The sequence below is a fragment of the Pseudorasbora parva genome, chromosome 1 (assembly GCF_024679245.1).
Source record: "Pseudorasbora parva isolate DD20220531a chromosome 1, ASM2467924v1, whole genome shotgun sequence".
NCBI classification, from domain to species: Eukaryota; Metazoa; Chordata; class Actinopteri; order Cypriniformes; family Gobionidae; genus Pseudorasbora; species Pseudorasbora parva.
The window spans coordinates 17,866,752-17,938,840 of record NC_090172.1 but is presented as its reverse complement, the minus strand read 5'-3'; the positions used below and the strand labels follow the sequence as shown (position 1 = coordinate 17,938,840).

General features: G+C 39.6%; 1 protein-coding gene and 1 long non-coding RNA gene across 2 annotated transcripts; both read left to right on the top strand.

Moving 5' to 3' along the window:
* The first annotated feature begins 34,275 nt into the window (after positions 1-34,275).
* On the top strand, positions 34,276-35,558 carry LOC137086523 (uncharacterized). Its single transcript, XM_067452040.1, has 3 exons — positions 34,276-34,362; positions 34,467-34,493; positions 34,594-35,558. Exons 2-3 carry the CDS (start codon positions 34,472-34,474, stop codon positions 35,556-35,558), a joined length of 987 nt encoding a protein of 328 aa, XP_067308141.1. The 5' UTR covers positions 34,276-34,362; positions 34,467-34,471.
* A 3,201-nt stretch (positions 35,559-38,759) lies between these two features.
* Positions 38,760-39,443, top strand: LOC137083373 (uncharacterized). The gene is made up of 4 exons (XR_010906493.1): positions 38,760-38,846; positions 38,966-39,054; positions 39,196-39,298; positions 39,383-39,443. It is a non-coding gene; the product is annotated as an uncharacterized lncRNA (long non-coding RNA).
* Positions 39,444-72,089: the final 32,646 nt, after the last annotated feature.

Below are 72,089 nucleotides of genomic sequence, written 5' to 3'. Positions count from 1 at the left end.
GGAGTCTCTGGCAGCCCATAGAACCGTATGGTAAAAAGTTGTGAAATTTGGCACACTCATAGAGGCCAGTCTGAGCTGTCACTATAGCAAATTTGGTGCCTCTAACTCAATCCCTCTAGCGCCACCACCTGTCCAAAGTTTCACTCATATTTATGCTTATAACTTTTGACCCCTAAGGGCTAGAAACAAAATTCTTTTTTCATCGGATTCCTTGGCTCAAGCCGATTCGATTTCACCCTATGATGTCATTTTCCGGTATGCAAATTTTCCCGCCATTTTGAATTTTCTGAAAAACCTACTTTTTCGAACTCCTCCTAGGCCGTTGCTCCGATTTTCACGAAAATTGAAACAGATCATCTTCAGAGCATGTTGACAAAAAGTTATGGAATTCAAGTTGATTCGTCCAATCGTTTTCAATAAACGCACAAACAAATTTTACGTGGAGGTTGCAAAAACACACTAAAGGCTATATCTCCACAACGCTTTATCGTATTCAAACCAAACTTGGTACATGTCATCACAAGCATGACCTGAAGCAACATGCAGCGTTTCGGCGCAGCGCCACCTACTGGTCCGGAGATACGAAAAATGCATATTTTGGCTTATAACTTCTGAACCGTTTATCCAAAAATCATAAAATTGGTCTCATTAGATTCAGGGCGTCATGCCGAGTCGACTGATATCCAATTTTACCATGTCGGCCATTTTGGATGTCGGCCATTTTGAATTATGTGCAAAAATGCTGTATTTTATGAACGCATGAACGGATTGTTACGAAACTTGGTATGGGTCATCACCACGATGCCCTGAAGTAGCCTGAGAAGTTTCGAAACAGCGCCACCTAGTGGATAATTCTTTTTTTTCAAACGCTTATAACTTTGGGTGTGAGTGAAAAATTTTGATGGGAGTAGCTTTTTTGGGCTCCTGAATCCTTGCCGAGTCCAACGATACAAGACATGCCCAGTTTCGGCATATGGTTTGCGCAGCGTTGTAATTTAGCGCTTAAAAAACATTTGCTGATATCTTCAAAACCGCTAGTCCGATCGAGACGAAACCAGCCTCAGAAGTTCGGAAACATAGGTCGATAGCTACACGCTAATGCCCAAATGTCAAAATATTGATAGTAAGGGGTAGTAAAATCCAATCAAAGTCAGGTGTCAGTCATTTTTTACGTGTTTTTTCATATACATGTCTATAACTCCAAAACAAAATGAAATATTTTCACCAAACTTGACACACATATGTATGGGCTCACTACGAGGACACATAAAAAAATTGGTGGGATTGTGCCTCTTGGTGGCGCTATAATAAAACAAAACATGAAATTCCCATTGACTTCAATGCAGTATTACGGTTTAAAATGCTAATGCTATAATTTAAGAATGCACTAGTGTATCATTACAAAACTCGGTATGTGTCTTCCGCTCTATGTCCCGAAGATATTCAAAAAGTTTCGGGGCAGCGCCACCTTGTGGTCAAAAGTTGTAATAAAATGTACAAAAATGCTAATAACTTTTGATTAAATTAGCCTATTGTAATGAGACTGGTCATAATACATTCATTGGCTCATGCCGAGAAGATAGATACCAATTTTGCCATATTTTGCAAACATATCTGTGCTCCATCTTGTTATTTGTTAAAAATCTACTTTTTCAAACTCATCCTAGACCGTTTGTCCGATTTTCACCAAAATTGATCCGTATCGTCTTCAGACCATGCTGACAAATAGTTATGGATTTCGGATTGATAGACAAAACAGTTTTCATATACCACTGCAACAGAGTTGAGCCATGATGCAAAAATTACTCTTGAGGCTGTATCTCTGCAATGCTTTGACATATTGACACCAAACTTTGCATGTGTCATTGTCATCTCAATCTGACTAAACCACATCAGTTTCGTAACAGTGACACCTATTGGTCGAAAGTGATAAACCATTAAACCATTATTATTGACTGTATTTAAAATTTGACTGCTATTTTGCCTAAAATCAACTTAATAGGTCCTTAATGGCTCATTGTTGCAGTTGGCTTGAGACTTCCAGCCATGCTGGCATGTCTTGTCTTCTTCTTTGCGCTTGGCCCCGATAATGGCTGCTTGCAGCTATATTTATTATTCTGCTTCTTCCGCCATAGGAGTCTCTGGCAGCCCATAGAACCGTATGGTAAAAAGTTGTGAAATTTGGCACACTCATAGAGGCCAGTCTGAGCTGTCACTATAGCAAATTTGGTGCCTCTAACTCAATCCCTCTAGCGCCACCACCTGTCCAAAGTTTCACTCATATTTATGCTTATAACTTTTGACCCCTAAGGGCTAGAAACAAAATTCTTTTTTCATCGGATTCCTTGGCTCAAGCCGATTCGATTTCACCCTATGATGTCATTTTCCGGTATGCAAATTTTCCCGCCATTTTGAATTTTCTGAAAAACCTACTTTTTCGAACTCCTCCTAGGCCGTTGCTCCGATTTTCACGAAAATTGAAACAGATCATCTTCAGAGCATGTTGACAAAAAGTTATGGAATTCAAGTTGATTCGTCCAATCGTTTCCAATAAACGCACAAACAAATTTTACGTGGAGGTTGCAAAAACACACTAAAGGCTATATCTCCGCAACGCTTTATCGTATTCAAACCAACCTTGGTACATGTCATCACAAGCATGACTTGAAGCAACATGCAGCGTTTCGGCGCAGCGCCACCTACCTGTCCGGAGATACGAAAAATGCCTATTTTGGCTTATAACTTCTGAACCGTTTATCCAAAAATCATAAAATTGGTCTCATTAGATTCAGGGCGTCATGCCGAGTCGACTGATATCCAATTTTACCATGTCGGCCATTTTGGATGTCGGCCATTTTGAATTATGTGCAAAAATGCTGTATTTTATGAACGCATGAACAGATTGTTATGAAACTTGGTATGGGTCATCACCACGATGCCCTGAAGTAGCCTGAGAAGTTTCGAAACAGCGCCACCTAGTGGAGAATTTTTTTTTTCAAACGCTTATAACTTTGGGTGTGGTTGACATATTTTGATGGGAGTGTGTTTTTTGGTCTCCTGAATCCTTGCCGACTCCAACGATACCAGACTTGCCAGGTTTCGGCATATGGTTTGCGCAGAGTTGTAATTTAGTGCTTAAAAAACATTTGCTGATATCTTCGAAACCGCTAGTCCGATCGAGACGAAACCAGCCTCAGAAGTTCGGAAACATAGGTCGATAGCTATACGCTAATGCCCAAATCTCAAAATATTGATAGTAAGGGGTAGTAAAATCCAATCAAAGTCAGGTGTCAGTCATTTTTTACGTGTTTTTTCATATAAATGTCTATAACTCCAAAACAAAATGAAATATTTTCACCAAACTTGACACACATATGTATGGGCTCACTACGAGGACACATAAAAAAATTGGTGGGATTGTGCCTCTTGGTGGCGCTATAATAAAACAAAACATGAAATTCCCATTGACTTCAATGCAGTATTACGGTTTAAAATGCTAATGCTATAATTTAAGAATGCACTAGTGTATCGTTACAAAACTCGGTATGTGTCTTCCGCTCTATGTCCCGAAGATATTCAAAAAGTTTCGGGGCAGCGCCACCTTGTGGTCAAAAGTTGTAATAAAATGTACAAAAATGCTAATAACTTTTGATTAAATTAGCCTATTGTAATGAGACTGGTCATAATACATTCATTGGCTCATGCCGAGAAGATAGATACCAATTTTGCCATATTTTGCAAACATATCTGTGCTCCATCTTGTTATTTGTTAAAAATCTACTTTTTCAAACTCATCCTAGACCGTTTGTCCGATTTTCACCAAAATTGATCCGTATCGTCTTCAGACCATGCTGACAAATACTTATGGATTTCGGATTGATAGACAAAACAGTTTTCATATACCACTGCAACAGAGTTGAGCCATGATGCAAAAATTACTCTTGAGGCTGTATCTCTGCAATGCTTTGACATATTGACACCAAACTTTGCATGTGTCATTGTCATCTCAATCTGACTAAACCACATCAGTTTCGTAACAGTGACACCTATTGGTCGAAAGTGATAAACCATTAAACCATTATTATTGACTGTATTTAAAATTTGACTGCTATTTTGCCTAAAATCAACTTAATAGGTCCTTAATGGCTCATTGTTGCAGTTGGCTTGAGACTTCCAGCCATGCTGGCATGTCTTGTCTTCTTCTTTGCGCTTGGCCCCGATAATGGCTGCTTGTTATTATTCTGCTTCTTCCGCCATAGGAGTCTCTGGCAGCCCATAGAACCGTATGGTAAAAAGTTGTGAAATTTGGCACACTCATAGAGGCCAGTCTGAGCTGTCACTATAGCAAATTTGGTGCCTCTAACTCAATCCCTCTAGCGCCACCACCTGTCCAAAGTTTCACTCATATTTACGCTTATAACTTTTGACCCCTAAGGGCTAGAAACAAAATTCTTTTTTCATCGGATTCCTTGGCTCAAGCCGATTCGATTTCACCCTATGATGTCATTTTCCGGTATGCAAATTTTCCCGCCATTTTGAATTTTCTGAAAAACCTACTTTTTCGAACTCCTCCTAGGCCGTTGCTCCGATTTTCACGAAAATTGAAACAGATCATCTTCAGAGCATGTTGACAAAAAGTTATGGAATTCAAGTTGATTCGTCCAATCGTTTTCAATAAACGCACAAACAAATTTTACGTGGAGGTTGCAAAAACACACTAAAGGCTATATCTCCGCAACGCTTTATCGTATTCAAACCAACCTTGGTACATGTCATCACAAGCATGACTTGAAGCAACATGCAGCGTTTCGGCGCAGCGCCACCTACCTGTCCGGAGATACGAAAAATGCCTATTTTGGCTTATAACTTCTGAACCGTTTATCCAAAAATCATAAAATTGGTCTCATTAGATTCAGGGCGTCATGCCGAGTCGACTGATATCCAATTTTACCATGTCGGCCATTTTGGATGTCGGCCATTTTGAATTATGTGCAAAAATGCTGTATTTTATGAACGCATGAACAGATTGTTATGAAACTTGGTATGGGTCATCACCACGATGCCCTGAAGTAGCCTGAGAAGTTTCGAAACAGCGCCACCTAGTGGAGAATTTTTTTTTTCAAACGCTTATAACTTTGGGTGTGGTTGACATATTTTGATGGGAGTGTGTTTTTTGGTCTCCTGAATCCTTGCCGACTCCAACGATACCAGACTTGCCAGGTTTCGGCATATGGTTTGCGCAGAGTTGTAATTTAGTGCTTAAAAAACATTTGCTGATATCTTCGAAACCGCTAGTCCGATCGAGACGAAACCAGCCTCAGAAGTTCGGAAACATAGGTCGATAGCTAAACGCTAATGCCCAAATCTCAAAATATTGATAGTAAGGGGTAGTAAAATCCAATCAAAGTCAGGTGTCAGTCCTTTTTTACGTGTTTTTTCATATAAATGTCTATAACTCCAAAACAAAATGAGATATTTTCACCAAACTTGACACACATATGTATGGGCTCACTACGAGGACACATAAAAAAATTGGTGGGATTGTGCCTCTTGGTGGCGCTATAATAAAACAAAACATGAAATTCCCATTGACTTCAATGCAGTATTACGGTTTAAAATGCTAATGCTATAATTTAAGAATGCATTAGCGTATCGTTACAAAACTCGGTATGTGTCTTCCGCTCCATGTCCCGAAGATACTCAAAAAGTTTCGGGGTAGCGCCACCTTGTGGTCAAAAGTTGTAATAAAATGTACAGAAATGCGAATAACTTTTGATTAAATTAACCCATTGTAATGAAACTGGTCATAATACATTCATTGGCTCATGCCGAGAAGATAGATACCAATTGTGCCATATTTTGCAAACCTATCTGTCCTCCGTCTTGTTATTTGTTAAAAACCTACTTTTTCAAACTCATCCTAGACCGTTTGTCCGATTTTCACCAAAATTGATCCGTATCGTCTTCAGACCATGCTGACAAATAGTTATGGATTTCGGATTGATAGACAAAACAGTTTTCATATACCACTGCAACAGAGTTGAGCCATGATGCAAAAATTACTCTTGAGGCTGTATCTCTGCAATGCTTTGACATATTGACACCAAACTTTGCATGTGTCATTGTCATCTCAATCTGACTAAACCACATCAGTTTCGTAACAGTGACACCTATTGGTCGAAAGTGATAAACCATTAAACCATTATTATTGACTGTATTTAAAATTTGACTGCTATTTTGCCTAAAATCAACTTAATAGGTCCTTAATGGCTCATTGTTGCAGTTGGCTTGAGACTTCCAGCCATGCTGGCATGTCTTGTCTTCTTCTTTGCGCTTGGCCCCGATAATGGCTGCTTGCAGCTATATTTATTATTCTGCTTCTTCTTCTTCTTCTTCCGCCATAGGAGTCTCTGGCAGCCCATAGAACCGTATGGTAAAAAGTTGTGAAATTTGGCACACTCATAGAGGCCAGTCTGAGCTGTCACTATAGCAAATTTGGTGCCTCTAACTCAATCCCTCTAGCGCCACCACCTGTCCAAAGTTTCACTCATATTTATGCTTATAACTTTTGACCCCTAAGGGCTAGAAACAAAATTCTTTTTTCATCGGATTCCTTGGCTCAAGCCGATTCGATTTCACCCTATGATGTCATTTTCCGGTATGCAAATTTTCCCGCCATTTTGAATTTTCTGAAAAACCTACTTTTTCGAACTCCTCCTAGGCCGTTGCTCCGATTTTCACGAAAATTGAAACAGATCATCTTCAGAGCATGTTGACAAAAAGTTATGGAATTCAAGTTGATTCGTCCAATCGTTTTCAATAAACGCACAAACAAATTTTACGTGGAGGTTGCAAAAACACACTAAAGGCTATATCTCCGCAACGCTTTATCGTATTCAAACCAACCTTGGTACATGTCATCACAAGCATGACTTGAAGCAACATGCAGCGTTTCGGCGCAGCGCCACCTACCTGTCCGGAGATACGAAAAATGCCTATTTTGGCTTATAACTTCTGAACCGTTTATCCAAAAATCATAAAATTGGTCTCATTAGATTCAAGGCGTCATGCCGAGTCGACTGATATCCAATTTTACCATGTCGGCCATTTTGGATGTCGGCCATTTTGAATTATGTGCAAAAATGCTGTATTTTATGAACGCATGAACAGATTGTTATGAAACTTGGTATGGGTCATCACCACGATGCCCTGAAGTAGCCTGAGAAGTTTCGAAACAGCGCCACCTAGTGGAGAATTTTTTTTTCCAAACGCTTATAACTTTGGGTGTGGTTGACATATTTTGATGGGAGTGTGTTTTTTGGTCTCCTGAATCCTTGCCGACTCCAACGATACCAGACTTGCCAGGTTTCGGCATATGGTTTGCGCAGAGTTGTAATTTAGTGCTTAAAAAACATTTGCTGATATCTTCGAAACCGCTAGTCCGATCGAGACGAAACCAGCCTCAGAAGTTCGGAAACATAGGTCGATAGCTATACGCTAATGCCCAAATCTCAAAATATTGATAGTAAGGGGTAGTAAAATCCAATCAAAGTCAGGTGTCAGTCCTTTTTTACGTGTTTTTTCATATAAATGTCTATAACTCCAAAACAAAATGAGATATTTTCACCAAACTTGACACACATATGTATGGGCTCACTATGAGGACACATAAAAAAATTGGTGGGATTGTGCCTCTTGGTGGCGCTATAATAAAACAAAACATGAAATTCCCATTGACTTCAATGCAGTATTATGGTTTAAAATGCTAATGCTATAATTTACGAATGCATTAGCGTATCGTTACAAAACTCGGTATGTGTCTTCCGCTCCATGTCCTGAAGATACTCAAAAAGTTTCGGGGTAGCGCCACCTTGTGGTCAAAAGTTGTAATAAAATGTACAAAAATGCTAATAACTTTTGATTAAATTAGCCTATTGTAATGAGACTGGTCATAATACATTCATTGGCTCATGCCGAGAAGATAGATACCAATTTTGCCATATTTTGCAAACATATCTGTGCTCCATCTTGTTATTTGTTAAAAATCTACTTTTTCAAACTCATCCTAGACCGTTTGTCCGATTTTCACCAAAATTGATCCGTATCGTCTTCAGACCATGCTGACAAATAGTTATGGATTTCGGATTGATAGACAAAACAGTTTTCATATACCACTGCAACAGAGTTGAGCCATGATGCAAAAATTACTCTTGAGGCTGTATCTCTGCAATGCTTTGACATATTGACACCAAACTTTGCATGTGTCATTGTCATCTCAATCTGACTAAACCACATCAGTTTCGTAACAGTGACACCTATTGGTCGAAAGTGATAAACCATTAAACCATTATTATTGACTGTATTTAAAATTTGACTGCTATTTTGCCTAAAATCAACTTAATAGGTCCTTAATGGCTCATTGTTGCAGTTGGCTTGAGACTTCCAGCCATGCTGGCATGTCTTGTCTTCTTCTTTGCGCTTGGCCCCGATAATGGCTGCTTGCAGCTATATTTAGGGGCCAAGCACCGAAGGTGCGGAGGCACCTATTGAAATCGTTAGTGTTCCTATTATTATTATTCTGCTTCTTCTTCTTCTTCTTCTTCTTCTTCTTCTTCTTCTTCTTCTTCCGCCATAGGAGTCTCTGGCAGCCCATAGAACCGTATGGTAAAAAGTTGTGAAATTTGGCACACTCATAGAGGCCAGTCTGAGCTGTCACTATAGCAAATTTGGTGCCTCTAACTCAATCCCTCTAGCGCCACCACCTGTCCAAAGTTTCACTCATATTTATGCTTATAACTTTTGACCCCTAAGGGCTAGAAACAAAATTCTTTTTTCATCGGATTCCTTGGCTCAAGCCGATTCGATTTCACCCTATGATGTCATTTTCCGGTATGCAAATTTTCCCGCCATTTTGAATTTTCTGAAAAACCTACTTTTTCGAACTCCTCCTAGGCCGTTGCTCCGATTTTCACGAAAATTGAAACAGATCATCTTCAGAGCATGTTGACAAAAAGTTATGGAATTCAAGTTGATTCGTCCAATCGTTTTCAATAAACGCACAAACAAATTTTACGTGGAGGTTGCAAAAACACACTAAAGGCTATATCTCCGCAACGCTTTATCGTATTCAAACCAACCTTGGTACATGTCATCACAAGCATGACTTGAAGCAACATGCAGCGTTTCGGCGCAGCGCCACCTACCTGTCCGGAGATACGAAAAATGCCTATTTTGGCTTATAACTTCTGAACCGTTTATCCAAAAATCATAAAATTGGTCTCATTAGATTCAGGGCGTCATGCCGAGTCGACTGATATCCAATTTTACCATGTCGGCCATTTTGGATGTCGGCCATTTTGAATTATGTGCAAAAATGCTGTATTTTATGAACGCATGAACAGATTGTTATGAAACTTGGTATGGGTCATCACCACGATGCCCTGAAGTAGCCTGAGAAGTTTCGAAACAGCGCCACCTAGTGGAGAATTTTTTTTTCAAACGCTTATAACTTTGGGTGTGGTTGACATATTTTGATGGGAGTGTGTTTTTTGGTCTCCTGAATCCTTGCCGACTCCAACGATACCAGACTTGCCAGGTTTCGGCATATGGTTTGCGCAGAGTTGTAATTTAGTGCTTAAAAAACATTTGCTGATATCTTCGAAACCGCTAGTCCAATCGAGACGAAACCAGCCTCAGAAGTTCGGAAACATAGGTCGATAGATATACGCTAATGCCCAAATCTCAAAATATTGATAGTAAGGGGTAGTAAAATCCAATCAAAGTTCAATGCAGTATTACGGTTTAAAATGCTAATGCTATAATTTAAGAATGCACTAGTGTATCGTTACAAAACTCGGTATGTGTCTTCCGCTCTATGTCCCGAAGATATTCAAAAAGTTTCGGGGCAGCGCCACCTTGTGGTCAAAAGTTGTAATAAAATGTACAAAAATGCTAATAACTTTTGATTAAATTAGCCTATTGTAATGAGACTGGTCATAATACATTCATTGGCTCATGCCGAGAAGATAGATACCAATTTTGCCATATTTTGCAAACATATCTGTGCTCCATCTTGTTATTTGTTAAAAATCTACTTTTTCAAACTCATCCTAGACCGTTTGTCCGATTTTCACCAAAATTGATCCGTATCGTCTTCAGACCATGCTGACAAATACTTATGGATTTCGGATTGATAGACAAAACAGTTTTCATATACCACTGCAACAGAGTTGAGCCATGATGCAAAAATTACTCTTGAGGCTGTATCTCTGCAATGCTTTGACATATTGACACCAAACTTTGCATGTGTCATTGTCATCTCAATCTGACTAAACCACATCAGTTTCGTAACAGTGACACCTATTGGTCGAAAGTGATAAACCATTAAACCATTATTATTGACTGTATTTAAAATTTGACTGCTATTTTGCCTAAAATCAACTTAATAGGTCCTTAATGGCTCATTGTTGCAGTTGGCTTGAGACTTCCAGCCATGCTGGCATGTCTTGTCTTCTTCTTTGCGCTTGGCCCCGATAATGGCTGCTTGCAGCTATATTTCTGCTTCTTCTTCTTCTTCTTCTTCTTCTTCTTCCGCCATAGGAGTCTCTGGCAGCCCATAGAACCGTATGGTAAAAAGTTGTTCAGTAATTCAAGTTGATTTGTCCAATCGTTTTCAATAAACGCACAAACAAATTTTACGTGGAGGTTGCAAAAAAACACTAAAGGCTATATCTCCGCAACGCTTTATCGTATTCAAACCAACCTTGGTACATGTCATCACAAGCATGACTTGAAGCAACATGCAGCGTTTCGGCGCAGCGCCACCTACCTGTCCGGAGATACGAAAAATGCCTATTTTGGCTTATAACTTCTGAACCGTTTATCCAAAAATCATAAAATTGGTCTCATTAGATTCAGGGCGTCATGCCGAGTCGACTGATATCCAATTTTACCATGTCGGCCATTTTGGATGTCGGCCATTTTGAATTATGTGCAAAAATGCTGTATTTTATGAACGCATGAACAGATTGTTATGAAACTTGGTATGGGTCATCACCACGATGCCCTGAAGTAGCCTGAGAAGTTTCGAAACAGCGCCACCTAGTGGAGAATTTTTTTTTTCAAACGCTTATAACTTTGGGTGTGGTTGACATATTTTGATGGGAGTGTGTTTTTTGGTCTCCTGAATCCTTGCCGACTCCAACGATACCAGACTTGCCAGGTTTCGGCATATGGTTTGCGCAGAGTTGTAATTTAGTGCTTAAAAAACATTTGCTGATATCTTCGAAACCGCTAGTCCGATCGAGACGAAACCAGCCTCAGAAGTTCGGAAACATAGGTCGATAGCTATACGCTAATGCCCAAATCTCAAAATATTGATAGTAAGGGGTAGTAAAATCCAATCAAAGTCAGGTGTCAGTCATTTTTTACGTGTTTTTTCATATAAATGTCTATAACTCCAAAACAAAATGAAATATTTTCACCAAACTTGACACACATATGTATGGGCTCACTACGAGGACACATAAAAAAATTGGTGGGATTGTGCCTCTTGGTGGCGCTATAATAAAACAAAACATGAAATTCCCATTGACTTCAATGCAGTATTACGGTTTAAAATGCTAATGCTATAATTTAAGAATGCACTAGTGTATCATTACAAAACTCGGTATGTGTCTTCCGCTCTATGTCCCGAAGATATTCAAAAAGTTTCGGGGCAGCGCCACCTTGTGGTCAAAAGTTGTAATAAAATGTACAAAAATGCTAATAACTTTTGATTAAATTAGCCTATTGTAATGAGACTGGTCATAATACATTCATTGGCTCATGCCGAGAAGATAGATACCAATTTTGCCATATTTTGCAAACATATCTGTGCTCCATCTTGTTATTTGTTAAAAATCTACTTTTTCAAACTCATCCTAGACCGTTTGTCCGATTTTCACCAAAATTGATCCGTATCGTCTTCAGACCATGCTGACAAATACTTATGGATTTCGGATTGATAGACAAAACAGTTTTCATATACCACTGCAACAGAGTTGAGCCATGATGCAAAAATGACTCTTGAGGCTGTATCTCTGCAATGCTTTGACATATTGACACCAAACTTTGCATGTGTCATTGTCATCTCAATCTGACTAAACCACATCAGTTTCGTAACAGTGACACCTATTGGTCGAAAGTGATAAACCATTAAACCATTATTATTGACTGTATTTAAAATTTGACTGCTATTTTGCCTAAAATCAACTTAATAGGTCCTTAATGGCTCATTGTTGCAGTTGGCTTGAGACTTCCAGCCATGCTGGCATGTCTTGTCTTCTTCTTTGCGCTTGGCCCCGATAATGGCTGCTTGCAGCTATATTTATTATTCTTCTTCTTTTTCCGCCATAGGAGTCTCTGGCAGCCCATAGAACCGTATGGTAAAAAGTTGTGAAATTTGGCACACTCATAGAGGCCAGTCTGAGCTGTCACTATAGCAAATTTGGTGCCTCTAACTCAATCCCTCTAGCGCCACCACCTGTCCAAAGTTTCACTCATATTTATGCTTATAACTTTTGACCCCTAAGGGCTAGAAACAAAATTCTTTTTTCATCGGATTCCTTGGCTCAAGCCGATTCGATTTCACCCTATGATGTCATTTTCCGGTATGCAAATTTTCCCGCCATTTTGAATTTTCTGAAAAACCTACTTTTTCGAACTCCTCCTAGGCCGTTGCTCCGATTTTCACGAAAATTGAAACAGATCATCTTCAGAGCATGTTGACAAAAAGTTATGGAATTCAAGTTGATTCGTCCAATCGTTTTCAATAAACGCACAAACAAATTTTACGTGGAGGTTGCAAAAACACACTAAAGGCTATATCTCCGCAACGCTTTATCGTATTCAAACCAACCTTGGTACATGTCATCACAAGCATGACTTGAAGCAACATGCAGCGTTTCGGCGCAGCGCCACCTACCTGTCCGGAGATACGAAAAATGCCTATTTTGGCTTATAACTTCTGAACCGTTTATCCAAAAATCATAAAATTGGTCTCATTAGATTCAGGGCGTCATGCCGAGTCGACTGATATCCAATTTTACCATGTCGGCCATTTTGGATGTCGGCCATTTTGAATTATGTGCAAAAATGCTGTATTTTATGAACGCATGAACAGATTGTTATGAAACTTGGTATGGGTCATCACCACGATGCCCTGAAGTAGCCTGAGAAGTTTCGAAACAGCGCCACCTAGTGGAGAATTTTTTTTTTCAAACGCTTATAACTTTGGGTGTGGTTGACATATTTTGATGGGAGTGTGTTTTTTGGTCTCCTGAATCCTTGCCGACTCCAACGATACCAGACTTGCCAGGTTTCGGCATATGGTTTGCGCAGAGTTGTAATTTAGTGCTTAAAAAACATTTGCTGATATCTTCGAAACCGCTAGTCCGATCGAGACGAAACCAGCCTCAGAAGTTCGGAAACATAGGTCGATAGCTATACGCTAATGCCCAAATCTCAAAATATTGATAGTAAGGGGTAGTAAAATCCAATCAAAGTCAGGTGTCAGTCCTTTTTTACGTGTTTTTTCATATAAATGTCTATAACTCCAAAACAAAATGAGATATTTTCACCAAACTTGACACACATATGTATGGGCTCACTATGAGGACACATAAAAAAATTGGTGGGATTGTGCCTCTTGGTGGCGCTATAATAAAACAAAACATGAAATTCCCATTGACTTCAATGCAGTATTATGGTTTAAAATGCTAATGCTATAATTTAAGAATGCATTAGCGTATCGTTACAAAACTCGGTATGTGTCTTCCGCTCCATGTCCTGAAGATACTCAAAAAGTTTCGGGGTAGCGCCACCTTGTGGTCAAAAGTTGTAATAAAATGTACAGAAATGCAAATAACTTTTGATTAAATTAACCCATTGTAATGAAACTGGTCATAATACAGTCAATGGCTCATGCCGAGAACATGGATACCAATTGTGCCATATTTTGCAAACCTATCTGTCCTCCGTCTTGTTATTTGTTAAAAACCTACTTTTTCAAACTCATCCTAGACCGTTTGTCCGATTTTCACCAAAATTGATCCGTATCGTCTTCAGACCATGCTGACAAATAGTTATGGATTTCGGATTGATAGACAAAACAGTTTTCATATACCACTGCAACAGAGTTGAGCCATGATGCAAAAATTACTCTTGAGGCTGTATCTCTGCAATGCTTTGACATATTGACACCAAACTTTGCATGTGTCATTGTCATCTCAATCTGACTAAACCACATCAGTTTCGTAACAGTGACACCTATTGGTCGAAAGTGATAAACCATTAAACCATTATTATTGACTGTATTTAAAATTTGACTGCTATTTTGCCTAAAATCAACTTAATAGGTCCTTAATGGCTCATTGTTGCAGTTGGCTTGAGACTTCCAGCCATGCTGGCATGTCTTGTCTTCTTCTTTGCGCTTGGCCCCGATAATGGCTGCTTGCAGCTATATTTAGGGGCCAAGCACCGAAGGTGCGGAGGCACCTATTGAAATCGTTAGTGTTCCTATTATTATTATTCTGCTTCTTCTTCTTCTTCTTCTTCTTCTTCTTCTTCTTCTTCTTCTTCCGCCATAGGAGTCTCTGGCAGCCCATAGAACCGTATGGTAAAAAGTTGTGAAATTTGGCACACTCATAGAGGCCAGTCTGAGCTGTCACTATAGCAAATTTGGTGCCTCTAACTCAATCCCTCTAGCGCCACCACCTGTCCAAAGTTTCACTCATATTTATGCTTATAACTTTTGACCCCTAAGGGCTAGAAACAAAATTCTTTTTTCATCGGATTCCTTGGCTCAAGCCGATTCGATTTCACCCTATGATGTCATTTTCCGGTATGCAAATTTTCCCGCCATTTTGAATTTTCTGAAAAACCTACTTTTTCGAACTCCTCCTAGGCCGTTGCTCCGATTTTCACGAAAATTGAAACAGATCATCTTCAGAGCATGTTGACAAAAAGTTATGGAATTCAAGTTGATTCGTCCAATCGTTTTCAATAAACGCACAAACAAATTTTACGTGGAGGTTGCAAAAACACACTAAAGGCTATATCTCCGCAACGCTTTATCGTATTCAAACCAACCTTGGTACATGTCATCACAAGCATGACTTGAAGCAACATGCAGCGTTTCGGCGCAGCGCCACCTACCTGTCCGGAGATACGAAAAATGCCTATTTTGGCTTATAACTTCTGAACCGTTTATCCAAAAATCATAAAATTGGTCTCATTAGATTCAGGGCGTCATGCCGAGTCGACTGATATCCAATTTTACCATGTCGGCCATTTTGGATGTCGGCCATTTTGAATTATGTGCAAAAATGCTGTATTTTATGAACGCATGAACAGATTGTTATGAAACTTGGTATGGGTCATCACCACGATGCCCTGAAGTAGCCTGAGAAGTTTCGAAACAGCGCCACCTAGTGGAGAATTTTTTTTTCAAACGCTTATAACTTTGGGTGTGGTTGACATATTTTGATGGGAGTGTGTTTTTTGGTCTCCTGAATCCTTGCCGACTCCAACGATACCAGACTTGCCAGGTTTCGGCATATGGTTTGCGCAGAGTTGTAATTTAGTGCTTAAAAAACATTTGCTGATATCTTCGAAACCGCTAGTCCAATCGAGACGAAACCAGCCTCAGAAGTTCGGAAACATAGGTCGATAGATATACGCTAATGCCCAAATCTCAAAATATTGATAGTAAGGGGTAGTAAAATCCAATCAAAGTTCAATGCAGTATTACGGTTTAAAATGCTAATGCTATAATTTAAGAATGCACTAGTGTATCGTTACAAAACTCGGTATGTGTCTTCCGCTCTATGTCCCGAAGATATTCAAAAAGTTTCGGGGCAGCGCCACCTTGTGGTCAAAAGTTGTAATAAAATGTACAAAAATGCTAATAACTTTTGATTAAATTAGCCTATTGTAATGAGACTGGTCATAATACATTCATTGGCTCATGCCGAGAAGATAGATACCAATTTTGCCATATTTTGCAAACATATCTGTGCTCCATCTTGTTATTTGTTAAAAATCTACTTTTTCAAACTCATCCTAGACCGTTTGTCCGATTTTCACCAAAATTGATCCGTATCGTCTTCAGACCATGCTGACAAATACTTATGGATTTCGGATTGATAGACAAAACAGTTTTCATATACCACTGCAACAGAGTTGAGCCATGATGCAAAAATTACTCTTGAGGCTGTATCTCTGCAATGCTTTGACATATTGACACCAAACTTTGCATGTGTCATTGTCATCTCAATCTGACTAAACCACATCAGTTTCGTAACAGTGACACCTATTGGTCGAAAGTGATAAACCATTAAACCATTATTATTGACTGTATTTAAAATTTGACTGCTATTTTGCCTAAAATCAACTTAATAGGTCCTTAATGGCTCATTGTTGCAGTTGGCTTGAGACTTCCAGCCATGCTGGCATGTCTTGTCTTCTTCTTTGAGCTTGGCCCCGATAATGGCTGCTTGCAGCTATATTTCTGCTTCTTCTTCTTCTTCTTCTTCTTCTTCTTCCGCCATAGGAGTCTCTGGCAGCCCATAGAACCGTATGGTAAAAAGTTGTTCAGTAATTCAAGTTGATTTGTCCAATCGTTTTCAATAAACGCACAAACAAATTTTACGTGGAGGTTGCAAAAACACACTAAAGGCTATATCTCCGCAACGCTTTATCGTATTCAAACCAACCTTGGTACATGTCATCACAAGCATGACTTGAAGCAACATGCAGCGTTTCGGCGCAGCGCCACCTACCTGTCCGGAGATACGAAAAATGCCTATTTTGGCTTATAACTTCTGAACCGTTTATCCAAAAATCATAAAATTGGTCTCATTAGATTCAGGGCGTCATGCCGAGTCGACTGATATCCAATTTTACCATGTCGGCCATTTTGGATGTCGGCCATTTTGAATTATGTGCAAAAATGCTGTATTTTATGAACGCATGAACAGATTGTTATGAAACTTGGTATGGGTCATCACCACGATGCCCTGAAGTAGCCTGAGAAGTTTCGAAACAGCGCCACCTAGTGGAGAATTTTTTTTTCAAACGCTTATAACTTTGGGTGTGGTTGACATATTTTGATGGGAGTGTGTTTTTTGGTCTCCTGAATCCTTGCCGACTCCAACGATACCAGACTTGCCAGGTTTCGGCATATGGTTTGCGCAGAGTTGTAATTTAGTGCTTAAAAAACATTTGCTGATATCTTCGAAACCGCTAGTCCAATCGAGACGAAACCAGCCTCAGAAGTTCGGAAACATAGGTCGATAGCTATACGCTAATGCCCAAATCTCAAAATATTGATAGTAAGGGGTAGTAAAATCCAATCAAAGTCAGGTGTCAGTCATTTTTTACGTGTTTTTTCATATAAATGTCTATAACTCCAAAACAAAATGAAATATTTTCACCAAACTTGACACACATATGTATGGGCTCACTACGAGGACACATAAAAAAATTGGTGGGATTGTGCCTCTTGGTGGCGCTATAATAAAACAAAACATGAAATTCCCATTGACTTCAATGCAGTATTACGGTTTAAAATGCTAATGCTATAATTTAAGAATGCACTAGTGTATCGTTACAAAACTCGGTATGTGTCTTCCGCTCTATGTCCCGAAGATATTCAAAAAGTTTCGGGGCAGCGCCACCTTGTGGTCAAAAGTTGTAATAAAATGTACAAAAATGCTAATAACTTTTGATTAAATTAGCCTATTGTAATGAGACTGGTCATAATACATTCATTGGCTCATGCCGAGAAGATAGATACCAATTTTGCCATATTTTGCAAACATATCTGTGCTCCATCTTGTTATTTGTTAAAAATCTACTTTTTCAAACTCATCCTAGACCGTTTGTCCGATTTTCACCAAAATTGATCCGTATCGTCTTCAGACCATGCTGACAAATACTTATGGATTTCGGATTGATAGACAAAACAGTTTTCATATACCACTGCAACAGAGTTGAGCCATGATGCAAAAATTACTCTTGAGGCTGTATCTCTGCAATGCTTTGACATATTGACACCAAACTTTGCATGTGTCATTGTCATCTCAATCTGACTAAACCACATCAGTTTCGTAACAGTGACACCTATTGGTCGAAAGTGATAAACCATTAAACCATTATTATTGACTGTATTTAAAATTTGACTGCTATTTTGCCTAAAATCAACTTAATAGGTCCTTAATGGCTCATTGTTGCAGTTGGCTTGAGACTTCCAGCCATGCTGGCATGTCTTGTCTTCTTCTTTGCGCTTGGCCCCGATAATGGCTGCTTGCAGCTATATTTATTATTATTGTTGTTATTATTACTATTATTGTTAACAGTTAGGCCATATTATGTCAAGCCAACCCTCTGCATGTTTTCTATAGCTAAGTAGCCTACATTTGTAAGAGGTTACATGGTCTGAAAGCAGACAGTAAAAAGTATGTCCTTTCATACCTAGAAAAAGACATTTAAGACATAAACGTAAACGTTACACTATCCAGTCTATTAAATTTTGTGTGGCCTACGTGGAATTGTATTTATGCTCAACAACAACAATAATATTATCGCTTTGAAAAAAAACAACAAAGGTGTAAACGCAATGCACGCAGGACTTTCAAAGTTGATCCTGCATGCCGAAGAACACGTTCTTTGACATCTAGTCTGAGGACCTTTTAAACGTTGAAAACACTTGGCCGAATGGACACAGGAATTGCGGACATCAATAAACTATACTTTTTATACTTTGCGTGGCCATCAATTAACTGTGTTGATGAGTAGGAATTTACGTCACGGTGACAAAGAAAGTGTCACGTCACATACAAAGGAAGGGGTGCGAGGACTCAAGTGCAGAAAAATGATAATTTATTATAAAATAAAACATAAACTCAAAACAACAACCCACGAGGGGGAAAAACACATAATAGAATAATAAAAATACAAACTTAAACAAACCAACAGAATCACGGGGAGGACGGAAGACGCAGACATTACACAAGGATCCAACACAGACTGACAAACACAAGGAGCTTATAAGGTGAAGAAATCAAGAGGGAACAGGTGGGATAAATCAACACTAATCAGATAACAAGGGGGAGGGATCAGACAATGACAGGAGCACATGCTAGACATGACAAAACCCACATGTAAGAGACATTTACAGATAAATGGCAAATCAATCACCATCACTGACTCCTTCAAATTCCTAGGAACACACATTAGCAATAACCTGAAGTGGAAAACTAATACTAATCAAATCATTGCAAAGGCTCAACAAAGACTTTACTTCCTCAGACAGCTTAAAAAATACCGGATCAGACATCAGCTCCTTGTTCTGTTCTATTCCGCTATGATCGAGTCCATCATTACATCATCAATAACAGTATGGTATGGTAGCACAGATAGCCAAACAAAGAAAAAACTACAGCAGACTGTCAACAAAGCATCCAAGATCATAGGGAAACCGCTGCCTTCAGTTGATTCACTCTACACATATCGGACTGTAAAGCGGGCAAAGGAAATCATCTCTGACACCTCACATCCAGCGAACCACCTTTTTCAGCTCCTTCCTTCAGCCGGACTCTGAACTACTCTCTTTAGTTTAGTTTTTTTCCACTCATACACTACGCATAGTCATGTACCCACTGTATCTTGTATTATTACATGTTGTGAAGTGTATTGTCTATTTTTGTCTTTAATGTATGATGATGTAGAGCCTAAACATACTGTACCGAAAAAAAATTCCACCGGCATTGTCGTGTGGCTAAAATAAACTATCTATCTATCTATCTATCTATCTATCTATCTATCTATCTATCTATCTATCTATCTATCTATCTATCTATCTATCTATCTATCTATCTATCTATCTATCTATCTATCTATCTATCTATCTATCTAGCGGCTACCAGACGCTCCACTTGGGATGGGAGGGACAGACCAGGGCGGCACGGGGGGGACAGACCAGGGGGGCACGGGGGGACAGACCAGGGGGGCACGGGAGGGACAGACCAGGGCGGGATGGGAGGGACAGACCAGGGCGGGAATGGGAGGGACAGACCAGGGCGGGAATGGGAGGGACAGACCAGGGCGGGACGGGAGGGACAGACCAGGGCGGGACGGGAGGGACAGACCAGGGCGGGACGGGAGGGACAGACCAGGGCGGGACGGGAGGGACAGATCAGGGCGGGACGGGGGGAGGTGCGGTGAGAGCAGGATGCCTGAGAGGTGCGGTGAGAGCAGGACGCCTCAGCGGCGCGGTCAGAGCAGGGCGCCTCAGCGGCGCAGGGAGAGCAGGGCGCCTCAGCGGCGCAGGCAGAGAAGGGCGCCTCAGCGGCGCAGGGAGAGCAGGGCGCCTCAGCGGCGCAGGGAGAGCAGGGCGCCTCAGCGGCGCAGGGAAACCAGGGCGCCTCAGCGGCGCAGGGAGAGCAGGGCACCAGGGAAACTTCTCCGGTCCAGCAGTGTCCACCGGCACTGGGACCACCGGAATACAATCCACCGGTACTGGGACCACCGGCATCGGGACCACCAGAACACGATCCGCCGGCACTGGGACCACCGGAACACGATCCACCGGCACTGGGACCACCGGAACACGATCCACCGGCACTGGGACCACCGGAACACGATCCACCTGCACTGGGACCACCGGAACACGATCCACCGGCACATGATCCACCGGCATCGGGACCATCGTAACACGAGCCACCGGCACTGGGACCACCAGAATACGATCCACCGGCATCGGGACCACTGGAACACGATCCACCGGCATTGGGACAACCGGAACACGATCCACCGGTACTGGGACCACCGGAATCGGGACCACTGGAGCAGGCACGGAGGGAGCCTTCCTTCTCCTCTTCCGTCTGGAGACCACCGGAGCTATCCGGACCCTGGTCCTAGAGGGACTGGAGTCCAGCCGGTCCACAAACTCCCAAAAGTCCGGAGTCCCCATCTTTTCCACCTCCGTGGGACTGAGAGGCATGTCCAGGCAGAGGTTAAACACCTCTGCCTTCTCAGTCTCGTTAAGGTACAGATGATGCACCTCCTTGAGGAATTGGCAGGCAAACTCCTTTACACCCGCCCCCTGTTGACGGATGTACTTGGAGTTTACCTGCCACATCACCTGTAAGTTTCTGTCTAAGTCCATTTCCACAGAGAACAAAAATAAATAAATAAACAAAACACCTCCTGCTGAGTCCTCCTAGTATGGTTGGATCCTTCTGTCACGTCACATACAAAGGAAGGGGTGCGAGGACTCAAGTGCAGAAAAATGATAATTTATTATAAAATAAAACATAAACTCAAAACAACAACCCACGAGGGAGAAAAACACAATAGAATAATAAAAATACAAACTTAAACAAACCAACAGAATCACGGGGAGGACGGAAGACGCAGACATTACACAAGGATCCAACACAGACTGACAAACACAAGGAGCTTATAAGGGGAAGAAATCAAGAGGGAACAGGTGGGAGAAATCAACACTAATCAGATAACAAGGGGGAGGGATCAGACAATGACAGGAGCACATGCTAGACATGAGAAAACCCACATGTGCACACATTTTATTAAAGCGCGATTAACGCAGTGCGCATTTTCTGTTTGATCTGTGGCCCGTAGTTGGAGAAATTGAAATAAGCCATAGAATGCAGCAGCAAACAACATTAATAGGTAAAGAAAATGGTTAACAATAACATTACTTTGAAACAAGTGCAGTTATAGCCTACATAAGCTACCATATTTTCTGTTAACTTCCCAGCAAGCAATAGCCGTCATTTCACCATCTCAGCCAACTATAAACCCGATATAGTCCGGCTATACGTAACTTGTATCCAAATTCATTGATATTTTGGCTATATGTGTTTTTCCCCAAAATAACTGGGAAAATGTATATTATTCCATCATGTAAGCAAAGTCAACAGTGATTAAAAGTTGTTTAGTTTATTCTCTTTCACATGTTCTATGCGTAGGCTGTGCGTAGCCACGATTTAGCTCCTAGTCAGACCGGCTATTTGTAGCCCACGTATAGTCAAAATGAAAAAACTGATTCATTGTAGTTTTTTGCCCGGTAGCGCATTAGATGGTTGATATTCCATCATGTTCGAAATGTCAAAAATATATAAAAGTTGCATTTCATGGCATGGTCTATCTATAGCCACGATTTAGCTCTGAATTGGACGGGCTACATGTAGTCTGCTTTTAGCCCAACCATTTGTAAACATTTAAATATTTGAATTAGCATTAGCTTTGCTGCGACTAACATTCATAATATATACATTTTAGGATATTATTTGACGGGCTTTTATTTTAAGTTCAATAAAAATGCAATTCCAATACTCAACCGCTAGATGGAAACAAGCCCTACAGAGAGACATTATCTGGCAACGCGCAAGTTAAAGGCAGGTAATAGAGATAGCTTATGCCAGATCTAGCGATAAACATTTCCGCCATTTTACACGAGAGCGAGAGAGCATTTTATAGCATTTATACCTGTCTTAGAGCAACGGTCAAGTAACAGCAAACCTTAATTTCTACTTCGATCTTGTAAGTATGTGTGGTCGTTTGTTTTGACTTGTTTATTATTTACCATAAATTATTTGGTGTCATGTGTAAGAACCGTGACATTTTAGCTGGTAACATTGAATATATATTTCAAACAAACTAACTTGCGTTAACGTTAACTGTTACCTGCACATTTAAGTTACTGTAAATGTGATTCTTTCTGTCCTTAATCTCTAACGCAGGGGTCTTCAACTAAAATAGCTTGGGGTCCAGAAAAAAAACCTTCTCACCGGCCGAGGTCCGGACAGTTATATACCTAAAAACATGAATCGATGTCTTTTTGCCAGACTAAAGAAATTAGTGTAGATTAAAATGTCTTTATTGAACAAAATATAATATGTTCTCATATTGATGAAGTATGTCTTTTCATTTTTTTAAAGCAAACATAAGTAATCCTTCAAAAAATGTATTTAATTTTAAGGGTAATTCTGTTTGCTTTGGTACAAAATATCTAATTCAACCAGTAGCCATGTCTGACAAAAATATGATGAATGAAAAAATGCCTTCATCTCTAAATCTGCACTGAAAATACATTAATTTCAACATTACTAGCAACTAAAGTGCTTTTTCTGCTGAACTGAGATAAACAGTAACAATCAATGAACACAAACCCTCCTGGTTAAAAAACAAAACAGAAATCTCATAACAATGTTATGTTCATTCACATGTATAGCCTACATTTAGTTAGGTAGAGACTATCTTCAGCACTGCTCTCTCTGTGCTTCAAATTGCACTGGTAAAAAATCACTTGCAATATCATCCAGAAACACAAACAGGCAAAAATAAGGTGCCACCAGTGTTGGAAAAATGAAAAAGTCCACAAAATATTTTATCTCTTTATTTCAACTGTTCCTTTAAATCCAGAAAAACGTAAATAACCTCTCAAAAGGCTGAGCTGAGTTGAACTTAAAGATGGAATGGAAGCATAAACATTCCTTGTTCCAAAAAAAATAAATAATAATAATAATAATAAAGTGAATATAGCTACATTGTCTGAACTTCAGTGCATGTGAGAAATTGGCTCATTTATTTTCTGCGCCCTTACCTCAGACTGCTGAGGATAAAGGGGTCTTTAAAATGTGTATGGCTGAATCAGAAATCGCCACTATACCCTAAATAGGGCATTATTTGAGGGGACAGCCATTTGTAGTGGCGTCCGAAACCACAGTGGACATGTTTGAGTGTACTCACATGTTGCACCGCAATAACGAGTGTACAGCCGATGTACACACAACAGCTGTCCGACTTCACGCACTCGTTTTCATTCACTCCTTCAAGTGAACTGTAATAGTGGACTAACGTAGGGAATAGTGGATGAGGGTTAAGGGGCCAATTTCTGATTCAGCCTCTGTTTTGCGCGCTGCTTTCTTCAGTCTCTTCACTCACTGCGCGCCTAAACATATAGTGAGCATAGTAACGTAGCCGCACACCGGACTGAAGCTCATGGGCGCGTCTCAGGATCTCACACCGGACGCTCACATACGCGCAAGCTCAGTTTTGAATCGACTTCTGACAGAAGAGCTGCACGATGTATTACATTTATATTATATTTCCCTCAAATCCTCCATGTACATACTGATTTCACCCTGTGCTACAAGAGATACACTCATCGTGAAGTTCTTCTGTCAGGAGTCGATTCAAAACTGAGCTTGCGCGTAATGTGTGCGTCCGCTGTGAGATCCTGAGACGCGCCCATGAGCTTCAGTCCGGTGTGCGACCCCTTTAACTGTCAACGCAACCGTGGCAACATAGGAAAAACGGTTCTACTGAGCTGCCTGATATAAATGTGATTATTTATTTATTTATTTTAAATCGCATTAGGCATTTAGTTATTTCAGTGTGTCAAAAAGCTTCGCGGTCCGGATGGATGCATCTCGCGGTCCGGATCCGGACCGGAGTCCGCCAGTTGGCGACCCCTGCTCTAACGAAACGTGCAGCTTATTATTATTATTTCTTATAAAAGCCACAAATATCATTTAGTTTTTAGATTTGAAAAATGAATTTATTTAGCAAGGCACGTTTATTTGAATAAGGCACGTTTATTTATTTGTATAGCACATTTCACCAAAAAGGCAATTCAAAGTGCTTTACATAAAACTTAACAGCAATATAAAAAGATAATATAAGAAGACATTTACAAAGACTTTAAAAGAGTTAAATAGACGTAATACAAATATAATATTGTTATGATTAACATGATATAAGTTTTATTGAAAAGTTATAGGTTATACAGTGCAGTGTAAGTATTAATTGTTATTCTTTACAATTTATAAAAGGCAGCGGCAAACAGTAAAGTCTTTAACTACTACTTTTCTACTGTGAAAGTCAATGGCTACCATCACATGTCTTATTACCAACATTATTTTTTTGTGTTCAACAGAAGAAAGAAACTCGTAAAGGTTGGGAACAACTTGAGGGTGAGTACACAATGACAGGATTTACATTTTTGTGTGAACTATAAGTTAATTAGAGAGAAATGGCTCTGATTAAGAAATTTTAAAATTGAGTGACTAAAAGTAGGTTATAAATTAAAAAAAATGTTATTAACTTGATTACAATCATTAAAAATACACTGTATATTTCGGTTTCAAATTATTATCATGATAATATTCAGACATGTCTTGTGATAACATTGTTAATATTTGTCAATTATAATGTTACTTTTATTATCATATTCAACAGCTGGATATAGTATGGATCCCAAATACCTAAGAGAATGGCGTCGATTGAGAGACAGAGTTAATGCTCTTTCTGCATCAAGTAGCAGCTTGAATGAATATGCAGATTTGGATGTACAGTTACAAGGAGATGTATCTAGGGAGGGTCCATCAATACAAGGATGTTTGTCTGAGGGTCTATCTTTAGATGTAGATGCTGAAGAGGGTCCATCAACGTGGGATGGTTTGGTCATTCAGGATTTAAACTATGGATACAAGGAAACTGCCGATTCAGATTCCGATGACACACCATCATTACGCAAAGATTTGGCTGAATGGGCAACATCAACAAGTCAAACACATGCTGCACTAAATAAGCTGCTGGTAATCTTGAGAAAACATGGACATACACTTCCAAAAGACAGCAGAACGCTGCTAGAACCCCGTCTGGGTTTGAAATTAAGAATATATGTGGTGGCCAGTACACATACCATGGTTTAGAGCCGGGTATTCTCATGTACCTTTCCCAAAACCCATCATTCACAGGCAGCATAGACCTTATTATCAATATAGATGGTCTGCCAATATTCAAGTCCAGTAAAACACATTTTTGGCCCATTCTTGCTAAATTTGATCATTCTGAGCCTTTTCTGGTTGCTCTGTATTATGGCAATAGCAAGCCCAAGCCTCTTAATGACTATCTTCATGATTTAATATCAGAATTACAGGTGCTTATGCAAATGGTGTCCCACACAAAACCACAGTGCACAAAGTAACTCTGCGAGCATTCATATGTGATGCTCCAGCAAGAGCATATCTAAAGTGCATCAAAAGCCATAATGCCTTGCATGGATGTGAGTGTTGTTTGTCAGTGGGCACATCAGTGGGAATGTTTGTCCACTTAAATAAAGTGTCTGGTGAGAAACTCACTGATGATAAATTCAGTCAGTTACTGTATTCAAACCATCAGAAGGAAACTACACCTCTAGCTCAACTGGGAATCAAATCTGTCACACAGTTTCCACTTGACCACATGCACCTGATTTTTCTTGGAGCTGTCAAAAGATTGCTGACCTTTTTGTTGCGAGGGCCAGTCATTTGCAGGTTGCAAAAAGGACAGAGTGAAAAAAATCAACAATAAGTTAGTACAACTTAAAGGTGCAATGCCGGCAGAGTTTGCCAGGCAGCCAAGATCTCTGACTGAACTTGAGCTGGAAAGCAACTGAACTTTATTGAAGTTAAAACTGAAGTTTATTTATATAGCACATTTCATACACAATTGCAATTTAAAGTGCTTTACATAGAAAGGAATTAAAATAGGGATAAAAAATGCATAAGAAAAAGAATGCAATGTAAAGAGAATTAAAAATAACACCGGCTGTGTGCAGAGGGCGTTCGTGATGAAACTCGGCTGTGTGATTCGTCCGGTTTGGTGGTTCCGCAAATAACTTTGTTTCAAGAACTGCAATCCTTTGTAAAAGTCTGTGGCAGTTGTGCAGCAAGAAAATTCCTTAGCTAGAAGAGGCATTTTCTTATCCTTTCGATAGTAGGCTGCTGTGTTTTCCCTTCCTGAATGTAAGCTGATGGCAGTGTGGAGACTGGTCCGATGAAATATTCCACTTTTTTTGTAGCAATCCAGTCAACAGAGTTTCTAATTTTATTGTTGAAGTCAAGCTTTGTTGTTTGAGCACTGTGTTGATTTGCTGAAGTTAAAATTATGAGATAAAATATAGAAGTGATAGAGCAAAGCGCGGAGCAGTAAGCAAGAGCGTCCGAACAGTAGCGAAGCAGGAAGTGGTTCAATTTCTTCTGTATACAGTATACAGCAGTGCGGCAATTTCTTCTGTATACAGGACCACTTGTGTTGCAGGATGTTCTGTCTCCGGACCATTATCATCACTTTCTGTCATTAACAATCGGAATGTCTATTCTCTTGGATGATGATGATGCCAGAAGAGGACACTACCTGCAATATGCCCAAAACCTTCTGGAAAACTTTGTGGATACCTGTTCTGATCTTTATGGGGAAACTTTCCCAACATACAACATCCACTCCATCAAACACATTGCTGATGATGTGTTCAACTTCAAATGCTCCTTGAATGAGTTGTCCTGCTTTCCATTTGAGAACCACCTGCAGTCTATAAAAAAAATGGTTAGAAATAGCAAAAATCCAGTTGCTCAGGTCACTAAAAGATTGGCAGAAAAGGCAAACACACAGCAACACATGAAGCAATGGAGGTGCAAACCGTGTTCCATATGGGACAAGGCACCAAATCATTGCTTCTTGTTGGAGACTGAGCAAATTGTGTTTGTGAGAGAAAAACGGCAAGATGGAATTTTGGTTGTGGATGTTATTGACCCAAAGGTCACATATCAGCAGTTTGATCTACCTTGTGAGTCAAAGCTGATTAACATTGTATATGTGATGGACAGTGACTGTAGAAGAGCGAAGAGGAAGCTTTTGGAGGCAAAGGATCTGCACAGGAAGGCTGTGTGTTTACCACATGCACAGGGATTTGCCATACTCCCTCTCCTCCATGCCTTTAAGATTTATTGAAAACCTTGGTCCTGTCTTGTCAGTTAACTTTTCTCGGGTGAGAATATTGCCGACGTCAAATAATATACCGTCATGTATGCCTGATGAATCTAAATAAATCTTGTTTGATCATTATTGTATTTAATAAATGTTATTAGTAACGTCTTTCACTTGAACAATCCACAGGCAATTATGTCTTTGTAGGTTCTCAACATACACCACAGCTCCTCTCTCCAATCCTTGAACAAAGTAAAAAAAAACTAATAATCCAATTTAATACAACAATCATTACACGGAAGTCTAAGTAGTTATGAGGTTATGATTGTAGTGTACATACAAGATAACTGAATACCAGTGCAAGACACCAGGCACCTCAGAGTAGCCCCAAATTAAATATTTGTTTTTCATCTGCTGTAGTACATTTTACATCTTAATACATGTTGCTTTCCATTACTTTAAAGGCACTCCACAGTCTGACTCCACAATAATCCCAACACCCAAAAGTAAGATGTGCTTTGATTCTTGTTTTGTTGCCAAACAGCTTTGGTCCTGCAGAGACGAATTGCATTCACTTGAAAAATTAATTATTTCAAAACAGGGCTCTGCATTTATGAAGGTAAGGTAAGGTAAGGTAAGCCTTTATTTTTCCCGCAAAGGGGAAATTGCATTTAACAACAGCAGGGATGCAGGGGTAGGTAAAATAACAGTATCACAAACACTAAAAACATCAAATAGCCTATGATTAACTAAATTAAATTATGCCCATTGGTATTGTACGTTACAAGTTATTGCTCAGTCAAATAGCATATTACTTATATAACAAAATATAAAACATTGCACAGTAAAAAGGAGTTTTCTGTTAGGAATGATCATTGTCTAGTCTGACTGCAGCAGGAAGAAAAGACCTGTGGAATCTTTCCTTCACACACCGAGGATGGAGCAATCTGTCACTGAAACTACTATCCAGAGCTGACAATGTATCCTGCATGGGCTGTGCCCCATGGTCAATCATGGATGACATTTTTGCCAGGACCCTTCTGTCACCCACCTCCCGCACTGAGTCCAGAGGACAACCAAGAACAGAGCTGGACTTCCTGATGATCCTGTCGAGCATCCTCCTCTCCCTCTCAGTGATACTGCTACTCCAGCAGACCACACCATACAGGATGGCTGATGACACCACGGAATCATAGAAGGTTTTCAGGAGCACCCAGGGAGCACCCACTCCAAAAGACCTCAGTCTCCTCAGGAGGTAAAGCCTGCTCAAACCCTTCCTGTACAATGCCTTTGTATTGAGAGTCCAATTCAGTTTATGGTTAAGGTGAACACCAAGGTACTTATAAGAGTCCACTCTCTCAATGTCCATTCCCTGGATGTTCACCGGTGAGGGAGCGGACCGGTGTCTGCGAAAATCCACCACCATCCCCTTAGTCTTCCCTACGTTATTAAGGAGGTGGTTTGGCCGGCACCAGTCCAAAAAGTCCTGCGTCAGTCCTCTATACTCTGCATCATCGTCATCGCTGATCAAGCCAACGACGGCAGAGTCATCAGAGAACTAATGAAGTAATGACTTATTTCTTCTCTTTAATTCATAAAAACAGCCGATTTATTTTTATTTCTTTATGAGGTGAATGTAATGCGCTTCCAAACGTTACTGATCTTTATGCATTTCTAATCCAAATATTCTTTCATCAGGGACAAAGCGGACTTTCAAAGGTCGGTTTTTACAGATGCCAACACACACCTCAACGCCAGGTAATGGAAAACCAAAACTAATAAGTCATGACACAACCTACCAGAGATTTGCTTTGGTGGTGAAATAGTCCTCCAGTTATATTTTCTAATGTCATTACAGCATCCTGGACTCCACGCCAGAAAGCCAGGACTCCACAAGGCCGAAATCCCAAAGGTTAGTATGGACATTGTTTGCCATAGTTGAATGATGCTGATGTGAATATTACAAATAGTAATATATCCATACTTCATTACAGCAACCGGGGCTTGGAGCCAAATAGATAAAAGACCCCAAGGTAACTTTGAAGATGGCAAATGCCTACCAGAGATTTGCTTTGGTGGTGAAATGGTCCTCTAGTTATATTTTCTAATGTCATTACAGCATCCAGGACTCCACGCCAGAAAGCCAGGACTCCACAAGGCCGAAATCCCAAAGGTTAGTATGGACATTGTTTGCCATAGTTGAATGATGCTGATGTGAATATTACAAATAGTAATATATCCATACTTCATTACAGCAACCGGGGCTTGGAGCCAAATAGATAAAACACCCCAAGGCAACTTTGAAGATGGCAAATGCCTACCAGAGACTTGCTTTGGTGGTGAAATAGTCCACTAGTTATATTTTCTAATGTCATTACAGCATCCAGGACTCCACAGCAGTCAGCCAGGACTCCACAGCAGTCAGCCAGTAATCTCAGGACTCCACAAAGTAGAAATCCCAAAGGTTATTATGGACATGTTTTGCTCATTAAGATCAGTTAAGGAGCGTTACTCAAACTAACATAATTAACATCAATCTTTTAATGTGTAGAAATAGCGCAGCATAACTACTTTCTCCCAATTTATTAGGAGAATATTTTTTCAAAATATTGGATATCAATTACATGTTTGCTTATTTATTGTGGGGTTTTTTTTACAGAAAAGCAAGACACGTTCCCAATGTCAGACAAAAGTAAGTATCAATGTATTGTTACTCAAATATTTTTCTTGATTTTCCAGAATCACGATCGTGGAATTAAATAGTGATTATCTACTTTATCTTTCACCTTCTGATTGATAGCTGGCCACAGTTCTTCTCCTTGTTGACTCCTAGAGATGATTCATGTTCAAATTCTCAAACTTTTTGTTATGGATGTATTAGAGTGGTCATACTTAATTATTGTGATGGTATCTTAAATGGTATTTGAAAGTAACACAATGCCTATGTTGCACTTAGTATTAAAAAAAAAAAAGTGCTAACGCTGCTAGTAGAAATAAAAGAAGAACTGAGAAGAATTGGTCAAAATGTAGACACTGTGTTCCAGCTGTCTACCTTGGCCACTGAGGAGGAGTTCCGATACCTGGAAAAACAGTTGGAAACCGAGAATACCCGGGCAGCAATGGTAAAAAAAAAACACTCCAAAGCAACATTTTCTCACTATAACTCTCATCCTTGACAAAGTCTATAATTTTATATATAATATTGAATTTATGACTGAACAGTTGCTTGTTGCATACTGAGAGTATGGGCCAATAGAATACAATATCTTTGTCAATAGCGGTGTTTCCATTACCTGTTAAATTGTACAAATTGAAAACACGACAAACAGTTTTATGCTCGCAGGAGGTAGTTTTCCAGGTCATTTGAAAAAGGGAATTTTTGCAAACCTGCAATTTGCGTTTACAGTAGAGTGCTGCACGGGCCTCAAATCAAAAAAAAAAAAAACAAAAAAAAAAAGGAAAACCAGTTCTTTCTTAACTTAATAAAGAAAAGAACAGAAAAAAAAATTGACATTAAAGTCAAAACTGAACTTTTTTACTGGCTGCAAAGTAATAAAAAAAATATTTACAAAAAATAGCCTCCAGTCAGACTAGGGCCTCAGCATCTCAGAGGGCAGGGCTAGGCCCTAGTCCGAGTGGAGGCTGTTTTTTTTTAATTATTTTTTTATTACTTTGCAGCCAGTAAAATCATTCAGTTTTGACTTTAATGTCAAATTTGTTTCATTTCTGTTCTTTTCTTTATTAAGTTAATTTAGAAAAATGTTAAAAGCATTGTTTTTGTTAAAGTTTTTATTTTTTTTAAGTGACGACCAAGTAGCCAGCAGCCAACAGTTAGTTAACCCAACACTTAAGTCTCTCAAATCAACACCTGAATTGTCTTGCCTATAATAAAATCCATAGATATTAAACACTTCAAGTATCACATTGTTAGTTTAAATGTTTATTATGACCACCACAATAAAAAGGCCTTTTTGACTAAGCAAGGCCGGCTGATTCAGCTCGCAACGTCACTCGCAAAAGAAACAAGCTACACAATTTAAACAAATAAAAAGTAAAAGAACATGCAGGTTGTCTTTTCATTTCAAGATCAAAGACCGCAATACGAAATAGCGACCTAAGCACTGGTAAAATCGTTTATTGTCTTTCATTTTTATTGAAGATGATTGTGTTTTTGAGCATCTAAAGCCCCGTTTAGATGCTCCACCAAAATTACCCGGAACAATTTGTACCAGGAACTTTTTTACAGGAACTTTTCTCCCCCCAGACCTGCAGCTGTCTGCGTTTCGACCGCGATCTAAAGTTCCGAGAAGATTAGGCAAATTAGTCCGGTGATGTAGGACTGCGCGCGACTGCACGACTGAGGCGTTATCTAAACCGATCTGGTGTTTACGTGTGATGACTTTCAATCACAATCATTTTGTCACATGCAGTTTGTCTGCCGCATCAAAAATGTCAATGCTTTTCTCCAGCAGCTGGAATGTGTTAACTGAGGCCAAAGCAACTCTTAATGGCATTATATAAGCTATTTATTTGTTGTAAAGTGTAATAATCATCTCAGAAAAAAAAAATCTTCTGTCAGGCGCAGTTAAAGTAAAAACTGCATGTGGCAATATACGCTGTGTCATTACTCCAACATTATCTTCATAACTTACGAAATAAAAAGTTTACCCCTCAGAAAAATGAGCTTTCCTCTCTTGTCAACATGACTGTCTCATATCTCAGGTAAATCATTAACACCAGTAATGATTAGACAGTACATGTGTTTTATTGAACTAAATACATTACAATCGGCTAAAACTAATGCGCAGGTAACTTTTCTGAACATAAGCGTTCCGAATACCGGAAATACACACAAAATACCAGCGGTTCAATAGGGAACACGGATCTCTTAAAGGGGCCGCACCTCCTCCAGGTATAGTGCAGTTCTGGTGCGCTCACAGGTCCGCATGACAGCTTTCACATTACCAATTTTTCATACGAACTGTGCCCTGTTTTAAACTAAACTGCCAGTATAAAAACTGCCTTAATTCATATTATTAAAATGAGAGAAATCACTGCTCATTCTAAATTTTTGATAAACATCTGTGGCCTTTGATAGTCTTCATGTTTTGAGTATGGTTTGACTAATAATAAACGTACACTACATTTGCATAAATCATGCATATTTGTCCATACCCATGTTGATTAGAGTATTAAAAACATAAAAACATATTACTTTAAGGTACAATTAGAACTGATAAAAATGTGCGATTAAATTGCAATTCATCGCGAGTTAACTCATGACAATATGTGATATATATTATTTATTTATTTATTTATTTATTGCAATAGGTATCGACACTTGTTTGACTGAATTATGGAAGGTAAGCAAAGTCACTTTATTATTCGCTTTACGTTTTATTTTGAAAACTCTTTCACGGGGTGTCCTCAGATCTTTATTGTCAGTCAATGTAAAAAGGCCTTGATTATTAACAAAGGTCTTAATGCAGTTTGTTTTAAATGATTCACCTAAACCTAGCCCTAAAAAGTATTGAAGCTGTTGATATCTGCAGATACCCTGTTTAAAAAAGTTATTAGAATTAAATTGAAAGCAGTTTCTTTACAACTGGGATCCTTTTGCATGGCATTGTTCATAGATCATGTTAAGGTGATGAGATGTTGCAATTGACTTATGGTGATCCACATTTCAAATAATGAATGTTTTATTAGGTGTGTTCTACGTGAAGCGCCATTAAGGCCGTTACACAGGCCGATCGACAGAGACATCCAAGTACCGCGAGATTCATGCCATACATCGATCGGTCTGGGTAAAGATGCTGCAAATCAAACAAACAATCAAATAAAGTCCAAAACACACCTAGGCCTAATGGTTTTGCAGTAAAAGAGAACAAAAACACCATTGCGTGACGTAAAACGTTCATTATTGATCATGATTGGATTAAGATTGTTGTATTTATTTATATAGACTTATACTTCTTATGGCTACCAATCAATTTTGATATATTTGCAAATAAGTAGAAATGGATATATATATATATATATATATATATATATATATATATATATATATATATATATATATATATATATATATATATATATATATGCCAATCAGCCCATCATAAGTTACACTGCGTCTTCTGATTTTTTTTTACATGAAAGGCATTTGAGTTTCTCTGCGAAGAGGATTTTTTGGAACTTGGAGGTGATCATGCTTGTTGTTACTGCTCTTCTTCAGTTACAGCATCTAAATATCATTTTTCCATAAAGCATCTGAGATTTGCTGTACACTTTAAAGTGGGAGGCACAAGTAAGTAATATCTTGAGAATTAAATCTGGCAAATGTTAATAATCTATTAAATGTATAGAATGTATGTATTATTGACACATTGTCAAAACATTTTATTGTGTTTGTAGGCAAGTTCACCATACCATGCCAATGTTCAGAGAGGAAAAGTGGTAGAAGGAGCCATTGGCATTGTCCTAAGTGTGCCAAAATAAAAAATAGATCATCAGATTTCAAATCCCACTTACAAAAGCGTGGTAGGTCAACATAAACATTAAATTCATACTCTTTGTGTCTTTGACAAGTTTATAATTTACACTACATCTGTCAAATGTATTATTCCTTTTCTTTGCCACAATAGATCTGATGGTGACAGCAGGACCTTCTGGTGAGTTCACTGACAAATATAGCCCAAACAGAAGTAGAGATACAACAGTAGCTTATTACTGAAATGGTCAAAGTAAAAGTGGAGTGTGTATTTTTCTTAGATGTGGTACAACCTTCTGGGTCTACTGTAACTGACCAAGTCCAACAAGGAGCAAAGGTGTGCCATATATGTGGGCTTCATTTCAGCACCACCTCGAACTTGAAAAGACATGAAAGAGAGCAGCATGATGGACAAGAACCCATGATTTGCATTGACCCAAAAAATGGACTCTATGTGACAACGAAACATTCACATGGTGTTAGACTTCCTATACATTTACAGAAGTGTTTACCAGCTCGGCTGTATGATTGTGAAGTGGAGGAATGTCGGGACTTTATGAGCATAGCTGCCCAAAGTGGAAACCCTGGTAAAGAATGCTATCACCTAGAGAGGACTCGAAAAGCCCATGCATATATTCCACCACCAGCACTGAACAATAAGTCTGTGAAGGAGATGGCAGAAAAAGGACTCATATCAACACCAAGGCAAGAAGAATGTATGGCACTCTACCCACGTGCCTCCTCAGAGGAAGTTGACTGTGTGTTCCCAATTTTCTGGGGGAAACACAGTCTCTCTGAGGGATATATCTTCTTCTCAGTGAACACTGGTGAAAAGGAAAACTGGTGTAAGTTTGGGAGGACACTGTCAACATTCGATACCAAATCAGGTAAATGGCACAGCCAGTGTATAAGCTCAAGAAAACGAATCAGCTGTGTACATAGATACTTGTCTATGTGGTGGCTGTTCCAAAAGCATCCTCACTTGACCAAAAATTCATTGGATACCTCAAACGAGGATATTGAAGATCTTGAGGAGATGGTCAGTGGAAATTTGGGTATGCACTATCAGCCAGAGTACACACATAGTAGTGTGATCACTTTGACGAACTACTTCTGGAATTCAAAGAGAATCCCAGAGGATTTTCCACTGGATTTGACAAAAACAGAAAATCCTGTTCCAGAGAACTTGCAACACATGCAAAAGTCTATGGAATATTTTCGCAGAACAAAGGTAGGCATTCTGTAAAATGTATACACTTATATAAATTGTGCATATATAAAACGAAAAATGCCACTAAATGTGTGTTTTCATGTAGGTATTTCAGTCTATGGGAAAGGAGTGCCCAGTTTGCAGAAACATAGTTTGTTTTCAGGAGTACAATTCCGGATTTCATAACTATAACAACAGGATCTTTCTTTCCATACCCTTATGTTCTTTCCTAACAACCGGTCTTTCGGTGAGTACATACAATCGGATTGTTACAACTTTGGGACATTTTTGTACTAAATTAAACATATACAAATATATTTACAACATGTTTAAGAACATATTTTTTTGTCTGTGTTTATTGTCTGCAGAATCACATTGCTGTTGGGAGGATGTTGCACACAATTCTCATTCTGGCACTAAAGTGCCATACAACTCCCTACGGAAAGCTCTTTATCATTTCTGTGCTCTCAGACAATTTTCGTACAGCTATTTCTGTTATCGCTGTAGACATCACCCATCTGTTGTCATCGCTGACACAAACTGGAAAGTTGCGATTGAATTGCCAGGTGAGTTTCTTTAAAATGTATTTCAAAATTTCAAGCGATATTCATGACACATTCACATGCTCACTGTCACTACACTTTTTTCACAACTACCAGTCCATCTATTGAAACGTCTGGAGAACCATAACAACACTCCCCAGGAAATGGAGGTTAATGTGGCAGCAAGATGGGAGAACATGGAAAAGGAAATTGTAGCCACCGGATTCTGTGATGGTAAACATAATATTTTTTATACGTTGACAAGTGCTCTGTGATATTTTGCAACATTATTAATCTTATTACATTTAATTTGTAAAAGTAATAATTTATTACACTAATTGTAATTAAGTCAACATAGTTGAAGCCATATATGTTTACAGTACTTACATACATGCATGACATATTAATTTCATACATGACCAAGTTTTAAACTTAAACATCCCATACTTTAGATGCTTCTGGCAATCCTTTTGAAAGTTCATTGGCATACTCAGCCTTTGCTCCATGGATGGGGCAACAAACACGAATCAGCAATACCCTTTCAAAAACTGAAATTCTCAAAGGGCTATCCTATAGTCACAGGGCCAGCACCAGTCATGTTCCAAAAGAGATTGATGAGGACTATATTTTACAAGTTCTCGATTCCAAATCGGTAAAGTACAAAGTACATGATTTTCTCACTTTCACATTAACATGCAATACACTACTATCAAATATTGCATTTTTAAACACTTTTTAATGAAAATGATCATTTGATCAGCCAAAAAAGGATGAACTGATAAAGGTCTGCAATGTCCTCGGAGTGTCTGCCAGTGGCTCAATAGCTGACATGATAAACATGCTTGAGGAGCTTCTCCTTTATAAGGATGTTTATCCTAAAATGTTTGTAAAACTCAAAAAGGATGGAGGTAAGATGGGTTTTCTTACTCTATGGCATGTTTATAATTTATAGTAGGGAACAATATATTAGACATTTTCTTTTGTCAGTTTACAATATATATGTTTTTGTTTAAACTCATCTACTCTGTTCGATAAATTAAGGTAACGTGTCATATTTGTTGTAATACAGGTGGAGTGTTACACATGGGATGCACCCATGGAGTGGTCTACTATGCTTCACCTTTATGGTGGCAGGAATCCATTTGGGACCATGGATGCCCTGTTGAGTTTTAAGCACCCTCCCACAGTGTACATATGTGACATCGCTGGACGTGTTGCCAGACATGTCAACAATCATACACAGCAAAGATTTTTTAAGCCAAATGATGGGAGGGTGTGTGAGCCAACAGAGGCAAATATATCATTGGCATCCACTGGGAAGTGAGGGTACAGCTTGATTGGATCAACAATATCAAGTTGAAAACTAGACTCAACCCAGAACCCTCAACAGTGGACAAACTGTCACAACCACATCCAGAAACGGGAACATCAGACCGCTTCTCCTTTTATGATCGGTTCCACCAAAAGAACCAAAAAATGCCCAGAGGAGAAATTGCGAAGTCTAAAAGTAATCCCTGAACTGGCTTCTCTTATCAACACCTCAGAAGCTGAACAAGTAAACAGGAAGCTGTCTTCAAGCCGGTATTCTCTGTGCCAGATGAGAGATACGCACTACATGTTTTCAATACACTTGTACTTCCATCTACATAATGCCAGGAAAAACTCTGCATTTTTTAAAGAAATGCAGAAACGCGCAGATGAAAACATACACCTAGGACTACAGGGCAAACTGATGTGTGGCCAAAAAAGGTAAATTTGAAGTAATGTGTGCTGTTACACTTTTTTTTTATGATAGCTGATCTGTAATATTTACTGTGGAGTAATGTATTCATAAATAATTGCAGAAACAAACACATGACCAATGGAAGAACAGGGCAGAAAACCACACAGCCCAGCAAAAGTGGACAGTATGCCTGAGGAGGGGAAGAAGTTTTCTGTGTCAATGTTCCCCACTGAGCAGACTCACAAGGTAACTGCATTGGAATGTTCATACTACTGATAACCACAAACCAAACAAAAATAACCAATAAACTAGTGCTAACGACGTGTACTGGTAACAGTAATTCATTGTAATTTTCCAACATTAGGAAACCATCACCAAACTTTATGATGTAAAGAGGAAAGTTGATGTCATTGCAAGGATTTCTTTATATGCCATTTTGTTTATGCGGGACCTGAAATCTGTTCTCCCCCACATCTGTTGAGTGACACAAGCTCTATAGCAGTGCCTTGGCTAACTGATAATGTAAGTATAAAATGCTCTAAAGTATTATAAAAGTTGTCATATCTGTAATTTTTATGCATATGGCATCAACCCATATTACTTCACACATTTTTTCTGGGTTTGTTTAAAGGCGGTCAATTGCTGCATTGCTCAAATTGCGGAAGAGACTAAAGATGTAAGTTCCCCACAGAACGTATGACTTATATGTGAGATTTATACTTGGTTATATAAAGACTAAAACCTGTGATTTTGGCTTTCAGGTTGTGGCTTTGAACACACGTTCATTCTATGGCACAGAGACTGGCAGAGTAATGCAACTGTGTCAGATGAGCACTTGAAAGTTCTTGGGGTATTTACAAAATCGGCAGTATAAAATGCATATCTTTTTTAATGAGCATCAAGACAAATCCTTTGACATAATAGTGTCATAAATGTCTCGGAATTGAATGTTTTCAGTTTGCTTCATTTCATAATGTTTCAGAGGTCCAGAAAATACTTTTACCAAGGATTGTTGGAGCTGGAGATAACCCATAGAAAGGATGCCACTTCATTCTTTGGGTAAAAACATTTTTTTCCCCTTTGTGTTCAAGGCTGCTTTAAACTGGACCACTAGATCATATTGCAGTAGCTAATGCTTTTTCATATTTAGAAGATGTTATTGTTATTTTACTTTACAGGTTTTTGACATGACTACAAAATACATCCGAGTTTATGACAACACCAGTCAATATCTGACAATATCTAAACTCGACATGGAAATTCTGAAGTAAGGGTTTCTTACTGTAATTCTTATTTTTTACACAATATTGTATGTAATTACAAATTTTGCTGAATACATTATGATTTATAAATAATAAATTGTCAAAATTACTTTATATACCAAACTACTTGCTTTTTTCTTTTTCAGAGATGCTTTTAGAAATATTGCATCTTTGGACAATTGGACTGTGTCCAGTCCAATGCAATGGAAGAGAGATGATGGAAGGAACTGTGGCGTTTTCGTATGCACAGTGAGTTTATATACATTGATTATGTTCATGTTGTTTATATATTTTGTAATATAAAAATGTTTGATGAATGAATTTTTGGAGTAGATGAAATGGAAGCAAAAAACATTAAAATGTGCCAGGAAATGCTGCACAATGAACAGATGGGATACCTTCGTCTATACCATGCTTCATACATGATGAAAAAATCTGGAACCAGAGGTAATGCTGGGAATTTAAAAAAAAAAGTTTTACAGGGTATGCAGAGCTTAACGTTAAAATCTTTCCTAGGACTTTCCACCTGAGGTTAAAACAGCCCAGAGTGCAACACAGAGCAGCTGTATGGCCTAGGATGATGGAGTTTGCATTTACCAAAAATGTGGATCAAAGTATGTGATGATTATTTTCTTTCCATGTGATCGACAATTTTGATTAAGAAGTTACATTCATTGTTATCATTTATCTGTCTGCAGAGTAATGCACCCAGAAATCCATTCACTGGACTGGATTCAGTGTGACCTTTGCCAAAATTGGCTGCATGCAGACTGCGCTGGCACCAGTCTTGAAGCAGTCACAGAGAAAACATCATTCAGCTGTGGATGTGACACTGAGCATGTGCATTCCTTTGAGAAATATGTTATACCTTAAATTATATCATTTTCATAATAAAAGTACAATACATGTTTAAACGTTGCCTTGATTTTACAGAACATTGGCACTCTTGAAGCAGGGCTGGTTGGTTGACATTGTAATAGAGGATCATGAGATCTTGGTAAACATTACAAATTACTAAAATATTTTTTTACTACTTATATCCTTGCTGTATCATGTTGAGTGTTGTTATTCAAAACTATACAACATAGGCCGCCACCACTTAATATATGCTGTTGACTGAAAGCTTACATTTCTTACATTTGTCTTACTTTTGTATGCAACATTCCAGAAATTACACGATGGCTTGAAAAATGGAACAATACTATCCAACAGGATGTTCTTATTTGAACATCCCACATTTTCTCCAAAGCTCAAGATGAAACTCAGTAAAAAGTTTATTTTTATTTTTATGAAGAACAGGTATAATTTCATATTGTTTAACAATTTATATAGTTAAAATATTTTTTTTTATGTATTATAAGCATATATATATATATATATATATATATATATATATATATATATATATATATATATATATATATACATATTTATAGTAATATATTTATGTAAATAACAGATCATAGAAATGCATGCAAATTGCAATAAGGGAAATTGCAATTTTTCTTCTTGAAATACAGAAAAGAAATAAAAATTCATTGTTTTTTTACATATATTGCATTTTGTGTCATTTTAGGTGAGCTGTTTTAACTGTTGCAAAGCAACTACATCACTTATTTCAGATAACTATACATGGCCTCTCTAACGTAATATTACAGTATTTGCACTGAAATGTATTGTCAAATCTATTCTAAACAGGTAGATTTTAATGTCAAAATAACAAAAAAAACCCTTTCATAATCATAATTCATTTTCCTGGTCATCTTTGATTGTTTACCACAACCTAAGAAATTTTAACCAATGGGTCATGTGATAGGCGCTTTCTGTGGTTACGGGTTCTTCTAGTGAGAGAGTGGTACATATAGAGGTGACAGAACGCGTGACAGGTACATATAGAGGTGACAGAATGCGTGACAGGTACATAGAGGTGACAGAATGCGTGACAGGTACATATAGAGGTGACAGAATGCGTGCCAGGCACAAATATAGGTTACAGAATGGGTGACAGGAGCATAGATCGCGTGACAGGCACATATGGAGGTGACAGAATGCTTGACAGGCACATATAGAGGTGACAGAATGCGTGACAGGTACATATAGAGGTGACAGAATGCGTGACAGGAGCATCTAGAGGTGACAGAATGCGTGACGGGTACATAAAGAGGAGACAGTATATGTGACAGGCACATATAGAGGTGACAGAATGCGTGACAGGAGCATATAGAGTTGACAGAATGCGTGACAGGCACATATAGAGGTGACAGAATGCGTGACAGGAGCATATAGAGGTGACAGAATGCGTGACAGGAGCATATAGAGGTGACAGATAGCGTGACAGGAGCATATAGAGTTGATAGAATGCGTGAAAGGTACATATAGAGGTGACAGAATGTGTGACAGGATCATATAGAGGTGACAGAATGTGTGACAGGCACATATAGAGGTGACAAAATGTGTGACAGGCACATATAGAGGTGACAGAATGTGTGACAGGCACATATAGAGGTGACAGAATGCGTGACAGGTACATTTAGAGGTGACAGAATGTGTGACAGGCACATATAGAGGTGACAGAATGCGTGACAGGCGCATATAGAGGTGACAGATAGCGTGACAGGAGCATATAGAGGTGACAGAATGCGTGACAGGTACATATAGAGGTGACAGAATGCGTGACAGGCACATATAGAGGTAACAGAATGCGTGACAGGAGCATATAAAGGTGACAGACAGGCACATATAGAGGTGACAAAATGCGTGACAGGCACATATAGAGGCGACAGAATGCGTGACAGGAGCATATAGAGGTGACAGAATGCGTGACAGGAGCATATAGAGGTAACAGAATGCGTGACAGGAGCATATAGAGGTGACAGAATGCATGACAGGCACATATAGAGGTGACAGAATGCGTGACAGGAGCATATAGAGGTGACAGAATGCGTGACAGGCGCATATAGAGGTGACAGAGCGTGTGACAGAAGCAAATAGAGGTGACAGAATGCATGACAGGAGCATATAGAGGTGACAGAATGCGTGACAGGTGCATATAGAGGTGACAGAATGCGTGACAGGTGCATATAGAGGTGACAGAATGCGTGACAGGCACATCTAACCGGAGGAGTGACAGGCGCAAATAACGCGGACGGATAGCGTGACAGGCAAAACAAACCATCAAACTGTGACCGGAGGAGTGACAGGCGCAAATAAAGCTGACGGAACGCGTGACAGGCACATCTAACCGGGACCGGTGGAATAACAGGCGCAAATAACGCTGACAGAACGCGTGACAGACACATCAAACCGAGACCGGTGGAATAAGAGGCGCAAATAACACGCACTCGTTCTTTATACATTTTTCCATGTAAAAAGAATAATAATAAATGTGTCCAAACTATGACATAACACAAATGGAACTGTGGGAAATTTGTTGGTGACTAAAAGCATCCAATCAAAACTGTTAATTTATTTTTATTATTAGGTATTTTGAATCAAATTGCGATCAAATCGGACTGAAATTTTTTTTTATCGATGCATCGAGACAAAATGATCTCTAGGGTAATCGTCTAAAAAATGTATAAATAGATAAACAAATAAATAATAATTGTTTATCCCAGCCCTAGTAACAACAGGACAGAATAAAACATCATTAGAATAGATTAAACACTACAGAATATCAAATCAAAGCGTCCCCAACTATGCAAGCCAAAAGGCAACAGCGGCAAGGAACCCAAATTCCATCAAGCAATAATGGAGAAAAAAACCTTGAGAGAAACCAGGCTCAGTCAGGGGAACAAGTTCTCCTACAGCGAACAGCAAACAGTGCATGATTCTGATACAGACACTGCTACAGGTCCTAAGTTCATTTGCAACAGTCCATTTGTCCCATCTCGTTGAAGATTGCAGTCATCACACCGACACCGTCATCGGATGGGTTGTTGGGATCAAAGCCACCGTCCGCCATGTCTGTTAGGTCTTCACAGGAGATTATCCGGTTGGCTGAATCTCTGCTTACACATCAAGGTTGCACCGTCATTTGTCCAGGCACAGGTCCTTCTGACCGCGGGAAACCTTGGGATAAACAGACAAACTAATAATAACGTAGAGGCCATTCTTTTTGATGTAATGAGTACATCTGGAGTTATAGTGTTCCCAGTTCCGGCTGATCTAATTAATGCAGCTTAACAATCCTTTAAAGGGGGGGTGAAATGCTGTTTCATGCATACTGAGCTTTTTACACCTTTAAAGACTTGGATTCCCATCCTAAACATAGACAAAGTTTCAAAAACTAATGTTGGACGTTTGATGGAGTATTTCTGTGTTAAAAATACTCCTTCCGGTTTCTCACAAGTTTCGGCGAGTTTTTTTTCGAGTATGGGTCTACTTGACGTTAAATAGAGCGGAAGGTCCTTGTATGGGCCGTATTGGCTCTTCTCCCGGTAGGGTGCGTGCGCGCGTGACTAGAGGGAGAGAGAGGAAATGCACGCTGTAAACAGTCTCTCAGGTGCAGATCCAGTCGTCCGTGAACACTTATGACGCGCCGCGCTCCACTTTATTCCTATGGGTGACGTCGAGCGACTTCAACGCTTCAGCACAGCATTCCGGGAAGGCAGCGCTGCATTTGAACCGATTTGAACGCAGAAATGACGGGAAGCTTCACAACATCGCTTCAGTCGCGTCGCAAAGTGGATTTACACGGTCACTGCTGTCACAGGACTTCACCAAATCATACCAAAGAAGTGTGTTTTTGACAGAGCGGTCCTGCTTTGGAAGATGCCGGTGAGTAAATCAACTTCAAATGTCTCTGCTATTGGCTACCGTCGCATGAGTAAACATCAGTAAACGATACGATCGCGTGCTTCGTCATTCAAATGCGCTAACGGTTACTCCATTGTTGTTCTGTATAACGTTACACTATTCTGACTCTGACGTGCAAAACCGTTTTGCTTGCTACCTCTAAGGTCTAGTCACATACAATAGTCCATAAACCGAATCATGTCCTCATAAACTGCACACAAAGGCCCCTAAATACAGTACATACCACAGAGACGGACATCCTGATGTTGCCGTTTCTCCTGTTCAATTTATTTCAGCCTCAGATTTGATTGTGGATCATTATCTGTATTAGCTGAGATAGATGGGTTTCTCCACGCTTGAGGACGTCACCTCTTTGCACGCTTGTCATTCTTTAGCTCCGCCCACACGATACGCCTCCAGGCGCTCGGTTTTTTCCGGAAAGACTCGGTACAGCCCATATTTCTTTTATAAATATGATAAAACTAAAGACTTTTCGGAGATATGAAGGATGCAATACTACTCTATAGGTACTCAAGATTGACATGAGATTGACTGAAACTGAGTGTTTCACCCCCCCTTTAACGGATTTGAGAAAATAGATTGATAATGTGTTGTGTATGCCAGGTTAAAGAGATGTGTTTTAAGTCTAGATTTAAAATGACAGAGCGTGTCTGCTTCCCGAACCATACTAGGAAGATTATTCCAGAGTTTAGGTGCCAAATAGGAAAAGGATCTGCCACCTGCTGTTGATTTAGATATTCTAGGTATTATCAACTGGCCTGAATTCTGAGATCGTAGTAGACGTGAAGGACTATAATGTATTAAGAGCTTGCTCGGATACTGGGGAGCTAAGTTAGCAAGATTTTAAAATCAATACGATATTTAATAGGGAGCCAATGCAGTGTTGACAGAACCGGGCTAATATGGTCATACTTCTTGTTTGTAGTAAGAACTGTAGCTGCTGCGTTTTGGACCAACTGTAGTTTGTTTAATAGACGAGCGGAACAACCACCCAGAAGAGCATTACAGTAATCTAGCCTTGAAGTCATGAACGCATGAACTAACTGTTCTGTATTTGTCTTTGAGAGCATAGGTCGTAGTTTAGATATATTTTTAAGATGAAAGAAAGCGACTTTACAGATGCTAGAAACATGGCTTTCAAATGAGAGATTGGTATCAAAGAGCACACCCAGGTTCCTAACTGATGATGAAGATTTAACAGAATATCCATCGAGTTTTAGGCAGTAGGTTATTACTGTTGTGTTTGTCTAATGTAAACAACACAAATAAGACGCGAGACAACGAGGGGCTATTCTCTTACTTTTTACTGAGGCAAAACTCAACACGAACTCCGTGAATACAGGTGTCTCTCATTTAGACAAAACACTGGCCAACCAAATCTAATCCAGAGTTACTCTAGAGTGGCCAAACAGTACTTATTCCTGAGTGTATTAAATCAATAATCTACACTTCCTCCCTCCCTAGATAAGAAAATCTTAAACAAAACATCTCTCTTACAAAATAAATAAACATATGCCACTGTATGACTATAATGTTCACTTAAGTTTTTTTTTATTTTTTATAAATCAAGACGGTTTGGTGTTCTCCTTACACGGGTAGGGTAACGTTTCTCTTCACAGGTCGGAATTGGTGGTTGCGGTTCTTCATTGGGAGATACAGTGTCATCCTGAGGTGTTGTTGTATCACTTCCACTAGTCGCACAGCACCTTTGCAGGTGTCCATTTGTGATCTCCTCTGTAATTCCTAGCAAGCACACTCTCTCCAACTTCCAACTCTCTTGTTTTTCCTCTTTCCTGTGACTGCTTCATCTGTTTGTCGTGTACTGTTCTCCTTAAATTAGGTTTCAACAAATCCAGCCTTGAACGCAAGGATCTACCAAGGAACAACATGGCAGGTGTTCGATTTGTGGTGACATGAGTTGCTTTCCGATATGCCAATAAGAAGTTGTGTAGCTTCTGGTTCAGCGTGATCTTTTCACCTGTCATGGCCCGCAATGCATTCTTCAAGGTTTGCACAAATCTCTCTGCTAAGCCATTTGTAGCTGGGTGGTAGGGCGCCGAGGTCACATGCTTGATTCCATTGTTCCTTAGAAAGATCTGGAATTCCTCAGATATAAACTGGGGACCATTGTCACTCACCAGCTGTTCCGGTACCCCAGTTCTTGCAAAAAGTTCTCTCAGAACGGTCACAGTTTGGGTAGCTGTTGTGGAGGTCATGCTGAACACTTCTGGCCACTTTGAACAGGCGTCAACGACAACCAAAAATGTTGTGCCCATGAAAGGACCTGCAAAATCAACATGGATCATTTGCCACGGTAACGCAGGCCATTCCCAAGGATGTAATGGTGCCGTTTTTGGCATCTTTTGCACGCACTGACACCCTAAACAGTGCACGGCAAGCTGCTCGATCTGTTAATCTATACCAGGCCATCACACGAAACTTCTTGCAAGGGCCTTCATCTTTACCACTCCAAGATGTCCAACGTGGAGCTCCTCCAAGCCTCGAGTTCGCAACTTAGGTGGTACAACAACTCTTAATCCCCACATGATGCAACCCCCAATTGTGTGAAGCGAATCTTTTGCTCTGCATTCCAACCAGACTGTATAGAATGAATATACCTGGGACAATGCAGGATCTCTCCTGGTTTCTCACTGAATCATTTTGTCGGTAATAGGAGAACTCTCAAGCTGAGCAATTGTAAAAAGATCCACAGGCGTGCTCACATTGTCTGCCTTTGCCTCCAATGGCGCATCCAATGGCAGACGTGATAGCCCATCAGCGTTAGCATGTCTGTGCGTTTTTTTTAAATTCAATCTGGTATCTATGTCCTCCGAGAAACAATGCCCACCTTTGCATTCGTGCTGCAGCTGTCAGTGGAACTCCCTTCTGAGGACTAAAGACGGAAACCAGCAGCTAATGGTCTGTAACCAAGGTAAATGTGTTTCCATACAGATACTGATTGAATCGTTTTACACCCCATACCAAGCTCAAAGCTTCCCTGTCAATCTGTGCATAGTTTTTCTCTGCAGCACTGAGGGAGCGTGATGCGAAAGCTATGGGACGCTCCGTTCCATCTGTCATCACATGCGACAACACCACTCCGATGCCGTATGATGAGGCATCACATGCTAACCTTAGAGGTTTGTGTGGGTCAAAATGAGTCAGAACTGTATCTGACATCACCAGTTTCTTCGCGTCCTGCAAAGCTTGTGTGCATTGCCTTGTCCACTTCCATTTCTTTCCTGCTTGTAACAGGGAATTTAGAGGATGGAGAACGGTTGCTAGATTTGGCAAAAACCTGTTGTAATAATTGATAAATCCCAGGAAGGACCTCAATTGCGAAACATCTTTCAGCTGTGGAGCCTCTGCAACAGCTCTTAACTTGTCGTGGCACTTGTGCAGACCATTTGCATCAATTTTGTGTCCACAATATGTGATAGTGTTTTTGAAAAACTCATACTTGTCACGTCTTGCACACAGTCCGTACTCCTCCAATTTCTTTAAGACCCGTGCTAAGTTCTCCAAGTGACTACTGTCACTGTCACCTGTGACAATCATGTCATCGAGGTAGCATTGGGTACAAGGGCAACCCTGAAGCACCTGATCCATAGCCCTTTGCCACAAGGCCGGTGCTGAGGCGACACCGAAAACAAGCCTATTATAGTGGTATAAGCCCTTGTACGTATTAATGGTCAAGAACACTTTTGAGTCCTCCTCCATTTCCATCTGTAAATAGGCTTCCGCCAAGTCTATTTTGCTAAAAAGCTGTCCTCCTGAAAGTGTAGCAAAAATATCCTCTATTCTCTGGGTAATGGATATTGTTCTGCCTGCAATACAGGGTTAACAGAGACTTTAAAATCCCCGCACAGTCTTACAGTTCCATCTTTCTTAGCAACAGGGACAACTGGAGTTGCCCAGGGACTCCAGTCAACCTTAGAAAGTATTCCCTCAGCTTCCAACCGATCCAGCTCTGTTTCTAATTTCTGTCGGATAGCATAGGGAACAGGCCGTGCCTTGTGAAACTTTGGGACTGCATTCTCATCCAAGGTTATCTTCCCTTTGATATGCTTCAGAGTTCCTATTTCTGATTGAAACACCACTGCAGCCCCGTCCAGCACTTCTTTCAATTTATTTTGAGTGCATGATGATGTAGAACCTGTGACATGCAGACTTTTGATGAATTTCCAGTCCAGCTGCAACTTCCTCAGCCAGTCTCGTCCCCAAAGTGCTGGTCCCTCAGTTCGTACAAAGTGCAGGTCCAACTCGCTCTGTTGATCATTGTACTTTACAGTCACAGGCATCACCCCCAGGGGAATTATGCGCTCCCCAGTGTATGTTTTCAGTTTAACTGGTGATGGCTTTAATTTAGCTGCCTTGAAATGTTTTTCAAACTCGTGCTGTGACATCACTGATATGGCGGAACCCGTGTCCAATTCCATTCTGATTGTCTGTCCATTCACTTTAGGTGTAAGCCAGATTGCTTGTTTTAAGTCATTTTTCAGACTGTAGATTTCTAAATTGGCCAACCCTGTATCACTTTCTTCATCTGAATTTCCGGTGACGACATGTACATTCCTACTTTTCTTTTTCTGAGCCTTGTACTGTCTCTCTTTGTCACTGTATCGTTCACAGTACAAAGTCCAGTCATCCGTGGCATTGTCAAATGCATCAATCTTTCCAATATATCCTGCCATCTTTCTTCTTTGACTTACTATTTTGTTGACTCTGACTTTACCGCTTAATCTCTGTGAGTGGAATTCTTCTCTCTCTATCACTTCTCCCCAGGAAAAAAAAACGGCCATCTGAAAAAAACCTAGGAGAAAGTGCTTCCATAAAAATTCCAAAAATCCTCGTCGCCAACTGTTGTGTTTGTCTAATGTAAACAACACAAATAAGACGCGAGACAACGAGGGGCTATTCTCTTACTTTTTACTGAGGCAAAACTCAACACGAACTCAGTGAATACAGGTGTCTCTGATATGTGCTGCGTTCCAGTTCATTTTTATCATGCCCTTCACTCGCAAACTTCCCTCCGTCTCGTTCACTCGGATGTGCGTCATGCCTACGTTGCATGAGTGCCCACTACTGGCGGAAACTTTGCAATGGACTGAACTGGAACGCCCTAAGCCCTTGATCACTTGGAATCCACTTTGGAGTTGATTTATTATTTATTTTTTCTTTTACGAAATTGTTTAATGCAGCATTCTATATGTATATGGATGTGTTTGGGTTGTTTTAAATGTTTTTAAAAATATCATAGAGTTGTTTGTGGTGGGGTAAATTAAACACGATACGTGGTGACGTCACAATCGCGTTGCATTGTGGTATATGAAGCTGCCTGAAGTGTACATATGAAGTAGACTCGCTCACTCGGTCAAAATCGAGGGCGCAAGGGTCTGTCCATATAAACTTCCCTTGTCCACTTCACGAAGTGGAACGCACTTCAAAATGGCGGCGGGGATTCCCCCAAGGGGAAGTGCTTAGGGAAGTTTGCAAGTGCGTGTCTTAAAGTGGAGTGGAACGCAGCATTAGACAAAACACTGGCCAACCAAATCTAATCCAGAGTTACTCTAGAGTGGCCAAACAGTACTTATTCCTGAGTGTATTAAATCAATACTCTACAATTACGTGAAGATGTTTTTGGTCCAATAATTAGAATCTCTTTTTTTTTTCAGAATTTAGCAGTAAGAAATTACTGGTCATACAATTTATGTCAGCAATGCCGTCCATTAATTTAGAGAATTGGGTATCATCAGCATAACAATGAAAACACCATGCTTACTAATGATATCTCCTAAGGGTAGCATATACAGAGTAAAAAGCAACGGTCCTAGTACTGAGCCTTGTGGTACTCCAAATTGAACTTGTGATCGAGATGACATCTCTTTGTTTACTAATACAGACTGATAACGATCAGATAAATAAGATTTGAACCAAGCCAATGCAGTTCCACTAATGCCAACATAGCTTTCAAGTCTAGTCAAAAGAATATTATGGTCAATAGTGTCAAAAGCAGCACTAAGAGCCAATAAAACTAATAGAGAGATACAACCACAATCGGATGATAAGAGCAAATCATTCGTAACTCTAATGAGAGCCGTCTCAGTACTATGGTATGGTCTAAATCCTAACTGGAAATCCTGATGAAACTGCCCTTTCTAGAATTTTGGACATAAAAGGTAGAGTCGAGATTGGTCTGTAATTGACTAATTCTGTAGGATCAAGTTGTGTTTTTTTTAAATAAGAGGTTTAATAATAGCCATCTTAAAGGTCTCGTTCTTCGCGATTCCATCTTTCAAACTTTAGTTAGTGTGAAATGTTGCTGTTAGAGCATAAATAATACCTGTAAAATTATAAAGCTCAAACTTCAATGCCAAGCGAGATATACAGTAGCCAGCACAAATTTCAACTTACATAATGTTACAGAAAGCACCATAACTTCTAAGGAATTATATTTGAAGGACTTATAAGGACTTATATGAATTATATTTGATTAATATTAAAGATATTACTATAAATTACAGCAACACCTCCACCTTTTCCTTTGCTTTGGGGATTGCGACGGCAATTATAACCTTGAGGGCTAGCCTCATTTAGAGTAATGTAATCGTCTGGTTTTAGCCAGTTTCTGTCAAGCACAGCAAATCTAGATTATTGTCTGTGATGATATCATTTACAATAAGTGCTTTTGAAGAAAGGGATCTAATATTCAGCAACCCAAGCTTTATCATTTGTTTATCTGTATTATCTGTGTTTTTAATTTGTTGAACATCAATTAAATTTTTACCTGTAAAATGTTTGGAAGGTTTTTTGTATTTACTAATTCGAGGTACAGACACATAGCCTGACAAGCCAGACCCACATCAAGATGTTTGGTCTGGAAACTCACCATTAACAGGGCTCAATCCGAGGGGCGGGATAAACGGTTGTCTTTCAAACCCCCTCTGCACGCGATAGGATAGCGCTACAACCAACCAGAGCAACGAAGGTGAAACAGAGCTTGTTGATAGATTAAATATTCGCTGTATCCGGTCATTAAAACTCCGAACACATCTTCTCTTTTTAAGAATGACTTCAGTGCCGTTCTTTGTTCTTTTCTCAGAGAAAAGCTTAACTCCAAGTCTTCCAGAGTCGTGGTCAGAGCTGATTCAAAAGACCGCCATTCGCCAGTTTCTGTGTTGACTAGAAGCACGCAAACGCAACTCGGCCGTCGTCATTATGGCCCCGCTCACCGACTCGATACACGATGTGATTGGCCCAGGAAGAGTTAGGCAAAAACAGCTAGACGACACTCGGCCAGATTAAATTTGCTGCCGCTAGGGTGCGTCTAGATTTCTAGGCTAACAGACACAGTCTCTATGTGATGATATCTAGGTACAACAGTTTTTATGTGCTGAAAATTATCTGACTTCTGTGATGCGCGATGACAGCCAGCAGACGGTCGGTTTAGCCGGTGTGTCTGCCTCTTGACCTGGGCCCCAGTTTGTCATGTTTCAGCTCTAAGACTTTGTGCCAAATTACTAGAGAGAAGAGCAGCAACATCCCAGTAGGGGTGAAAACCATCTCTTTTGAACAGGTCAGGTCTGCCCCAAAAACTTTGCCAATTGTCTATGAAACCTATATTATTTGGAGGACACCACTTAGACGAACACTCTGACAAACAGGTAAGGGGCCAGAACAGATTACTCTTCCTGTCAACGTACTTGCGAGATGACACACCTCTATGATTTTAGTTTTAGTGATCTCCGACTGGCGAAGTCGGACATCATTTGTGCCAACGTGAATAATAATCTTAGAGAATTTACGATTAGCATTAGCCAGCACTTTTAAAGCTGCTTTGATGTCAGGTGCTCTGGCTCCTGGCAAACATGTGACTATGGTGGCTGGTGTCTATTTTCACGTTCCGTGTAATAGAATCGCCAATTACTAGAGCACTTTCAACAGGATTCTCAGTGGGTGCGTTACTGAGTGGGGAGAACCTGTTTGATGTTCTAATTGGAACGGAAGAGTGGTGTTTATTCCTGCAACTAGGCCGCCTCACCGTCACCCAATTGCCCTGCTACACGGGCTCTACAGCTGGAACTGAACAATGTATAGAGTTTTCTAGGCTAGTTGCATTCAAAGCAGTATCTAAGTCCCTTGGAATCTTACTATCCTCAATTAAAGTGTGGATGAGTGTCTCTAATTCTGAGATTCTCTCTGTCAGCCTGACAATCTCCATGCATTTCTCACATGTGTAAGTCTCACCACTGACAGAGAGCTACTTCATACATATTACATGTTTTGCAGACACAGAGAGAGGGGATGACATGACTCACCGTGTACGTAGAGTGAAACCGGCTTACCACAGTTGTTTGATGTACTCGAGTGGTGAAGCGCGGGTGAAAAACAGCAGCTCGTAGTCTGAAAAACAAACTAATGAAATGCTAACGCGCTGAGATACGCGATATGGATTAAAAGATTTAACTCTTGCGGCGTGCGGGTGAAAAACAACGGCTCGTAGTCTAAAAAACAAGCTAACGAAATGCTAATGTGTCGAGATACGCGATATGCATTAAAAGATTTACCGCCTGCAACGTTAGATTAATGTGATAGGAGATATCAGTTAGATGGTGATGATAAAAGGCGTAAAAGTAGTAATTTTAATAAATACATTCAAATTAAAGCTCTACAGAGCTGTAAACGCAAACTTCAGCAGCAAGGTGCAGGTTCGGCAGCAGACCAGAGCAATCGAGAGCACACCTGTATCTAACAACCTATAGAAGAGCTGTATCAAGCCCAGTTTCTGTTGTGTGTGCATATAGATTAACAATGTCAAAAAAATCAAAGAATATTATGACAGATGATGGGATGGGAACCATGTTTATAAAAGTAAGAGTCACTGCAACATTTTTGGCTTGTTTGCATCGGTAGGCAGAGGACGACTACCAGTAACAAACTTGCTGTGTGGAGAAAAATCTTACAGCATAGAAAGGAAAAACAAATGTGAATGGCTTTGGGTAACAGGACCATCAAACTAAGATCATGTTCGGTAGGTTAGGGAGAGGGAGCAGGGTAAAAGAGGGAGAATGGAGAGTGGGGAGAAGAGGTCCAAGTAGGGTCTGGCTGATAAAACATGTAAACCGTAAAAACAACAAACAATGACACATGGTTTATGTCATCCCAAACTCTACAGCCTGCAATATCCCACTGCACATGTGGTTGCTGGACTCCTCGTAGCTCCTATGTATCGGTAGGTGGAGGACTACGTCACATGTATTTGCTTTTGGGAATTTGCAGTCTGTGTGTATAAAGTCATTGGTTGGTTCTTAAATCCCAGTGGGGGCAACTCCTCCAGCCCAGATGCAAAGGCCAAGACCTCTTGCAGAGTAAGGATTTTACTTTGGTCCACCTGCATTTCACCACCTGTGGGAAATAATGGTAAAAGAAATAAAATAAAAAAATGTATATATAATATAATATATGCATGCTATAAACGTTTGCCTACTAATGACATCATACCTTCCACATCGAACAAGAAGTCACGGAACCAGGCATAGGTTCGAATTTCATTGTGCCTGCGGTTACTTCCTAGCCTGGTTTTACCAGACTCTCGTACATTTCATTTGTACATAGAGTCTGGCCACTCTCCATTGACAATGGTTTATTTCCGCGAAGGCGGGCACTCTGTTGAGGTTTAAAACTATTGGATCTGCCCTGAGCCACTCTGGATCTGCCATAACCAATCGCTAACGTTTGGTCGTGATGTATGTCATGCGCCCTTCGCCTGTTTCACTCATGGAAATCCGACAAAATAAAAGTGCACATGTGCATGCCACCTCAGTAATAAAACTATAGGATAAAACCTAAAACTCGTGCATTCGGATTGTGATTTATTCACGCCACGGTGGAGAGGAGAGTTTTATGTTATCATTGTATGCTGTAAATAAAATGTCATATGCTTGGTATGATAATAAATGCTACTATAAATAACAAACCGATTCAAATGTTTAAGTGCTTTTATTTTAATTTGTTTGAGCGGTGATGAAATATATTGCTCTTCTAAATACTTGCCAGCATTTTAAGGAAATACAAGTCTAGAAATGCATCCTAATAACAGCAAAGCAACCGTATGGTGTTCTGCAGTGGTCAAAAAATGATTACAAACAGTGAATTTTGACGTGATATATTGTTGAAAACTCAAGAGATGTGGATTCGGACAGCTGTTACATCAACACGACCTTGCGTTTGTCAAAAGCAGTCGGTAACTCGGCCGGGGATTTTTCCGCGGGTGGTGAGAGACGGACGGCAATAAAATAACTGACCAGTCCCTGTAAATTAAATGATGGCAATACCTTCCGACCCCACGAGAAACAGTTACCGTCCGAATAGCTTCAGCCAACTCCTTCATCACTAACGAAGCGATCTGGAAAATCAAACTTTCCCCGAGTTTACCCTGTTGGAGGGCCATAACATCATGGCCACCAACAAACCCCAGCAAAGACTGTTATTGCTCCGGCTTTAACTTCTGGATATTCGGCAGCTGTGCCACAATGCAATGAATGGTTTTGTTTGCATCTTTTACTGCCGCCATTACTGAACTACATCTCAAAATAGCGCTCAACATCAACGTCATCGTTCTCAGCCACTCCCTCTGTTTGCTGATTGGACCGGTAAAAATTTGTTAGGAGAAAACCTAAGAGTACACAGCAGTCCCAGACGTAGTACTGAAGGAAAATGAAAATTGAGCGGAAGTACGTAGGAGGGCAGAGCCAGGCTAGTTACTTCCCTCCTCCACTCAAAAATATTACTCTTTGAATGAACATAAAAAAATAATGGTAATTATTTCCACATAATTAACTTGCTTTATTTCAGCATTATGCAATTCTGTTATTCCAATTTAATGTACTTACGTTGGGTCAACTTAATTTTTTAAAGTTGATTCAACTTATTTACTATGGTTGGGCTTAATTTAATAGTGTCAGCTCAACTACACAAATTTGTTGTAATCTTGTTGTATTAACTTTTTTTTATAGTAGTTTTGACTAAATTATTGTATGTCAATCCATTTAGATAAAGTAGGATAGAGAGGGATAGAACTGATGCCCATATGCATTCTATGGGAGCTGCGTCACATGAATTCATTTTCTTTATTTCTATAAAAATTATTAGTCAACAACACTTGATCCATTGCTAATTGTAAGATGCAAGTATATAATTAAGTAAAGCATCTCTCATCACTGGGATTAGCACAGTTTCAGAACAGCATAGCTTAACAACAAGATCTACACTTCACGATAATGGTAACCTCAAAAAACACACAAAAAAAAAAAAACACAACACTTTTAAATGTCAAATATAACTGTCAAATATAGCATGAAAACATTAACAGGTCTTTCCCTTCACTAAAAAAACACATTAAAGGGTTAGTTCACCCAAAAATGAAAATTATCTCATTAATTACTCACCCTCATGTCGTTAGACACCCGTAAGACCTCCGTTTATCTTCGGAACACAAACGAAGATATTTTAGTTGAAAGCTGATGGCTGAGAAAGGCTTCAGATAGGCCTTCATTGACATTCAGTAAATTTTTTACTCACTCGACCCTTAGAGGCTCTAAAAACGTCATTACAAAATCCATCTCACTGCAGTGGCTGTAGAGTTATGTTACTAAGCGACGAGAATAGTTTTTGTGCACAAAAACAAAATCGAAATAACTACTTTATCCACCAAGTTATTGTCTTCCGCGTATGCCTCGGACGTGAACTCACGAAGCACCACGACGCATGCGCGAGAATATGACGCAGTCCGCCATTCGGACACGTGACCCAGAAGCGAGGAAGTTTGTTTACAAGCAGAGGAAGGGAAGACGCGCTGTATCTAAGCTGTTGAATTCTACACTGATCGTGCTTTACCTCATTCGTAAATATGTCAGATGATTTCTATGAAGAGGAGGATTTGCATTTTTTTGTACATCAGTACTTATTTGAACCAGAGTATACAGATAATGAACTAGAAGAGATGGAAGCGGCTGCAACAAAAACACAGCCACAAGCTAACGTTACTGTTAAACAGAGAGTAATGGACCTGGGCTGTGATGAATTGTTCATAGTCTCATGTTTATATAGGAACTCAGTAATATAGTAAATAATGTACTTTACATATTCATCCAAAGCATTATAACATACATTGCTTTATCCCTTAACGATATCCCCATTACTATTCCACTTATACCTCTTTGTTTTGTAAAAACAGGCTGGGCAAAGCTGTTGATTTCAGATGTCCTCGACGGTGATCATATTTGAAATCGTCTGGTGAAAAATGTGCACAGCACAATTTCAACTGCTTCACGTATCGAAGCGGTAAAACCAACATCCCGATGGATAGCCAGCAACCATAGCTTCATGTGTTCAGTATCATTCCATAGGAAACAGTGATATGTGAGCCTTTCATTTTGCGGATTTGATAAAGCACTTTTACGTTTACTTGGTCGATTCTCACGGTTCGGGCATCCAGGAAGCGCTTCTGGGTCACGTGTCCGAACGGCGGACTGCGTCATATCCTCGCGCATGCGTCGTGGTCTGGGCCGCATTAATGCACGGGCTTACCTGGGCTTAAGCCCAGGGCCCCGGGCTGGGGGAGGGCCCCGATGATGCCGGAAAATATTGTAACCGGATTTTATAATATGTTGGCTGTCCCTTTAAAATTACGCTTTATCGCGTTGAATGCACATGCGGGCTTTGCAAGTCCTGCTCGAGAAATGTCAGTCAAACCCTCTCACTCAATGAACCCTGCAATTAACAGTCACAGTTGGAGCATAGAGCTCAAAAAATCAAGCCCGACTCTACCGAGCCCCTTATTTTGTCCGAGCCCGGCCCTGCCCGACACATTAACTGTAATTATGAGCCCGATTTAAACCCGACCATTTGTCAATACAAGGGTTTTCTGATGAGAAAGATCGAGCTTGTAATGAGCGCAACGGATCGGTGTGACTCCGCTCAATGATCCGCAATCATCATGATCCCTCACCGGTAAAATTATGTTCGCTCAAAAGATGTATGTGAAAACTGGTGACACTTCTGTTAGATTCCGAGAGAAGCGCACTCTTGAATGTCACGCGAAAATGTGGCGCTTTCAGCCGCGCTGTAGGCTATATCACTTCAAATAAAGCACAAAAGAAACTACCAACATGCAAAATCGTAGTATTTCAGTAATCTATTAAGGTATAAAATAATAAAACAAAACGTGTTTAAAGTTGCATCAAAACTGTGCTAAAATATTCTGCCATGTAATATAGCAATATAGCCTAAGGCATAAGCTGATAATATAATTTTTTTTTAATGCTCAAATAAATGTGAGCACTGCATTAATACTGAAATATAGGCGCTTATTTTGCTTTAACTTGTAAAGTAGCCTACACAAACAACAATGTATAATATTTAAATGCATCAAATAAAAATGTTGACTTCTGTCCTGATTATATAATTTAAATAAATTCATATTCTTAGGGATTCAATAGAGAACACACTTTTTTCTTTTACTGAGTTTAATTTTTGACAGAACTGTTGCAATTATTTATTTTGACAACTAATATAGAAAGTCTTTAATTTACTAACATTCAGTCTTTACTTTCTCAGTTGCAAGGTTTAGAAACAGTCCTTACAGACTAACTCAGAACTGTTGAAGAGTTAATTGATTATATAAAATTCAAAGAAGATTGAATAATTTAGGCATTATAATTTTGTATAATGCAGTTATCTGCATGTCCCATCCATGAAAGATGCAACAATGGAGAACAAGCTATTGGGTTTTTGAGAACCAGAAACAAGCTGACTGATCGCAGGTTAAACTTTAGCTATAATGTAAGCCCCTTGCCCAGAGGTGGGGAATAACACTAAGAAATTGTCAAATTCACTCAGAATTCCATGATCTAATTCACTATACTATCTCAATTACAATTAAGTACAAATTAACTGTATTTATTTGTGTTGTAGTCACTAAAACAGTCCAGTATATAACAGTCAAACAAATTTATGTTGATATAAAGATTTCTGTGCCACCGCAGAATGGTTGCTGGCCCCTGTCCGGCCACCCCTAAAAAACAAATCCTGGCTCCGCCACTGTGTGACAGCAATGTCTCGTAATATAAAAGTAGTGCGCAAAACAGAAAAACAGTGCAAGAAAAAGTAGAACGTCAGAACAGTGACGGTGAAGGGGAAAAGGAATCACCACCATGTACCGGTAGGTTGTGATACAGCAGGCTAGCAACCTAGATATGATAGTCTATCAAAATAATTAACTCCTTTTAAACTTAACAACTTAGTTGAGCTCTCAATAGTTAGCTACCACACTATAGCGCTGTGGAAAAGCTGATACAAAAAGTTGTAATAAAAAATTCTGCATAGGCTACATGTAATTAAATAGGCCTTATCATACGTTTCCTACGATAATCTTAAGAACATTTTGAGACGCCATGAATATGAATGTGTTTTTAACATACTATCTCTGTATTTAAAAAAAATATATATTATATTAAAAGCACATTTTAGTTCCTATTCATGGTGTCTTTAAGTACCTGGAAGTGCACTTTTTTCACTTATATTTGTGTATTTTATATAAAAGACCTATAGATTTAGATGTTTTTAAATACCATTTATTCATGTAAAATAAAAGGCTTTGTGATTAAAAAGACTGAGTAAAATTGAGAATGATTCAATGACAAATGCATATTTAACAGTCACTTGTTGCCACCTGGTGGGGTAAAAGGGGTGGGACCGTAACTTTTACCGATTAATTATGCAGTTCCAATGGATGAAGGGCCCCTCAAGAGGTAAAAGCCCAGGGGCCCCTTATAGTCTTGATGCGGCCCTGGTCGTGGTGCTTCATGAGTTCACGTCCGAGGCATACACGGAATACAATAACTTGGTGGATAAAGTAGTAATTTCGCACAAGGAGTTTTTTTGCGCACAAAAACTATTCTCGTCGCTTAGTAACATAACTCTACAGCCACTGCAGTGAGATGGACTTTGTAATGATTTTTTAAAGCCTCTATGGGTCGAGTAAAAAATGTACTGAATGTCAATGGAGGCCTATTCTCAGCCATCAACTTTCAACTAAAATATCTTCTTTTGTGTTCTGAAGATGAACGGAGGTCTTATGGGTGTCTAACGACATGAGGGTGAGTAATTAATGAGATAATTTTCATTTTTGGGTGAACTAACCCTTTAAACAGCACTTCATTTCAACATTTACTCTCCTGAGACATCCCTATGCAAAGCATGCTGGGAAATAGAAATACACTGCCCAGTTCAGTCAGCGCAACATAAATGATTCATGTAGTCTCAACACAAATGGTTTAGGTTAACTTAACATTTAACAAATTTTATTTCATTTAACCTAATAAAATCAAGTAAAATGACACTTAAGTAAAAAACTAAAGATTTGTGTTGTTTCAGCTTATTTTATTTAAATAAACTCAGCAAACAGCTAGAATCATTTTTTGAGTGTCTGAGAAGTGTGCAGTGAAGGTATCGATGAGGTCCTTTGCAGTCAGCGGGTCTTCTTTGGCCAGGAACAGATTTCGAAGAGGTTTAGCATTCGCCTTCATAGCATCATGTAATCCTAAACATCATAGACCTTCCCAAGTACCTTCCTAAGGACCAAAGGAGTGAAAGGCTGTTTTGAGGCTTCTAAAGCCTCCCTGGTGTCCTCAATAGTTACGGCATCTTGGATCTAAAAAATAGTTAAGTTCTTACACTGTAAAAAATTATATGTTCAATAAGTTATGAAAACATATGTTTTTACATTGTTTTAACTCATCAAAATAAGTTAAGAAATGTTAAACTTGTTTTTATTAGTTATACAAGATGTAACTCATTTTTTAAAGTCAGTTTAACATAATTTAAGTTGAAATAACTTAAACATCCAAGTTGATTGTACTGCAAAAGTTAAAAAAAGTTGCCTTTTCTTTTTGTTTGTTTTTTACAGTGTAGTAACATTTCAACTTGTACTTTTACAGAAACTCTATTATCCAGGATTTGGCATCAGCATTAACGAAGAAACATGCTTTCTGCAGCTGGCTCCTAAACACCTCATCAACAATTTTAGTCAGGTCCACATCTTCTGTAGCCTCACCCACAACCAGACTGAACAGTCGTGGGAAAAAGAAGTGGGGTGCTACGCCACCATGGATGAGGCAGATACTTCCCAGATAGCAGACAAACAGTGAATCAGCGTTGAATCAATGTTAGTGCATCAACTAAAATATCATTGAATCAATGTTGAGATGTCAATGTTGAGAATGTTGATTTTTCATCAGGTTTGCACCCTGAAATAATGTTATTTCAACGATGAAAAATAGATCAAGATGGGCTTAAAATCAATAGTTTTTCAACTAAAATTAAACCACTTATTTAAGTGAATCAATGTTGAATCAATGTTAATGCATCAATCAAAATATCATTGAATCAATATTGAAATATACCATTGATTTTTCATCAGGTTTGCACCGTGAAATAATGTTATTTCAACAATGAAAAATAGATCAATCTTGCTTTATGTACAGCAGGATTCTATAACAGTTAATTTGTCTCTTTATTTTATTCATTTTAATCAGAGACCATGTGTGGCTGCAGTCGATATGATTTTGCATCAAAAAGTCACTCAAGTAAACAACATCCTTCAGTTTACATGCAAATGTCTTTATTTATGCCCCCACAGTTACAACAGGAAATCTCACATTGACTTAAAACAATTACATCTGAATTTATAACGCAAATGAGAAGAGCCTGGAAAAACATGACAACGTGCATCTGTAAAATGGAAGTAAATACAAATGTAAACTTGCCAATAAATACAGAAATGTCACAGTACTACTGAAAGAAAGAAGGTAGAAGAAAGAATAAAATACTCCAAACTCAGGGGATTCCACCATGAGCAATGCCCCGAAGCCTTTCAGGTTGTAATGGAGCCAGTTTCATTTTGCGTAGGTGTAAGGTATAAGACAACCTGCATGTTCTTTTTTATTTATTTGTTTGTTTTTAGATTGTTTAGCTCTGTTTCCGAGAGCCGCGAGCAGAATCAGCCTGCCTCAGCTCGTCAAAAATGCCTTTTACTGTGGTGGTAATAGTAGGTGAAATTAACTAACATTGTGATGCTTGAAGTGTTTTATATCTGTGGATGTTATTATAGGCAAGACAAGTCAAGAGTTGATTTGAGAGACTAAATCAATTTAACATGCGGTTAACTCAATGTCGGCCGCTGGCCGCTTGGTCGTCACTTCCAAAAATTATAACTTTAATTTAACAAAAAAAAAAAAATGCTCTAGACATTTTTCTACATTTACTTAATAAAGAAACAAAAAATATAACTACTTTGACATTAAAAACAAAACTGAACTATTTTAATGGCTGCAACAATGTAAAAAAAAAAAAACACGGGCCAGTCGGACTCGGGTCGAGAATTTTGATAAGCTGTCGGACACGGGCTGGGCTAGGGCCTCAGTGTCTCGGGCCAGGGCCGGGCTAGGGCCTAGATTTGAGGCCCATGCAGGGCTCTACCTTAGACTACAGATGTCTAATTTAACAACAATTAAACCACAGATGAGTCTAATTTTTCATTACACAGGTATCCAGCTGACTATAAATGGGCGTTAAATCCACTTTCTATTTTGTGCTGTCAGCAATGGCACCGCATTTTCACACCGGATATGCCAAAGCAATACATTTGAGTTAGCAGAGCAAACTCACTTCCACTATCTGTTCAAAAGATGGCGCCTCTTGATTTTGCCCTCTGACCTCTGCCGGTCCCGTTTCCTGAATTAAGGGAAAAAAAAACAAATCAAAAAAGCATATACCAAGTACACATTTCAGTTCCAGTTCCAGGACTTAAAGACTTTAAGCAATTATTTTTTGGTTGTAAGGACTACAATCATAGATTGCACTTAAACAATATAATCTTTCAAACCGTAAAAGAAAAAAAAACGCTAAAATAATTCTAAATGTTGCCAATAAAAGTGCAGTACCTGCAAAGTATGCAATGACTGTGGCAACTTTAAGTATAGGAACATTGACAAAACCTTAGAACTTTCAGTGCATAGAACAGCAAATAGAGTTCTTATTATCTAATGGCTTGTATGCAAGTTTCTTTTTAACTTTAAATTACAGAAATAAGGCATCCAAAATACTTAATTACATATTAAATAATTACATATTAAATACAAAGTTTGAAACAGCTATTATTGTTTAACAAATAATATTTCATATGTCAATGTTGGCTTACTAATCACCTTAATCTTTTAAAGAGAACTATAATAAATATATGATATGAAGGAGATATGGCTGGACACTCACTTGCAAATACTTTTTCACCAACATTTTGGAAACTAGGCTTTTTTAAATTAATATTATCATTCAATAATTCAAGCAGTTTTCAAGTATACATAAATATGACTGTTTTCAAGGGTGACAATTCATCCAAATGATAATTCATCCAAAGTTCAACTTACCTCCACAAACACACAGTCTGAATCCCCAACTCTGACATCATTATGCGCCTGATGAGACAATCTGCTTGAGCTTCTTTCAAAGAGGCCGTACAGTGCTTAAGGGTATCCCTCCTGGTGATAGGGGCAGATATCTTTCTAAGGAGGGCAAATGGCTAACATTAGGTGACAAAGACTCTGACAGCCTAGTAGGGGAGGAGGATTTGGCATTCCAGGTGAAGGTGGCTTATATGCTATTATATGCTGCAACAGGAGAAGAGTCCTCATCCTGGAAGTATAAATGACAGGTTTGAAGAAATTCATACCAATAACCAAATCCATCAATGTTCCACAAAAAGTGGATTCATATGGACTAGATCAATACATCCACAAAGGTAGCAATAGATAATGCTGTGTCTATACAAAATTTGTTACCTTGATTCTGACATACACTGCAGACCTGTTCAATTTAAGGCACTCTTTTATGTCACGTGGTGTGATGGCAGGCAAATTCAGGACGATGATGTCATGGTGGGCATCCGACATAGCTCAAATGGCCTATCACCAAGCCTTGGAAAAAACACGTCTTATTTCACTGATAAACTCCTCCTCTATCAGGTCCAAAGACACATACAGACTTACAATCCACTGGCTCTCTGCAATAAAAAAGAAAAAGTAAAACCTAAACAATTCCTAAACCAAACCCTCACCCCAACTCTAAACCTGTAGTAAGTACATGTAGTTAAGTGTTACTACTCATTACTTAAATGTATAATTTAACTGTATTGCTGACACCTTAAAATAAAGTAACACTCCCACTTTACAATCTGGAAATACGAGATTTACAAAGCTACAAAGCTAGAATCTAGTAAATACAGGCAGGGCGTAAAACGCACCTTTGGTTTCACAGTCACATGATCGACAACAAATGAATCCTCACATCAGGTGTATTTTGTACTAAACACAAGATGGTTTTGTTTTATTAAAAAAAAACAAAAATACAGGGGACAGCCTCAGTGCTTAATGCGTCAACTTTTGCCCATGACTAACCTCGACCCATTTCCAAAACTGACTACCTTTCATCAATGCAATACCCACGTCGAGTAACAGGTCGACTGGTTCCCTCATCTATGAATCCCAAGCATACTTGTAAAGTCCGCGGGGATTTGTTACCCTCCTCCTTCTCCTTGGAGGCCTTTATTCGTTTCATTTCTGAAGTCACGCAACCTACAAGTACAAACGTTACACCAAATCAGACATTTTGTTTTAGAATATCACTACTAATAAAAACAGCAACACTTCAGTTACTCACATGATTGAACATTTATTTTAGCACAGCTGTCTTGCCTTATCAACTGTGAGTTATCAACTGCCAAGTGCTGCCAATTAAGTGATCCGCCCCTTATGAGGCTTTTTTTTCTTTCAAAAGCCTAACGTTAAGCCGGGCATACACTGTGCGATTTTCGCCTGATTTCGAGCCGAATTCTGACTCGTGCGACTCTTTTTTTGGGTCGGGCCGATTTTCAGGTATATCGTGCGTCGTTTGTCGCGAGGTGTTCATGCAGTGTACAGAGGGAAACGAGAGGCGACAAAACTCTCACGATCGGGAATCGGATGGTCGGATGAATTTCTGGCGTGTCAGAAATTCTGCTCGCCCCTCGTGAGGTTATCGCACAGTTGAAGCAAAGCCACGAACTGATTGCCCTATTTCCCCTCACTGCGCATGCGCCAAAGCAGAAGTTCAACCATTTAATTTTTTAAAGCATTAAGGAAAAAACTAAAAGGGGAGATCTTTAATTATGTAGGCAGCTATCAAATAGCAGAAATTAAGTAAACTGTTGTGCCTCCAGTTTGTGTTGTATATATCCAGTGCATATTATTCATTTAGCTAGTTGATCATTAATTTAGCTAGGCTACTTGTTTTACTTTCACATTTTATTTTTATTTTTTAATATTAATTCATATTTAACCTTCTCCATCTTGACACAATGTCATGTTGCAATGTGTTCTTTTTCTTCATGAACGCGAGTCAGTGGATATCACGCAATGCGCAGTTTAAACGCAGTCAGTTATTCACTACAGAAAGCGAAAGCAAAATCTGACAAGCTTTCGGCGCATATTCTCAGACAACGAGAGATAAATGTAATTCATCATACTGATAACGCATAGCCTATTGCCTTATTTTCTTTCTTATTTATTTTCTTAATATTTCTATTTTGGTCCATATTGTGAGAAAAAAAATAGAAGAGAAGTAGGCCCATTTTGTGTTAAACAAGTTGTTTTTAGATAAATCTGCCTTTTCATTGAGACGGACATTATTATTGCAGTGTTCTGACATTATAATCATATAATTAGACCTATAATTCCTTGTTTAATCGGGCTAAATGTTTTTAAATAGTGAGGAGTAATCTATTATTTTAGTATGCAGTGTGTCGATTATGCATTATTGTTGGGGGGAGGGGGCAAATTAATGTAATATCGATTTAATAATAAAAGTAGGCCTACTCTAATAATAATAATAATTTTATACATACATTCTAAATAGCCTACTCTTGATATCAATAGCTGATGCATTTGATAGGCTACCTCTCTTTAATACACCATGGTCTATCGTCGCCACGGGGGTTTTATTACGCATTTTTCACCCGTACAGTGTGAGCAGTCAAGACGCGCTCGACAGTCGGACCGCACAGTGAGAGCACATCAATCGTGAGCTCTGGCTTTACATCGCATGCGATCTACTCGTACAGTGTGAGTAGGTAACCTTGCTGAAATCCCATAGAAATCGCACAGTGTATGCCCAGCTTTAGCGACAAATTTGGCAACTTCTTGGATAAAACTTAAATAGGTTCCATGACACCACAACTGATCTACAGATCGATTAGATCGCTAGTATAATGTAATTTAGCTAACATTAGCTATTCTCAGTTGAAAGCATTTGCTAACACTGCGCTCAGCATGTTCAATCATATTTAACAATGTTTACGGCTAAGTGTTCCATAAAATACAGTATCTATCTTGCAATTATACTTATGACTATATATTATTTTACAGTAACGCCAAATTACCTTTCAATGAGAATGATACACACCCTGCGTCCCAATTCGCATACTATCCATCCTAAATACTATTCGAAAATAGAATTAGTATGTCCCAAATCGTAGTATGTTGAAAAGAGTATTCCAAAGATTCCCGGATGGTTTACTATTTCCGGTCCGAATTCGAAGTATGGATCGATGGGCACTCTAACGGCTGATATTGCCCACAACCCATTGGACGAGGATTTGATTAGAACTACAAACGCGGATAAAAAGCGTTACAAAACTACAATCATGACAGATGTGCGAGTCAGACGGTTAAGTAGAGAAGTTTAGATTAAAGGGGTTTGAGTGACCAACTATCAATATTTAACCTGACAAAAATATATTTATTCAGTGTTGTCCACATTATATTTCACCTGCAGCAGCATTGTAAACTTTTTTAATGACACGTTTGGCCATTAACATTTAAATGCATCATTATATTTGAACTGCAAACACATGAGCAGAGTCTCTGACCCACAAAGACCCACAAATGGCAGATCAACGAGCGGCTCTCTCCGATTTCTCTCCGATACGGTAGGAGATTAATCTGAATGTGGAGGATTTGAACTGTGACGAATCTGACGATGATTGACAGGGCAGATAAACGGTGACAGAATGCACGTAACTAAGCGACAGAGTCTGTTAAAGATGGCGAAGTAGTATGTCCCGAAGCTTACATACTTTTCTGCTACACACTCAAAAGTATATACCTTTTCTTCACTAAAAGAGTACATACTTTTAGGACGTAGTATAAGTAGGCTTATTGGGACGCAGCAACAGACAGTGGATGCAAATGCAAAAGCTCTTTATTATGATTGGCAGTATTACGGTGGCCCAGTAGTGCAGCCGTACTAAATTAAACCACAACACAACAAAATTGCTACAACACAATGGAAATGCTCCTGACCACGAGGGGGCTCTCGGAGTGCAATAAAGTTAGTTTCTTAGTTCCTTGCCATTGCTCTATAGATTGGTCTTACAAAAATGTAAACACTACGATCAGTTTTAAGTGTGTAACCATTGTATATCGACATGAAATATCCATTCAAAATCACCTACAGGCATACAGCTGCATATTTATATTCGAAAACGCTTTTACACGCTGCCATGGCGCTTGATGCCCAAGGGAACAAGCGCAAGTTTGAACAAGTTTGTATTCTAAAAAACTGACTCAATGCATAACATTGGAATTTGAACATTTAAGCAAAACAAAAAAAGTAATTATAATTAATAAAATTATACGTTTCAACCACTTGGTGGAATTGGCAGATGTTCCCTTAGGCATCAAGCACCGTGATCGCGAGTAAAAAACGTTTTTGAGTATAAATATGCAGCTATACCCAGATAACAATTTTTGGTTCCCAGAACGTTTTGGGAACATTAGTTTCTAGTTATCAGAACGTTCCCAGAACAGACGTCCTAACGTTCTCTATTGGTTAGCCAGGAACGTTTTCTGTACGTAAATAGAACGTTCCCTGTTGGTTTGGAGAACGTTCCCCTATCCTTCCCAGAACGTTCTCAGAACATTCCCAGAACGTTCCCCTAACCTCTTTCCTCCATTCATTTACCCTGCTGTAGCCTACGTCAGTAATAGCCCAGCATTCGCGTCCCGTTAAGCGGCATGGAAGACGGATCAATGGACGTAATCAGCCTAGTAGGCTACTACAAACCATGTCATGTTTTGAACTTGTTTAATCAATATAAATATTTCAAGCACATAAACCTTCATATGGAGGATTAAATAAGATTGAATGTAATGCATTAATGTACGTTTTGTAACTTGTAGGCCTGTCACTGACACTGCACAACCAGGTTTTACGTTAAGTGCCAAATAATGTCTTCAACACAATAAAATATGGGTTTGAGATATTGATTTTATTCACAGACATTAAAAAAATGAATAAATATTACTTTAACTGATAACATTTCATTAATTTCTTACCACTGAATTAACGGGATGTAGCCAACTTCTCTCTTTTGGTCAGTAAATAAAAAATTCTCGGTTAACATCATGTTGTCTTCGTTTACGTGTAAAATCTCTCTAAAATAACACTATTTACACTTGTATATTTATTCATTATAACTTATTATTCATGTAACGACAATGACTATGAGTTTTAATGTCTCGGGGAATAATTAACTCAAAAGGGATTTAATATTCAATATTCATGAATTTATGAATATAATTTGCTAGTCGTTCATTACGTATTAAAATTTTCCGATAGGGAAAATTGTTTAATTAAATACAAGTAACCCTTTACGGAATTGCTTGAAATTATCCTACTAAGTTTGTCCTGCAAATTAGTTATAGACTCTCAAATCAATTCTCAATAAGGGATTACTGCTTTACGAGTGCATAAGAAACATTAACTTTACTGATCAGGACAAAATCAATATTTCAAGTGGTCATACAGTTTACTTTACTAAAATAGTAGCATAAGCAGTTAGGTAACGTTAGATCGTAAGTTTCATTGACTTCGTGTATGTGGCAGAATAACAGATTCAACTCATTAAATGTCTTTTGGAGGTTTAATAAACACAGACTAAAAATAACACTACAATTCACACAGAAAGTACACACTAAATATGCATCAAGAGAGTAGAAATATAGATAGTAAACGAAAGAATATGGTACATAAACGAAGATAATGAATAGACTGAAGATAAAAAGAGAGAGAGAGAGAGAGAGAGAGAGAGAGAGAGAGAGACAAAGAGAGTGGGGGGGGGGGGGGCAGCTTCCTTCAGTTCATCAAACACAACCTTCACGGAGTTAACTTGTCCCAACGGGAAAATAACACACCCTCTAAACAGCAGTTTGAATTTGGAAATAAGAATACTTGCTTTAGTTTTGGCTTCTCGCGTGTGTTCCGAGTTCAAATGTCCTGCGTGTCCGGCGGTTCTTTCCGAGGTCGGGGGGACCGGCTGGTTGCTCTAGAGATGCTCCGTGTTCTCCTTCTGAAGAATGCCCTTGGGGGCTAGTAAGTTGATGAAGCAGTAGGGAAGCGAGGAGAAGAGGATTGTGGAAGAGCGGATTGTAGAAGAGAAGATTGCGGAAGAGTGTTGGGGCCTGCTTGGAGGGCCTGCATTGGTGGCCTGGCTCAAGGGCCAGCCACAGTGGCGTGTTGGTTCAGCCAGAGAGAGAAGAGAGAGAGAGAGAGAGAGAGAGAGAGAGAGAGAGAGAGAGAGAGAGAGAGAGAGAGAGAGAGAGAGAGAGAGAGAGAGCATTCGAGCACCTCCTTTTAAGGTCTGGGAGTAGTCCCACCCTCCGGGGTTAGACTTAACCAATGAGATTGTTGGGATTTCCAGGCGGGGAAATTCCTCCGGAGATTTTATGGCTCTTTGTTTCAAGCTCGAATCGATGGGCCTCTGCCCATTCATACTCTAATTAATGCAACAAACACACACTGCATTCTCTGAATAAGTGATATACATGGAAGTGTAAGTCGTGAAGTGAGCATTAATTTGATAGGAGACATGACATATATGAGGTTACCTGAACTAGTAAATTGTTAAGACAAAGACAAAAAGATGCAAAATACCATACAGAAGAAACATTTTACAAGACAGTTATGTGTTTACATATAATGTCCTGGGGTGCATGTTCATTTATAGATGGTTTGTCTATAATTTGAGGCAAAAGCGTGTGTTTTACAAGCTTTAACTCTCTGTGTATGGAACTTTTCATGTGGCCAAATTCTTTTGGGCCATAAAACACCTTATCAGATGGTTTCCAGGGTAACAGAGAATCTTTCTCTGTTGTGTTGGGGGAAGGTCTGTTACTAAGCACAAAGTATTCAAAACATATTTGTTAAATGTAACTGGCGATTGTGTGTTTGATTCGCCTGAGTCGCTACATTCAATAAAGATCAATAAACTAATGTCAGTCAGTCGGTAAAAAAATGAAATAACCGTTATGTTTTAAATTACGCGAGTGCGTCTTTCTGTAGAAGACAGAAGAAAGCGTGTGCTGGAGAAGCGCGTGCAGATTGGAGGTGCGCAGCAACGAAATATACAAATACCCCACATATAAAAAATAAAATCTAAAAAATAACCTGCAGGGAACGTTCTGGGAAGGTTCTCTTTAGGTTATAAAATAAAACCTAAAAATAACCTACAGGGAAGGTTCTCTTTAGGTTACAAAAACACAACCAATAGAGAACATTCCCAGAACGTACTTATTTGGTTCCCCACAAAAATAACCAAACGGGAACCATATGGGAACTTTAGGGGAACGTTCTGTGTTTATTGGGTAATGCATGTAGGTGATTTTGAGTTGATATTTCATGTCGATATACAATGGTTACACACTTAAAACTGATCGTAGTGTTTATATCTTTGTAAGACTGGCCAATCTATAGAGCAATGGCAAGGAAAACGTACTCGGTTACTTTCGTAACCTTGGTTCCCTGAGAGAGAGGGAATCAGAATTACGTATAGGAAAAACTATTGAGAATATGAAGCAAAACTTTATTAATAAAGGTATCTATGTAAAGCGCAGTGCAGCTGCACGGCCATAGCCCGGCGCAAGGAGCGCTCTCATTGGCCGGGCCGCAGCAACTGCAGGAACCTATGGTGAGGCGGCTGAGAGCAGCGAACCAATGGGGGCACTCCAGAGAGACCACCGAAAAAGGGGGCTTATATTAGCATACAGGAGGCTATACAAGACCCTGATTCACCATAGGTGTTAGGTTTTAAAATTGACTGAAGCGACACCTGAGAAGCACAAACACGGCACGGAACGCAATACTCGTTCCCTCTGTCTCAGGGAACCGAGGTTACGAAAGTAACTGAGTACGTACCTTTAGAGAGACCAACACAGGCAGGCTTCATAAGGAGAGTGAAAGACCCGGACTAGTCGGATCTATGGTAGAGTGTAATGGTGCTATGAATGATTGAGTATAAGCAGAACGCAATAAGCTATCGTGTTGCCAGGGCTGCAGATAGAGCCCTAGATGGAGAAAAGCACTGCTTGTAAAGCTGGGACCTCCAAATTGTAGAATCTGATAAAAGTGGGCGGAGAGGCCCAGCCTGCCGCCGCACAAATATCTTCCATGGAAGTGCCACATGACCAAGCCCAAGACGAGGCCATGCCTCTAGTGGAGTGGGCTTTAATACCTGTAGGACAGGTTAGGTTCTAGACCTATATGCTAGTGGGATTGCATCCACTATCCAGTGTGAGAGTCTGTTTCATGACAGCACAAACTTTAGTGCGGCCACCGAAGCAATGAAGAGCTGATCTGACTGCCTGAAGGGGGCGGAGCGCTCTAGATACAATCTCAATGCTCTGACTGGGCAGAATAGGTTCGCGTCTTATTGTCTCTGAGACGCGGGTAAAGGAAGCAGTGTAAAGACCTGCATACTGAAGGGGTTGATAGCACTTTGATTATAAAACCATGCCTCAGTTTGAGCACAACCTTGAAGTTGCAGGACCCAAACTCAACACAGGAAGGGCTCACAGAGAGTGCGTGTAAGCCACCCAATCGCTTAACCGAGGCCAAAGCCAGCAGAAAAGCGGTTTTGAGTGATACGTGCTTCAAGCTTGTGGTCTGAAGTGGTTAGTGGTTTTGCAGCTGCATCGCGATAGGAGGGAGCATATAGAGGGAGTCTGGGCCAAACATGGGCCAGGGCGTCCCTGCGTTTCCAGAAAAATATTGGGCAGCGTGTGCTGTGCGAGCTGAATCGTTTGCGGGTGAAGAGACCCCTGGGGGAATGGGTCCTCTGGATAACATGTCCGGACCCTGATTCAGAATACCTGGCACTTGAGCCGCCCTTAGGGAGCTCAGATTGTGCTCTGCCCATAAAAGGAGATGCTTAGACATGCAGTGAAGAGAGTCTGATCCTGAGCCCTGGCGATTTTATGTACGTTACCAAGACGTGGTGGTTCTTATGATGTAAGCCGCTCGTTGAGTCTTGAGTCTATGACAGTGACTGTACTGATAAGCCTGCCCCTTGAAGGCGAATCTGATGAATGGCCTGTAGTGGGGGGGCTATCGTAACGTGAAAGTATGCGTTTTTCAGATCTATTGTGAAAACCCAATCCCGGGGGCGAATGTGCGCGAGGATTTGTTTCACCGTCAGCATCTTGAAACGAGCGTGTCATAAGTGCTTTGTTCAGATGTCTGGAACATGGGCCTGAGACCGCCATCCATTTTCTGGACGAGGAATTAGCGACAGTAAAAACCTGACTCGCTAGCGTCGGGTGCACTGTTTCCACCACTCTCTCCTTTAACAGTTTTAACACCTCAGCGAGAAGCACGTGACTGAAACTGCTTCTTACTGAGGGCTCGACCACGGCTTGAATCGCGGGGGTCTGCAAGCAAAACTGTAGCGAGAACCTCGTATTATATGTTCAACACCCAACATATAAATATTATAAATAGTATATGGGGTTATATGTTGTGCTGTAACACTGCTTGTAACACTGTGGGGATAGTGTTAGGTTTTGGCAGTGCAGGCTTTGCAGTGGGCGCGCACGTCACATTTATATTGTGTGTGCGAGAGTGGGCTTTGTGAAAAGTGCTTGGGTGCAGGAGTGCAGACTGTAAAGTGGGCACATTTCCTACATAGAAAAGCTCTTTTGTGTGTAGTTGTAAACAATGTGCAGTGGCGCGGACTGTGTAGTGGGCGCAACCTACGTAGAATACCCATGGTGCAAACCAGTGAGCGAGTCCACAGGGG

Excerpts from the sequence above, each read along its gene's own strand:
- LOC137086523 (XM_067452040.1), top strand. The coding sequence starts at position 34,472 with ATGGTGACAGCAGGACCTTCTG. Across the intron at positions 34,494-34,593 it reads GGTGACAGCAGGACCTTCTG|ATGTGGTACAACCTTCTGGG; the intron begins GTGAGTTCACTG and ends TATTTTTCTTAG.